Below are 72,089 nucleotides of genomic sequence, written 5' to 3' on the forward strand. Positions count from 1 at the left end.
GCTTATAGACGCAAGGGTGCGACTTCTTGCTGCCTCTTACACTTTTTCCCATGCGGATATCGCGCGTAGAAGGCAAAGATGTGTGCACACAAGGTTCAGCTAGCGGTTAGCTGCAAACATAGAGTAGAGATAATAAATGCAAGTGCTTTGTATCGCAGCAAGTGAGTCGATTTTGCAGCGCTCCATGTTAAAAGGGAGTAAGCTCGCCTTCGTGCTCACCGACGCGTTTGCGAGGTCGGTGCGGTCGCTCTCCAGTCGACATAACATGCTCATAACCACTACATCTCCCCCTAGCGAGAACGTCTTCATCGTCAGGGGGAGTGCGTGATAAAAAAAAGAAAGAAAATGTCAAACGGCTTCAAGCGTATCGTATGAAAACATCCTGCAGTGAGTAGGTGACATGCATGTTGACTCCAAAGGATACCAGTTGTGTGGGCCATGCGTCCCCGCTTTATCCGGGTTTCTCTGTAAGTCCAGCACCTAAGAACTCATGCTGTTGACCCTAAGGCACTCTAACAAATCGAAGTCGGAACCAGTTGAACGCTTCCAACTCTCAATCATTAGCATTTTGCAGATGCAATGGCCTCCCATTCCGCTGTCTAGAAACCAAGATAACATGAAATGAATTTTTTTTTTTAAAGAAGTGGGCAAAAAGCCGTATCAAAGCATGAGAAGTGTCAACCCCCCCTAACCAGCTCTCTCCTTTTGGCTTGACACTCGGTATATAAGCGCACACAGCAAAACCGAATGGAGAACGCAGCATTAAGTGGAAAAGCTAGGGGACGGGCTAGGGGACGGGCTAGGGCAGGAGCTTGTGCACAACGAGAATGCAAAGCCATATGCCAACTATCAGTTTATATAGGCGAACATAGGCAGCGATGAGCCAGAATGAAGGCAGTGGACAAAGAATACAAGGAAAAGTTCACAGTAGGACTCCGCTATGTCTTGGAGAGGCAATAAAAACAAAACATTCTTTCCAAAGGTTTGACGTGAAACTTTCCTCCAGCATAATTAAGAGAGCATGGTGATGGCTTTGAAATCAGATATTTGGTATGTCAATGTTTATCTGCTATAGATTGTGCGCAGCTTTTCTATTGTGTAAGTTTTGGATCGTATATTTTAGAAATATTCCTTATGAATTTAGTTCTGAAAATAGAACTGGAATTAGACAGAATTGGATTGAATATGGACGCCGTACGAATAGTGGACGCCGTACGAATATCACCCGTAATGTGCGAAGCTCACCGAGCCTGATGTTTTACTTGCACTAACAATGACATTGAGTCATCCAACAGTTTCTAACTCTGGAGGCCAGGAAAGTAGCACAGAAATTAATGTGTTGGTTTTGGACGCGCATGGCTACAAACATTTTAAAAAATTTCAGGGTGCATTCGCCTCGGTGAAGCCTACTGATGGATACTGCAGGGTAGAGACATGTAAAGGAGGTCTTAGACAACCACAGATCAAGCTTTATTGAATGCAGTTACGCTTCCTGCACGGCAGGGTTAATTGGGGAGACATGGGAGAGGCATTTGCCCTGCAGTGGGCATAGTCAGGCTGATGGTGATGATGGTGATGACGATGTTTGCTGCATAAGTGACGAAAGCATATATGACGGATGTCAACAACAGCAAGCGTAAATTTTGGTTGAGTATTTTTGTTTTCGGCTTTTTCATCAGTATAAATTATTGCCATCGCACGTACATCGGCCAGGGGGACCACTCACTCTAGCACTTACTGTTATAGCGCCGTTTCTAACTTCTAAAGGTATCTGCAACACGGCTTCCCGAGCATTCGCAGGTGTATCGCCGCGGGGAGATGTTGATGAGCAGTGCCTTTTCTTTCTATCTTTCATTTCCTATCCTCTAACTCTCCTACTTTCAGCACGCGGCAGCGAGGGTGGCTGGGCGTGAGCCAGTAGGTAGGCCCGTGCTCTTTCCTTCCATTCTTCCTGTAAGAAACAGCAGCAGCAGCAGCTTACCTGGGCGTGGCGTGTCCGTCGAAAAGGGGATTCTGGTTGTTGAGCCAATGTAGAGGGTTTGGACCTCTAAAGGGCCCTCGGCGGAGGCTACACACCCCTTTAGCCCCCCCCCCCCCTTCCCCCGTCCTGTAGACGGAACCTCCGGCCTTCCCGACCGGAGGAAATCGCCAGTAGCCTTTTCCTATCCTCCTATCCACCTATTACATTCCTGTCTCCTCCTTCCATCTCGTTTTTTCTTTTCAGGGGCGGCTAGGGTTACTTCTGTGTGAAAACTACCGTGGGCTACTGTGTATTTGGTTATAGCACTGGTGCACAGCTGGCGTGGGCAGGAGTGTGTATTTTAATTTCCTGTCCCGAGCTCTAGTTGAGCCCCATGGTGGGAAGCTGCCACCATGGCTGAACAACACATTTTACAGCGACAGCTGTTTGGCGCGCGTCCTTGGCTTTCTTGGTCGTCGCTGTCGGCGTAACCGGCGAGTGCGTTAATTTCTCGGTCACGTGGCACTAACGTTACGTGACATTATGTCACGGTCGACCTGCGTCGCATAAGCTTAAGGGTGGCTCTGTTTAGAAGCTAAGGATTGTAGTCGTAGATTAGTTTTTGCAGCAGTAAGCTGAAATCCACGCTACTTTAAAGTGCAGAAATACCATATCGTGAGAAAGATGCGCAAGTGCTAGACGAGCTGACCTGGTCCCTTGGGCAAGGTGACTGTGGCTGGCAGCAGCAGTCGGTGTTGCTTCTGAGCAACAGATTAGACTATTACATTAAATGCTAACAGTCGTACAACAGGTGGCCCTGTTTAGAACAGCCGCCTGCCAGTGCAGGGGTACATCCCGTGAACACTACACCAGTCCGCAGGAACATATCCCCAAACCTTAACGCCTAAACAGCTATAGCTGAACATCGCGCTACAGAGTCATAACCACCCTGTGAGTTTTCTTTTTTTTTTTTGGCTTCCGTCATGCTTTCAAATGATCGTCCTCTGAAAAGAGAGCGTGCGGAAGTGACCTATGAGTTTTTCAAGAAAAAGACACGAACTTACCTAAAGTACCCAAAGTTGCCGAACCTTAGTGTGGTGAGGAGAGTTAGTTTGAACTTGGCGAAGGACGTGTGCTTGTGCCACGTTGAGTGACAATTGAGGTTGGAGTAAAATCGTGCGGTTTTCCCTGACGTTCCTGTACTGTTCAGCTATTTGCCCTTTTTATGTTAGGGTTCTTCCGCTGACGTTGGATTTGGCCGGGGTACCGAGGGCGTCCGGATGCCAATTTCGCGGGTGTGTTGATGCACCGACTCCTTTCCATAGATCGCAACATGGCCATGTATCTAATGCAGGTTAATTGTAATGCTAGGATTGCGGTTATAATATTCTGTTATAATGCCATGTAGGCGGGTTTCAAGTAGTGGGGGTTTGAATATTGCGAATAGCTTTGATAGTCGACATGGATGTCAATGTTTGTGGTTTGGTCTTTTGTGAGTGGCGGTTATGCTTACATGGCATACATTATCGCGTGAGTTTCTAGAATGGTCATGTTTTGATGGTTGGAAAACGCTGTCTGGGTGATCCGTTCTAACTGTCCGGGTGCATATATTGCATACGCTCATGACCCCCAAATTAGAGGGTGCGGTGTCGGTGCATACTGTTATACATGTGCTATGTCTGCGGTGATGTTTTGCTTGTGCTTGATGTAGACCGTCATGGAGGTGTAGTGTCATGTTTTAGGTGTGTTTGGAAAGGCAAAGTTGCGCGGTAACGGAAGGCTTTGGCTAAGTGGAGTCAGGTTGATGGAGGCGGCAATATAACTTCGAAAAGAGTTATTAGTTGTAGCGTTTTGGACAGTTCAGATATCACATATTCTATATATCTTGTATATGCTCCATGTATCTTGTCATATGCTATTTTCTTTGAAGTGCGTCTGTTCAAATACTCCTTATTTCAGAACCTGTGCTCTCACGACTGTTGCACGCACTAAAGGAAGACTTCTCTAAAACAGCTTCGTATTTTTTTGTTTAATAGGTACCAGGAAAGCATCGAACAATATACTGTCTGAATTGAAACGAGGTGAAAAAAATTGTTAGCCAATAACTTGATATTTAATACATTTCCTTAAGAAAGAAATACGGGGGTAAAATGGAGAAGCCTACAGACCACTTGCAGCCCTGTTCACAGGCAAGCCGAGTTGTATACAACCTCTGAATATGTTAGGCGGCGAAAAGTTTTCTGTTCTTCCACAGTGTACAGTGCCTGCGAATATAAAGACCTTAAGACTGGCTCACTGCCATTATCTTGTTCCCGCAGGCAGAAGATAAAAACGCTATTTTGTTCCTGAACTATCTGGCCCAAAACCAGACGATCACAAAGCTTTGGCTGCCAGAGCACTTCGAGATGGCTCAGGAGGGCTAAGCACTTCCCCGTGTTGTGCGAAATCACGTTGCTCTAGAAGACCTGCAGGTAAGGCGCATGGCAATTTGTTTCTCTAAAGTGTAGTGTTTCTGTATAGACAAGCGTGCGTGGTGGAACAGTCGTCGAACAGAAACCCCTGCCGCTCGCGGCCGCGGTCAATGTAAAGCAGACAAGGAAACTTTGAGATAAAGCTCGAAAGCAACTTCAACATCCTGGAACAATGTCGAAGTAGTTGCGCGTGGCCGCGATCAATCGTGATAAGTCTTGTCACATATCGCGTCTCGAATAAAAAGATACAGCCGTGTGCCGGAACATTTGAGCGCGAATAAACACCACAGAGCTTAGCAGGCTTAATTCCCTCTCAGAGCAGCGTCGCCCGGATGCTTTGCAACAATATTAAAGGTGTGCTAAAATTACACTGCGGATTTAAAAAATTGGCAGTGGCTTAGCTTGGCTAACTGGAATTCAGCGAAAAGCAAGCATGACTGAGGCTCGTCAATGGCAGCTCCGCTACACGCTCGCGACAGCTGTTCTATATATACCCGAACGACCACGTGGCTATGACGTGGTATCACATGGTTTTACGACACCCTCATCGGATGCCATCACGTGGCTTCACATCCCCCCATCAGATGTTCTTAAGGTCAAAGGTCACAAAAAAGGTTACCCAATGTCAAAGGTAAACTAAAGGAGTTCAAGGGTCAAGAATTCGACACCATAACTGTACCACTTATGGTCATACACGGCTATCCTTGGTTGTGCTGAAGGTTTTTCAAGGTCGTTGTGCTGCCTACCCGAATACTGCTTTACCTAGCGCAATGAAGCTTTTCGCTTCAAAAAGAATCACTGAGAATGCAAACACGGAATCTATTAGCGCCCAATATAAGGTTTGAGATGCACAACGAGCCCAACTTGAGGGCGTGAACGGCGCCGTTTAGACGCTGTAGCACCAACCGGAATTACCTTGTATTGAAGTTCTTCAATTCGACGAAGAATGTTGTACGGCCCAAAGTAGCGGCGCAGAAGCTTTCACTGACTCCGCGGCAGGAAATGTTCGTCCCCCCCACAGACGCTCACACGGCTTGTTTTCCATGTGGCACCGACGTAGATTGTAGCGTCGGGCTTTGCTGCACTGTTGGTCCTTTGAGGTGCCGTTGATGTTGACTTCACCTGTGGCGTTTGGGAGCGTGGCGCAGATCGCGGTGGTTGCTTCCCTGCCGAGGACGAGCCTTGACGGTGTCATACGGGTCGTATCTAGCACAGCGGTGTTGCACATCAAGACTCAGCAGAGGATGATGGCATCCCAGGTCTTGTGTTCGGCGGCCATATAGATATACACGTGGCCAGCATTCCAGCACTAGTTTCGTTCATACGCTTGACAAATATATTTGTCGGTGGACATTACGCAGCAGTTCGCCTGTGCTTGAGTGAATGCGGACACATATTCCCCGCCGCGGACTCAGTGAAGAGGTTTTCCGCCAATTTTTCGGGTCGATCAAAACGGCCACCAAGTTTCACCACCAGAAAATGTATCCCACGGGTAACGGTCGGTGGACTTACCTACGCTGCGACTTTTGTAGTCCTACAGGAATATTTCACGGCGTGATTTTATGCATAGACTTTTTGTCTGAGCATCGAGCGATCATCGACCTTCAATAGAAGTCCATCAAGTTTTCGACGGAGGAAGCCAGACCTTCAGAGACGACATGGAAGCGTCACGTCGCCTTGATTGTACTCGATGCTACACAATACCGAAATATCGGCTGGCAAACTAAATCTCAATCCACATCGATCCTCCCATTTCTGCAGTTATACTCCCATAGTTTACAATATTTGATGCAGCAGCTGAAAACTAAACGTTGAACTAGCCTTGCGTAACTACGCTGGTAATTTTTCACCCTATTTTATACTCGAACAAAATGCAGATTTTTAGCAAACTCCTGCGAAAGAATGTTAAACTAGGCGAGTTGGACTGGCTTCAATGCTTGACATCACAGAATGTGTGCATGGCGAATAAAATCATTTCTAACGCGACACCGTTAAGGGCACCGTGTCGCAGAAAAGCCGTCGTCAGCTTTGTGTCGTTGGCCGTGAGTGAAAAGTTCACGTAAAATTCCCCAGGAAAGGAACGTAGGCGGCAGGTGAGCTACCTAGATTGCATGATCTTCTGACGTCACAATTTTACCACTCGATTATTGAGCAAAATGCAACCATGGAAAGTGACAGTTACATTAAATGCTTGGTCGCGAGTGGTTTCTCGAGAGGACGAAATCGGGTCTCACAAGCCCCACCGCTGGTAGCATCTGACATCACAAAGCAATCACGCACTGCGTAACCACTGCACCAGGTGTAGTAAAGGGACTCCCAGGGGTCTATGAATGTAAACTATAGAGAACAAATATATATATATATATATATATATATATATATATATATATATATATATATATATATATATATATATATAGTTTACATTCATAGACCGCCGCGGTGGCTGAATGGTTATGGCGCTCGGCTGCTGGCCCGAAACACGCGGGTTCGATCCCGGCCGCGGTGGTCGAATTTCGATGGAGGCGAAATTCTAGACGCCCGTGTGCTGTGCGATGTCAGTGCACGTTAAAGAACCCCAGGTGGTCGAAATTCTAGACGCCCGTGTGCTGTGCGATGTCAGTGCACGTTAAAGAACCCCAGGTGGTCGAAATTTCCGGAGCCCTTCCCTACGGCGTCCCTCATAGCCTGAGTCACTTTGGGACGTAAACCCCCCCCCCCCCACACACACACACGCACGCACGCACGCACACACACGCACACACGCGCGCCATGTGCCAGTGAGGACCCCACGGCGTAAACGCATCTGCTGCTGCAGCTGCTGTTGGCCCACGGTGACGGAAAGGACGTTCCCATGCTGACTCAGCAAGCACCGCTTTCTCGGGGAAAATTATGAAAAAATTTTAGGACACTGTTATGGAAATATTGAATGTAATGGTCTATTCTCCTGATATGGAGAAAAACCTTTCTTTTGAAGTGTTACCATCGATCGCATCGAACAGTTAAGTCTCCCATTGCGAACCAATGGGGAACTCTTTTGACGATAGGAAGAACGTCAACAGAAAGAAAATACAAGACTGCCGTCGGGTGACCTGCTGTTATATTCATTGTTATATTGAAATCCTACATTATATAAAAATATTGCTCTCATAAACGGTTTCCCACTTAAAAATGTTTGTCCAGAATTATTGGGTATGTTCTGGGAAAAAAACAGTCAAAAGACGGAACACAGCGAAGAGACGAGGCACACACACAGACGACTGGACTAACAACTGGGCTTTATCCAAAGAAACAGCCTCATAGGGAAAGGTGGCATAGCGTGCGCAGCTCAGCCATAAACAATCTACATCTAGATAAGCTGTGATCTAGCGCCGTTGCGAAAGGGAGCTTAGTTCCTTATGTAATCAACCCCATGCATACCAATAAGGAACGCTTCGAGAATTTCGCGCTCAACTTTCCCCTTGCCTCTGCCACCAATACTAACATTTGAAAACAGGAGGCCAAAATCAAATCAAATCATATTTTATTCTCCAGCAAGTATCTGGATGGTGATCTGAGCTAAAAGCTGTACGAACAGCTTGACGAAAGCCCAGGAAACCATCACATGGCAGCAGCAGCAGACAGAACGAAATAACAATTAATGAACAATACAGAAGTGGTCATCAATAAATAAATAGAAAGAAATTATACAGCGGATGCATGAGAGGAAAACAACAGAAATAAGCTAACAAAGTTTATCAATAATGAATGAATGCAAAAAAAAGAGTACAGTAATAACAAATTTTCTCATACGACATATGAATAAATACAGATTACATTTTCACAAAGTATATTTGCAGTTGTTTTGGACTAAATCCAGCAGTATCTTTATATTTACTAAGAAAAAATGGCAGATTGTGAGCCAAGGATTGCAGCTTGTAATCAGCAGCCGCATTCCTGGCAATGTCGAGGCAAGTTAGCGCCGTCAGTAGAGGACAGAGTTGAGGTGCTCTCTCAATCTTTCATTGAGAGAGCCTGTTTGGGCAATGCACACTTTTTCCCAGGTCAGCGGAATTCTGTATACCACACCTATGACACAGGTGACGTAGCGGTTTTCATGCTGCGCCGAGCAGGCCGGACGATACGCCCTGCCACGTGCAGCACGTGAGCAGAGGCGTGAAAGCTTGCAAGGTGCAGAAAACACAACACTGACGCCCTGCTTTCCAGCGACCTTTTTTATGGTGTGTGATAATTTATGCAAATAAGGCATGACTTAAGTATTTCTTTTTTCAACTGTCTTTGGGTCAGCCCTTTTAACGTCGCGAACCTTGATGTTTTGCAACAGCGTTTCTGCTACTGCCCTCCAAAGGCCTTTCGGAAAACCGGCCGCCTCCAAGTGTCCAAACTGGTATCGAAAGCAGGGCGTCAATATTGCGTTTTCTGCACCCTGCAAGCTTTCACGCCTATGCTCACGTGTTGCACGTGGCAGGACGTATCGTCCGGTCTGTTTGACGCAGCATGAAAACCGCTACGTCACCTGCGCCACAGGTGTGATATACAGAATTCCACTGACCTGGCAATATCGGCATTGCGGGAAAGTGGAGCACACCCCTCTGTGCTGTGCAGCAGCTGGCCAGAGCCGTCATACACGAAGAGCTCTAGGACCATCTCCTCGTGTACACCGCCGACTCAGTGGCCCGCGACAGCTGCTCCCTTTCAGCAGTGGCTACCACCCCCGCCCTGCGACTGCACAGCCAGCAACACGCAACCTTCCTGGGCTCCTCTACTACGGCGGAGTTGATGGCGATCCGGCTCGGGCTGGACCTGCTGCTCACCCTCGGCCCTCCGCCGCCCAGGAGTGCTCTGCTGTGCGACTCCCGCGCCGCCCTCAGCCGCTTGCAATCTAACGGTCGTGGTACCCCACTGGTGCGGGAAATTCGCTCGCGCATCGAGCGCCTCGCGCAGAGAGGATGTGCCGTGCGTGCACAGTGGGTGCCCGGTCACTGCGGCATCACCGGCAACGAAGACGCTGACGACCTCGCGACCGCTACACACCAACTACCTGCCAGCGATCTGCCCCTTGCGCTGGAGGACATGCGTGTGTCCATTCACGACCATCTCCGAAAGCAGCACCCCGACCCACGCATCGCAGGAGGTGAGCGCATCGACAGTATCCCCGGCTGTCGCGCAACTAAACGGTCACAACGTGCAATGATCCTCCGCGCGCGCATTGGCTGCGTGTGGCCTGGGGAACGACGGGTGTGTCACGGAATCGCGACGAGTGATGTGTGTGACGGATGCGGTGCAGTGGAAACACTTGAACACCCGCTCCTTCACTGTACCGCGTTCGCCGATGCTCGTCGCGATATGCTCGCGGCCTATAGGGCGCAGGGCATACTACCAGACTCCATCAAGACGCTAGTGTGGCCGCAGGGCAGTGCGCGCACTCGTGAGCGAACTTTGGTGAGCCTCTGTGCATTCCTCGAAAACACGGGTTTGACGTCCCATCTGTTCTCCGTCAGGTAGTTACACGCAGTGGCCGAACGCTCCGCGAGTTCTACCTTGAACGATTAATAACTGGACGCCCCACTCCAGTTGTAGCCACCGCAGTGCTGTGCGCGTGTGTCTTAATTCCTCTAAAATGAACTAATCACGCGTACAACCTGGACACATTTCTTATTGTGTAAATAGTTTTTACATTTTACTTCTCCCGCTATGCTCTCTTCCTGACCCCTCACCTCTTTCATTTTATTTCTCCATTCTTCCTGCTATCCTTTATTTCCGCTGCCCCAGCTCAGGTGCTTCAGTATCGATGGCAGATGCCGGGGCTAGCAGAAATCTTTTCCCTCCTTTTTACTATTATTTTAATAAAAAACCACTGCCACCACCACTGTCTTGAGAAAGAGGGTACATTGGCCAAAGAGGCCGGTGTTTTAATGAAAGATTGAGAGAGAACCACAACTCTCTGCCCCCTACAGACGGCGCTAACTTGCCTCGACATTGCCGGGTATGTGGCTGCTACACGCTGTTTTCAAATGTTAGTATTGTTGGCAGAGACAAGAGAAACGTTGAGCGCGAAATTCTCGAAGCGTTCCTCATTAGTATGCAAGGGGATGATTGCATCAGCAATCCTTCTGTCTACCTTATGCAGAAAGAACTAAGCCTCCTTTCGCAACGGCGCTAGATCGCAGCTTATCTTTAGATGTAGACTGTTTATGACGGAGCTGCGCAAGCTTTACCACCTTTTCCTGTGAGACTGTATCGTTCAAAAAAGCACAGTTGTTAGTCCAGTCGTCGTGTGTGGGCCTCGTCTCTTCGTTGTGTTCCGTCTTTTGACTGGTCTTTTTACTGAACATGTACCAACTGACCCATATTTCAACTTTACTAGTGGGTATGGACCTGGACGAGCGCCTCATTGGGAACGTACGAGGGTTCGGAATCGGAAGACCATGGTGGTCAATTGGTGCTCCACTGGAACGATGGGAACGCGCTCGCTGCGGATGACCAGGCAGCCGGCGTCAACGATCAGAGCCATGGAGGCCTGGCTCTGGATAGTCACTTCAAGGACTGGGCGCCCATGAGCTGAACACAGTAGACTTCCTGCAATCCAACTATGGAGGCCGCCGCGTCGACGATGGTCTGCGGACTCCGGTCTAGTCCCCGCAGGGACAACTATACATCGAAGACTACAGCCTTCGAAGGTCTTTACATCGCCGACGGCGCCATGGCTACTCAAAGAAACGCCCCTCGCGTGAAACACGCAGGTACAGTCATTGCTGCGCATGTAATGGTTATGCGACAGGCCAAAGCATGTAATTTGGAGTAATGGAGCAAAGATGCTGGTAATCATGTTGCAAATTATCTATAAGAGCCAGTCATTAGTGCGTAAATTACAAAATTATGAATTAAAAAAATGATTCCAACATAAGATTGAACCACGCCGGTGGGTTAAGCCCCACTGTAGCCGATGTAGAACCACCTGCGACAATGCATCGGGTGTTCCATTTAGGCTTGCAGCATTTTTCGCGTATAGCGCCTGCATTTCTTTTACATCTGCCCAGAATACCCCGAGAAGAGACCAATGTGAAACAGTGTGTGGGCACGCCCGCTTTGAGGCAAACGAGATGGAAGAAAGGAAGAGCTAATAAATTTTGTGCCACCGCGATTGCAGCAAAGGTCAAACAGTGAGTCTCAAATGATTCCGTCCTTGATTTACACAGTTGGCTTATGATTAAGACTCAATAAGAAACATCTTGGCACCGACATGTGTAGCAATAAAGAGGCGCATTACGGATGGAAAAGAAACCAACACCTGACTGGCACTGCATATTGCAAGCAAGGCAGACACCAGGAGGGCATGTGGGGTGCATAACGCCTATAGTACCACATGCGGCGCACAGTCCACGTGTTTCCACCCGTGGGCTAAGGATGCCTTGTAGTCAAATGTGCTCATCAGGAAAGGCAGGGTTCTTTGATTCGAAAGTATTAAAACTCCGTGCAAGGCCCGTGTATCTCAATCAGGTGCTCTGATCTCAGTTGAGTTTGAGTTCCCCGTCTTTCCATGGTACTTGCAGCATTCACGTAAACGTCCTAATCTTGGCAAAGTGGTTGCGCTCAACAAGTCTCAACACGTCGCCAGCAACCACTGAGTAAGCTCGCACTCTGCGTCATAAGCTGCTAACCTACAGAAACAAGCCAGAGCTTGTCGCAGGATTCTGAGCCCGAATTGTTTTAAATTGCAGGATAAGACTTCCGTCATCGACGTCGTGGAGCTTCGGGACATTAAATTCTACATAAAAGAAATTTGAATATTAACCCGCTGACATACGCCATGGGTCACCGGTTGGTCACGTGGTATCTTCGTGCTACCTCGAATAGATTTGCACAGTCAAGCCTTCGTACAGCCCAGATTTTGGGAGGCGCGTAGTAAAGAGCACATGTCAGTTGCTGTTGCCATTTTGTGGCGGTTAGAAGAAAGTGGTTTCGCCAATGGCTCACGCTGCACCCAAGAAAATTTAAGGCTGCCGCACCGGTAGGCCAAGCCGCGCAAAAATTAGGCCACAAAAACTGCGCCCGCCTTGAAGGTGCTAACTAGGTGGGTTGCATTTTGCGGGGTTCCTTTATGGTGTCCTTTTTCCACCTGGAGGGAGAGGGAATGTTTTCGGAGATTATTGCCTATTACATTCGACCCCACTCGTGGGTGCATTGTAGAAATTTTGTTAATTAGTGGGCTGCCAATATCTTTACCAAAGGAAACTTCGTGGTACCTTCGGTTCGTTGATTGCATATATCGTGATGGAGGCCCACAACGAGGAGGACACATTTTTTTTTATTTCACGCAGCATCGTTCTGAGTTACTCGGAGACGTAACTTGCCACACTTTCCGTCTCGAAAACGTAGATCCTAGTCAATCAAGCTCTCCACTTCATTAAGGAACTCCTCCCAAAATAAAGACGCCTTGGCCTTCGAGACCTTGCAGTAATCTCGTACTTGGGCCCTGGCAAAGACGAAGCGTTTTTAATGCTCATCACCTTGTTGGCCACACTACCTATTTCAGTCTATTTTGACCCGCCATCTCTTACCGAACTTCGTACCGATGCCACTGAACCCGGGATCGGTGCTATGTTAGCCCAGTGGCAGCAGAGCCACCATCGAGTCTTTGCATTCGCCAGCCTCTGGGTTCGGTGGCTGAGCGCAACTACTCCATCGCTGAGCGTGAATGCCTAGCTCTCGTTTGGGCAGTTGCTGAATTCCGCTGCTACCACTTCTGAAATTCTTTCTCCGACGTGACTGGTAACCACGCACATTGCTGGCTTTCTTCTTTCAACGACCTCACGGGACGTCTTGGTCGTTGGGCCTTAAGACTGCAGGAGTACTCCTTTAGCGTAGCGTACAAGTCCGGAAGTCTGCTCCAGGACGTTGACTGCTTATTTCATGACCTGACTCAAATGAAAATGACATGTCACCTTCGCTATTCGCCATTTCCGATTTGCTGAACATCGCTACCGAAAGATACCCATGCGGTCGAAATTATTCCGACGCCCTCAAATACGGCCCTTCTTTCTCCCTTTCTTTCACTCCCTCTTTTAACTGTTCCCTTTCTGCCTGCTATCTTTATTTCCGCTGCCCCAGTATGTGTTTCAGTATCGATGGTAGATGCCGGAGCTAGCAAAAATCTTTTCCTTCCTTTTTACAAATATTTTAATAAAAAAAACCACAACCACCACCACCTTACGGCGCGGTTCAGGTGTCTGCCGAGATGTAAGACAGATACTGCACTATTTCCTTTCCTCAAAAAACCAACAGCAACGTGATCATTCGTTATGCGTGATGGCTGAAGGACTCGCCGCTACCCGCCTCGGTTTCTCACTGCGGCTTTTTATGCTTCAAGATGGCATTCTGTACCGACGCAATATCTACCGTGACAGGTGTGGCTTGCTGCTTGTCGTGCCTCAGCGCCTGCTCTCGGCTGTCTTGTCGGAACTTCAGGACCTGCCAACCGCCGAACACATAGGTGTGTCTCGCATATACAACCGCGTCCGCCGCCGTTTATTTTGACCATTATTACACTGTTCTGTCCATCGCTATGTCACCGTCTGCAACACGTGTCAACGCGAGAAAAAAATCTGTACTGCTTGCTCGTCACCCCCAGCCTGCTGACATACCTCCCGCTCCTTTCTATAGCGTCGGTTTCATCCTTCTTGGCGCTGCTCCGCCCACCCGATGAAGCAATAAATGGATTGCTCTCGCCGCCAACTATGCCAAAAAATTGGTGGCGGTTTTGTTCTGGTTAAACTTGGAGTGACGCGATAGCTACAGCTGGCAGGGTGGCACTTGGTCACCTGACCAACCACGTGATGAACCACGTGATCAGCCACAGCGCCGCTCCGCCGGCAGCTGCTCCGCATCACGAGACCATCCACGTGACAGGGTGGCGGCGCAGCCACAGGGTGGCGGCACCGCCTCGCCGAAAGCTCAGAACGCTACCGTAACGTAGCTATCGCAACAAAATACGCCGTCTCATGTCCGTTGCCGACAAGCCGCGCTACAGATGTTGCGGACATTATTCTGCGCGACATCTTTTACCACGGGAACTCATCACCGACCGCGGACGCTGTGTCTATTCCAAAGTCGTGGACAACTGCCTGAGGTCTTGCTCTACCTAGCACAGACTCTACAGCCTACCATCCTCACATTATGGACTTGCCGAACGCCTGAATCGAACACTCGGATATATATAATCTGTGCACGTCTCTGCCGACTATCGCGATTGGGACGAAGTTTTGCCTTTTATCACATTCGCTTATAATTTACACCACCATGAAACCTGCTTCTCTCCTTTCTATCTTTTGCTCGGTCAGGACCCTCACTTGCCTTTGAACACGTTACCGCCCGCCATCGCTACTACCACGGAGTACGCAGAGGATGACATTACACGTGCCCATATGGTGCGCGAGGTTGCTCACGCTTGTCTCTATTCATCTCAATTGCAAAGCAGGACATTGACGAGCACCGACATCGTGACGTCCACTTCGCCCCTGGATCCTTCGTCATTCTATGGTGTCCCTCTCCCGCGTTGGGCTGTATGAAAAGCGGCTTTCCGATATACCGGCCGTTATCGAGCCCTCCGCCAGGCAATTGACGTCACGTACGAAATTAGTCCAGTCTCTTCTGCGACGGCATCCACCCGCCATGTGACTGATGTATACTACTTGTGGCTCGGCTCAAACTATACCACGCCCCTGATAAGTCTTCACCTTAGCACCGGGACGGTGCTTTTGTCGACAGGAATTATGTCAAGGGCGTAGGCTTGGACAAAGGTGAAGAGTTAGGCTTGTGTGAGGTCGACGAGGAGGGAGAAGTGTGTTCGAGAAAAACTGGCTTTTGATAAAAGGAAATGGCGCAGTATCTGTCTTACATCCCAGTAGACACCAGTACCGCGCCGTATGGCTAGGGATAAAGTAAGGGGTGAGAAAACAAAGGAAGAAAGAGGCGTTGTAGTGGAGAGCTCCGGAATATTTTCGACCACCTGGAGATCTTTAACGTGCACTGACATAGCACAGCACACGGGCGCCTTAGCGTTTTGCCTCCGTAGAAACGCAGCCGCCGCGGTCGGGTTCGAACCCGGGAACCTCGGATCCTTTCACTACGGCGTCTCTCGCAGCACGAGTCGCTTTGGGACGATTTAAATCCACATAAACCAAACCAAACTTAAATTGTGGACAAGCGGCACAGCCATCCGAGAGAAGTTCTCTCGCGATTTCAACGCAACAAATGCAGCTTTGAGATGGCTGCCACTCATCAATTCGGCGCTTTTATTCAACATCACATATGACGATATGATTCCAGATTAAACAGCGGACAAATGTTCGTTTGCAATTGCCAGTTAAGGCCGTCGGAATACATGTCGCTCCAGCAGCCGAGGTATCAATTTTCCAGTGAAAACAATCATACCACAAACTACGCAATGTGCTGCGTCACTTCATATCGTAAGAAGCCACATGGTATATGTTGGGCTAAAAGGTAAAATAGTGGTTCTAAAAAGGTATCGTAAAAACGTGCGATAAGAAAGCAGTTACAAAATGTATAGTGTGCTGGACGCTCCAGCACGTTAGAAAATGTGGCATAATGCAGGACCGGTGAACTCTAGTTTAAGAGAAAAAAAACTAGTGGGGCGTTGCTCATACACATCTTCGTGTCATTACAGTCTTTTGACAGTTCAATTGGAAACTTTCAAACCAAGTGAGGTTGGCAAAACGACATTGAGTGGCCCTTGTCCAGATAACAGTGATGAAGGAATGCGATGAGAGGCCTTTTTGAGTTGCTTCTGGGTTCTGTGGGGCACTTCTTGAAATAATGTATTGAGCGAAAAAAAATGACGTTTAATAAATACGGTGACAAATATATGAGAAATGCGCGCACTGAAGAAGCCGCAAACAAAAACGCCTGTAGGAATTTTTAAACCTAAGCCTCATCAAAAGGGTCTAGAAATTTCAATCACAGATCGGCAACTAGCCTAGAAAATAGATTAGACAGATAAATGGCGATCTCGGAAGGCGCTGTTGCCCGGTCGTCAGTTATGATAAGGCGGCTCGTGACCAAGTTCTCCGGGAGGTGACAAGTTCGCATAAGAATGCACAGCACTTGAGCTTTACTATGTACCGAGGGGTGCATGCCTTTTGAGAAATGGCAGCGCCTAGATGTCCATGACGTCGGTCACGCTGAGGTAAGAGCAAATTCGAGCCTGGACATCCTTGCCCAGCATGTCGAACATACACTTTCCCCTGGGACGCGGCCAGCAGACTATCTTGGCCTTGACGACTCCCGTGAAGATGAAGTAATTGAGAGCCAACCTCCTGCGGGCCTCACTGATCTCCTCTTTGGCACGAGCCTCGTCGCGCTTACGTAGGTCCACCAGAACAGTCCGAGAGAACTGCAGCGTCTCGAAGGCAAGGGCTTCTTTTTTATCGTTGGAGCCATGCACAAAACGAACTGCTTGATTGAGGAGCACCTGCGTTTTTCAGAAGGTATAGTTAGGCAGCTTACGTGCGCACAAGACTCGGGAACAACTTTGGACAAAAGCCTAGACTCTGCAATCTGCTGCCAATCGGCTTTTGTCGCAACTTACATAATGAAAAGAATTAGGGCACTGCAAAGTCTGCTTTTGTAAGTGGATACACAACCCGTTCTTTGGGCAGAATTTTGTGCGTACGCGCACTCATGCAATGAACAAACACTTCTAACATTTTCGCTTTCTCAGGCTGAAGAAGTGAGGGGTGGTAGCTGTTCCTGCCGCCATCTCGCCTCCCCAGCTTGTATTCTACCTTTTGATAAGTGAGCTGAGATTTACTGCATGGAAGCGAAACGTGCAGAATTAACGACGCCTAATCCTACCAGCTACGATATTTCTGTTCAAAATCCTGCGATAACCTGCAGTTCATACTTAGAAGCGAGGTGAGTGTGGCGCAGGCTGAGGTAAGTGGCCAGATGTTGGCATCGTCCAGGGACTTCCACTGTGACCTTCAATGTCAACGACTTTTACTGTGGTGACCTCACTCTTTCATACCAAGCCAGAACACCAGATCTGAATACTTGACTTTGTAGTTTTGCAACCGGCGTAATGAAACGGCCCTGTACACTTTTCCGCAGTATATCTGACTCGAAGACCTTTGGATATGACTATACATGGCACATTCTTGAAAGCGCGTATATCCCCTGGTCCACGTGTCCGTTGTTCAGTCAAACGTGGGCAGCATTCTTTTTAAGAGGCCAGGACGTGAACGGGTGAGTTACATCGCCGGTGTCAAGGCCCTTTGCTCTTTACAAAGTCTCGTTTAAATTTATCGTTGAAAAGATTCCCACATTTTTCTGAGCCTCTGAAGAGGAAAGAAATAACTACTGTTCTACAGCACTGGCATGATTGGTTTTTTTAAATTTTATGCGTGCGATTACCTCGTTTCGCCCTGGCCTTCTTTTACCACCTCCAGTCCTAATGCATAGCGAGCATTTACGAAGTTCGGTGCTGTCAGCAAAAGCATTCTAACAGAATAGAGTCAAAACGTTGAACAAGGCACCTACTAACAACTGTACACAGTATGTTTTCAACTAAGGCAAAAAATCATGCTATTTGCGTGTATTCCACAATTTAGAAACTGTTTTTTTTTAACCGATGATCACCGCTTTTAGAGTTTTCGCCGCACAACTAGCCAAAAGACACCGATTTTCCTAAAACGAAATAAACGTCTAAAAACATCCGTCCAGTTTGCTCACAAATACACACCGGAAATTTCACGGCCTACATATAACTAACGAAAATGTGCTCTGGCGTTCCTCTAGCGCGCACCGACATACTTGACGTCTGTTCAGAACCTTACTTCGTGTCCCTCCAAGGACGAGACCTTGTCTTTCTCGACTAACAGTCACCTGCCTCAACAAATGATTTTTAATACTAAGTTTTCGCTGACAGCACCATAATGCATTAAGGCCGCTCATAATGACTTTGTGACAGTCACCTTCAGCTTCAGCTCTGCTGAAGACGTCTGACTGAAGGTGACTGTACTCAAGCTGTACCCTTAAGCTTTGTATTAGCATCATTCGCATCTGAAGCCACCATGAAAAACCGACACTGCCGGACTCCAGTGTAGATTGAAGTGCCTGTGCCTGCGACAAGGAGGGCAGTGGCGGCGGTCCCATACTAGGTAGATTACCGCTTTATATCATCTGAACAGAGTTCTTGCGGAGAACGAAACAACCACCAACCCTGTTGCGCCTCAGGGCGTCCAAGATGGCGGAATCTGAGGCGTGGTTGCCATCATGAAGATTCAGTGCCAGGTGGGTGAGGAAGCGGTTACGAGGCACGGCCTCCTTGAGTTCTCGGCAGACGGTACGAAGCTGCGGGAATCCGGAGGAATCTGCCTCGTTCAGTTCCACGGAAATCTTGTTTAGCATTCGGTTCTGCTCCACCAGACGGGCCAGAGCCTTGGCCGACCTCTTCTTGAACGTAGCCCTGCGTATGTCGAGGACCGAGACGCTTCGGTTCTGCTCCAGTGACCGCAGCACGCTGACGATGCCGTTTTCAGAACAATCTAGGAACAGGGTCAAGTGCCTGCATAAAAGATTTGTGAGACACTTTGAATGCCCCTACTAAAATTTTTTAGACAGTCTAAGACTGTCCACAGACTTCTGTCTATAGTCTAAAGATTATCTACGGACAAACCATAGAGAACTGTCTATAGGCAATACAAAACCTATAGACAGTCTGTAGACAATCTATATATTTATGGTCATACACTTTTAGTAGACTTGTTTATAGCGACAAATGGTGACAGCGTTGTGCGTGTGTGTGTTATGTCTTTTTCCCTTCTCTCTTCCTGCTTTTAGTCCCCTAATCCCTCTTCCCCAGGGCAGGGTAGCCAACCGGAACCCCTTTCTGGTTAACATCCCTGCCTTTCCCTCCTCCTCTTTATCTATCTATCAATCTATAGACTATGAATAGACAAAAGATATATCTGTAGGAAGGCAACAGTGTATAAGAAGTCAACAGACTGTCTATAGACCATTTTTGTAAGGGTGTGAACATGGTAAACTAGCGGCATTAACTTCGAGGACCATAAGCACTACCTCGGGCGAATAACTGACTGCCACCAGCGAAACACCAGCGAAACCAGGCCCGAAGAAAGAACCTTTAAAATTATTCCAGTCATCAAGAAAACCAACGCCATCACAAAAGTTTCTCTTCACTTTATCCATCGAGTGGCATGGGCCAAGCTTGCGCTCAAAAATAAAGGTTGGAAACTGGAAAACATACAAATTACCCCGATTTTGTTCTTTGATATTTTGTACCCTTCACGATTTACGCGCATTGATGCTTAATACTTCAGTCTGAGGAAACGTCGCAGGAGCTTCGATACATTATCTCTTGTCCAGTAATTCGAGTTGCTTCCTGAACCAGAAGTGTGCATACCGACTAGCTAACTACAAGCAGGGAATTTCAAGATTGTTCCCACAAAATTAACCGTGAATCCCCGAAGTTCAAGGAAGGCATTTTGCAAACAGGATCGCCACTCCTCGAGTGGTCCCTCCCTAAAGTTGCCTATAAAAGCGAAGCTGCCAGATCCCGACGAACTTTGAGCGCGCAGTCCACTGAAACCCTGCGAATTCTTTAATATATTTTTCAGTAGTACCTAGGATAAAGAGCACCGCTGATACAATCTGGCCATGCTCCAACGTACATTAAAATGGAAACATAGGTTATGCAAAAAAAAAGAAATTCATAGCTGAGGATAAGACGGGACGAAGACTAGGTTTATTCGAACAATAAGCACATAGTGACAACGGAAAAGAATGTATCAGCCCGCCGAAATCTCGAGTCATTAATCATCCAGACTACGCCCAACACAATAAATAAGAATGACGGCACGTTGCGCCCTATCTACGCGAAATGCCTCAAAACGATAGTAACTGCTTCAAAATGCCCGGGACGTCCAGCTGGTTGCTCATTGTGAACAAGGGAGCCGTAGCGCTCCCGAAACGTCATTTTTTGTTGACCTTGGTCAGTGACCAGTGAACCTCATCAAGCCATGATTCCTGACCAGACGGTATCCCGTCGAACCCTCGACTACATCACTTTACGCCATCAATATGGACAACCGGCCCTCACCGGAATACGCCATTTTGTAAGCACCTCAGCAAGACTTGCTGCTTACTCCACGCACCTGCGTTTCAACCTCGATTGTAAGTCTAACCACGTTATTCCAAGATCCTTGCGTGTAAAGAAACCGGTAAAGACACGTTTTGGTCTGCATGTGGTTGCAAAAGCTGAACGTCATCTCCTTCAAGCAAGGATTGAAGAATGCAAGCTGACAAAGAAGCGCTTAGAAACTGAACTGTTCTTTGCAAGGCGACAATTGGAATTTATCGCTCCGGATGTCCTCGCCAGTGTTCAGTTGGTTGCGAACCAAGAAATGTACAGAAGAGAGGAGAGACATCTGAACTCGCAGGATAAAAAGCTGCAGACTTTACTTGCTGAAAAGGGGATAGCGACCAGGGCCGCACCAATCTTCGAAACACGGAACCTGTCGTCCTACAAATTGAATCCATCTGAAGCCAAGGTGCTCAGCCTAGCTTTGAATTTCAACCAAGGGAAGGCACCGGACCCACGAAAGGTTGCATGTGCTGTAGAAGGGGCCGTACGACTTCTGGAACGAGACGTTCAGGACGAAGTTCGAACGAAGGCGATAGGTGTTAGTTTATGGGGGTTTAACGTCCCAAAGCGACTCAGGCTATGAGAGACGCCGTAGTGAAGGGCTCCGGAAATTTCGACCACCTGGGGTTCTTTAACGTGCACTGACATCGCACAGCACACGGGCCTCTTGAATTTCGCCTCCATCGAAATTCGACCGCCGAGGCCGGGATCGAACCCGCGTCTTTCGGGCCGGCAGCCGAGCGCCATAACCACTCAGCCACCGCGGCGGCTAAGGCGATAGGTGTGTTGTCACGCATGAAGAAGACGTCATCAAACCGCCCTCTTGGTCAAGATGAACGCTCAGCAATCCGAAGCCTCCAGGCTAACAAGGATATAGCCGTCCTATCGGCAGATAAAGGGAATGTCACTGTTATCCTTGACCGGTCTTCTTACAAGGAAAAAATGGAGGCCATGCTTCAGGACGAGACCACTTACTGCCGGATCCCGAAAGACCCTACTCCCAAAGTGCAGACGTCTCTTCAAAAAATGCTAGCACAGATCTTCAAGGGCATCCCTCCGTCTATGAAACGGCTTTATTATCAGTTGCTATGTACAAACGGCTCAGCGCCCGCCATATACGGACTACCAAAGGTGCATAAACCAGGGATTCCCCTGCGCCCAATAGTGGGTTTTAGAAAGTCTCCTTTATACTCGTTGTCACAGTACCTTCATGGCGTTCTCTCACCGCTGGTGGGCAAGACAGGCACAGACATCAAGAATTCATCCGACTTCATCAAAAAGATAAAAGAGGTCGCCCTGGAAGATACAGATGAGATCGTTTCTTACGACGTCTGCTCGCTTTTTACAAGCGTGCCTGTTAATCTCGCAGTTGAGACATGTAAGCAACGTCTCGAGAATGACACCTCGTGGCAGGATCGGACACCGTTCGAAGCAGCGGAACTTTGCCAACTCTTGCAATTCTGTCTCACCAACACATATTTTACTTACAGCGGCAACTTCTACCAGCAGACCTTTGGCACAGCAATGGGGGCAGCCATCTCGGTCACAGCGGCTAACATCGCTATGGAAGCCATCGAGAGCAAACCTTTGGCCACCTTCCAACCGCGACCAAAAGTATTTTTTAGGTATGTGGACGACTGCTTCTGCGTCATAGACCGGAAGCACACCCGCACTTTTTTTATTTTTTTTTAATTGGTTTTGGAGGGAAAGGAAATGGCGCAGTATCTGTCTCATATATCGCTGGACACCTGATCCGCGCCAGGTGTCCACCCGCACTTTCCTCGATCACATTAATGCCATTGAGCCCTCAATCAACTTCACTGTTGAGGAAGAGACTGACGGCTGCCTTCCGTTCCTCGACACCGTGGTAACCCGTACTCCAACAGGTCTTAGTTTTCGCGTCTACCGGAAACCGACGCATTCCGGAAGGTACCTAAATTTCAATTCAGCACACCCTGTCAGTCATAAGCGCTCAGTGGTGGCATCTCTAATCAACCGTGCCAGGGAAGTATGCAGTGAAGACGCCGCCCTAAACCACGAAATGAAGACCGTAGAAAAAGATTTGAAAAGAAACGGCTACCCGCTTTCCTTCATTCGGAACACGGAAAGAGTGGCTGTATCAAGTGAGCCTGCTGCCCGGGAAGACGAAAGAGCTAATGCACCGAAACGAGCCGCTATCCCGTATGTACCGGGGATCAGCGAGGCGCTGGCGCGGATGTTCCGCAAGCACGGCGTCCATGTTGCACATGTCCCAACAAGCAAGATAAGAAATGAGCTTGTAAACGTGAAAGACCAGCTCCCTCGTGCCAGTTTTCCCGGCGTGTTTTACAAGATTGCCAGCGCCGACTGCTCATCAGTTTACATAGGGGAAACGAAAGACTTCAAGAGACGCCTGAAAGAACATCAGTACGATGTACGAAAAGGAAAAGTGACAACGAACGCAATCGCGGAGCATGCGCAAGAGACTGGCCACGAAATTAACTGGGATGAAGCAGATATAGTGACCACGGAAAAGAATGTATCAGCCCACCGAAATCTCGAGTCATTAATCATCCAGACTACGCCCAACACAATAAATAAGAATGACGGCACGTTGCACCCTATCTACGCGAAATGCCTCAAAACGATAGTAACTGCTACAAAAAGACCGGGACGTCCAGCTGGTTGCTCATTGTGAAGAAGAGAGCCGTAGTGCTCCCGAAACGTCATTTTTTGTTGACCTTGGTCAGTGACCAGTGAACCTCATCAAGTTCACATAGTTTTACTATAACAGGTCAGAAGGGCATCAAACGCAGATGTGAGAAAAATGAATCACAACAACGTGCTTTCCAGGAAACCAATGTCGCTATTTTAAAGTCTGATCGCCGTGTCGGTGCTACAATCTGTAGCTTTTTCTTCATAAAATACGTTTAGAAGTTCTCTTCGTTTTGCCCATTTACACTGAATCTTTGCTTTTTTTTAATAAAGATTTACATTTGTGTGCCCGGCAGTGTTTAGGTAGATGATGTTGCTGCTAATCTGGAATGGGCCTCTCATGCAGGGAGGTCAGTTCTAGATGCAGGCTGCATGACTGAAAAATTGAAAGTTGAAAATTAGTTTTTTGGGAAAAGGAAATGGCGCAGTATCTGTCTCACATGTCGGCGGATTCCTGAACCCTTAAGGGAAGGCATAAAGGAGATTAAGGGAAGAAAGGAAGAAAGAGGCCCCGTATTGGAGGGCTCCAAAACAATTTCGACCACCTGGGGATCTTTAACGTGAACTGACGTCGCATAGCACACGGGCGCCTTGGCGTTTCGCCTCCATAGAAACGCAGCCGCCGCGGTCGGATTCAATCCCTAGTACTCGTTCGGATTTTATAATTGTGAAGGGCGTTCCCTCGAACGCCCGGTATCATGACGACTCCTTTTTCTCATATCTGTATACGGTACCGTTGTGAGGCTGTGCGAGCAAATCTATAACCTTGTTTGTTCTTCGCTAATAATAATAATAATAATAATAATAATAATAATAATAATAATAATAATAATAATTGCTTTTTAGGGAAAGGAAATAGCGCAGTATATGTCTCATATATTGTTGGACACCTTAACCGCGCCGTAAGGGAAAGGATAAAGGATGGAGTGAAAGAAGAAAAGAAGAAAGGTGCCGTAGCGGAGGGCTCCGGAATAATTTCGAGCACCTGGAGATCTAACTTCACTGACGTCGCACAGCACACCGGCGCCTGAGTGTTTTGCCTCCATAAAAACGCAGCCGCCGCGGTCGGTTTGGAACACGGGAATTCCGGATCAGTAGCCGAGCGCTATAACCACTGAGCCACCGCGGCGGCTCTTCGCTGATCCGGAGTTCCCGTGTTCGAACCCGACCGCGGCAGCTGCGTTTTTATGGAGGCAAAGGCGCCCGTGTGCTGGGCGATGTCAGTGCACGTTGTAGATCCCCAGGTGGTAGAAATTATTCCGGAGCCCTCCACTGCGGCTCCTCTTCCTTCCTTTCTTCTCTTAGTATCCTTTATCCCTTCCTTTACAGCACATTTCAGGTGTCCGCCGATATGTGAGACAGATACTGCGCCATTTCCTTTCCCCAAAGGCCAATTTGCAATTTTGATTTTTTTTCTTCGCAGAAACCTCAGTTACAAGTTTCCTCTCGTCCCGTCTTGTCCTCGCTTGTGAACGCGTTTTTCGCCCAATTTTCTGCATTGTCACGAACCAACATGCCCAAAAAACGATTACTGCTAAACGTGCGTTGGGGCCCCGTCATACCTCCAGCCGCTCCAGTGATCCTCAATGAATCGAGGGAGTGATGCGAGTTTAATGCGGCTTGGGTCAATGCGCACTGTAGGGGCGAGTTACGGCCGTGCTGTCGATGGAAACCGAAAGGTTGCGGAGGCATTTAAAGAAACAAACAGACGGTGCCCACCTGGCGGACTTGATCCTGCCGAGTGCATCGACCAACTGTTCGACGACAGCGTCTTCCACGGGGCTGCAGCACTGAATGCCCGCTGAAGTAACGCTTGTGCCAGAGACCAGTGGTTCCAGTAGGCTGGTCACATATTCTGCAGGGCACGTGCCCAGATCCAGAGCGAACATAGAGATTGTGAACAATCCTCCGCCCATCGTGGTTGCCAACGGGTGCGGGTTGAGCCAGTTCACGTGGACGCGTGACGAGGTACCGATCTCTCGGCTGATGCGGAACAGTGGGAATAGATCGAAATTCGCCAGCCAGCCGCACAAGTCGAAGGCCATCATCTCCAGAGTAGAGTTCACCTGTTCATACAAAGAACTTCTAAGTGGATGCCATAGAAGACAAAACGGCAGTGAGTGGCATTGCGGTAGCATTGCAGGGTGACCCAAAGGTGAGAGAGAATAATATGAAGGTTTGAAAAGTACAGATTCCTGCACGATGCGCATTTCACAGAAGGGCAAAAACATAAAAGGTACACTTTTAATTGAAAATTTTATTGACAAAAATAGATTTACCACCAAAAACTGACGCTTCAGCTCTATTGGTGGATTGACAGCTATTGTTAGATACATAGTTGGAGCATTTCCTTTGTACGCGGTTTGGTGATAATTGTCACCTAGACATTTTTTCTAAGCGTAGTAAATTTCTTCGCGTGCCTAAACTACACTCTCCGATCCTTCTCTTACAATCCTCTAACCCCCTATAGAAGCCTTGGTATACCTATACAGCAACCAAATTCGCTCTCCTCCCAAACTCTCGGCGCAAGATAAGCTCCACTTCATGATGGAAACCATCCTAAGAGGCACATGGCCAGCACCACGCTCATCTCGCAATAGACGTTCAGTAAGCTTTCGACAGTGTCAGCCACGACATATACTACGCGCCAAGGCCTGGACGCGCTGCGAGTCCCGCATCTGGGAATACATCCTAGCCTTCCTAACCCAACGAACGGCCCAGATCTAACATGCCGCTTTATCATCGCCTCGCTACTCTCTTTCCTACAGGGGCTGTTCAAAAAGAGCGGTTCTCTCCCCCATTCTATTTTATGTAACCTTAGCACCGGTGGCCAAACAACTCACCAACATACCCTACCTCCACGCGGCAATCTACACCCCCTTATGAACGACTGAAGGCTCCATAGGAGAGGCACATGATGGCTTACGATCGATGTCGTCCCCTCTTGAAGGATCACTTTGGGACTCAAGGGCTCCCCACTCAAATCGGAACTGCTCAAGACCAGGCCACTTCCTTGGGGCCAACGCATAACACCCCCGCTTGTTTATGACCACATACCCCTGGTCAATGGACTCAAGGCACTTCACCACTATATGCAAGCCATTTTGGATGCAGCCTTCAGCCTACAACTCCTAGAAGAGCAAATCAAACAAATCGCCATTATCCGCAAAATGGCCACACGCAATCACGCGTATCGGATAGGTAAACTCCTAATATTAGAGACGCCTTCATTAAAAGGCGCTTGAGCTACCACTTCCGCTATCACGCACTCACCCTACACAAAAACACAAAGCTGATATCCTGACTGGAAAAGAGACCTTCTCGTGTAGCGAGAGTCACTTCCTCGAAACGGGCGCATGCAACACAATCTCGGAACTACCCGAAACCTAACGAAGCAACCAGACACCTCAACTTTCCTGCACAGAAACCGGCCAACACCCCCTGCAGCATTTCCACCCGATCCCAACCACTTTTTTACTGCCCTCAACTACCAAATCATCCCACCTGATGCACACGGCCAACTCTGAATCAATCCTTTACCGAAAATTATGAAACCTTGGGCTACACAGGAGCAGACACCAGGCCAAAGCTGAATAATACACCGAACACTACTGATGCGGAAGCGGCATCGTGAATGTCAACACGGCCCAACACACCCTACCCGGTTGTTATACCGCAGTCGCCGTGTACGAGGGTGGAACAATCGGGGCCGCACCCATTCTCTTCGCGCGCAATTCTACCAAAACACCAGCACTCATTACAAACGCAGCCGCCTTACCCTACCACACCTCACCACACGCTAGGTTCAAAATACAGTGCGGCCCGGCGACAACTCCCGGCAAACTGCTACATCTCATCCTACCTCTTACATCGCTACCGCACTACATTCACCCTCCCATTCTACTCCACGAGTGGGAAAGCCAAGACCACACTCGTGCACTACCTGTGGGAACGCCCGTAACCCAAGGCAGTAGTCCCCGTACCAGACACGTCCCCTCCTCATGGTGGCCGCTCGGCGGATTGCTCAACCAACTGACCAAACATGGCTAGCAGACAGCTGTTCGTAAAGCACAGGCCCGTGGACATCTGTACAAGTAGCAGCCAACCCTTGAGGACGTTTATTTTTCTATGCAATAAAAGTTATTACCACCACCACCTTTAATCGCGTTTTGAAAAAAGACGATGCGCAAAACAGGCGACACTGGAGGAAGACAGACGAAGCATGCGAATGTTTCGTCTGTCCTCCTCCAGTGTTGTCTGTTTTTCGCATCGTGTATTATCAAAACCATGCACTAACTGGCCCCGCTGAGTATTTTTAATCGCGTTACTGGCTTTTACGTTTTAAATACCAAGTTTGCCCTGGCTATTTCCATATCCAGTGCATCTGGAATCTCTGCAGTGTTTGTTAAGCGAAGGCTAGAGGGCCTCATATTGGATACGATTATGTCCATTGTTTCTCGGCTCTTCTAGCAGCAACGAGTAAATGTCATCCGTAGAATTTTTCTTGCTAACACTTTGCCCTCAAGGATCAAGTACTAGCATAACTATAAACGTAGATTGCTTCCTATGGAATCGTCCAGGAAGGTTCCCCTTTTAGTTTTAGTCTTAGCAGTCCTCTAGAGCTCTAGGCTTCTTTGCTGTAGGGCTAGCTTTTGCATGAATTTATCTTTTCGCGGGCCTCCTGCGTCTCTGGCAGCTTATACATTGGCCTTGCGTTCATAAGTACGTTTGAGAAGGTCATTACTCGAAATGTTTTATCAGTTCAAGTAGATATGCGGGCAGAAATGAAAATTATTCATTTTGGCGCTCTGTATAATATGAAACGTCGGGGGTTAATGAGTTAAAGTTCCCGCAAATACGTCCACTGAGCGCATGTACGCTACGGGGCTGTTCATTCCTCCTGGAAACCTCATACAACACAGAGACCGACAAATGCACCTTTTTCCAATGCGAAACAGGAACACCAGATACTTAAAGCTGCTCTCGAACCTACGGAGCGGCCTATCATTCATTACATCTCCTTCTCCTCTCCCAGGCTGTTTCCGAATAGCCCCGTTGTAAAAAACGTTGCAGCCCACAACAACCCAGGCAGACGCTCTGCTTTCGTTACCAGTCATCTTCATCATACTGAAGTGAAGCGACTGGATGGCAATGGTGGCAGGAGAAAAGACAATATTTAAATTAGCATAAGGAACGGGACAATTGGTGGAAACGGAGAGGCGTCGGATACGGCACAGAAAAAACCGGGAATGATTAAGAAGAGTATTTAGGTTATGGGTGGAAGAATGTGTAGTTGCGTCCTAGTGGCGGAGTTTCTCTGAAGTTCTCATAGGGAATATTCATTTCTGGTACTTCAATATCTTCGTCCACTGAATACAGAAATCTTAAGTGTTAAAGATTTGAGTTAAAGCGCCGCTTGATGTATCTCAGTGGGTAACTGCTTTGGATGTAGGCTCATATGTACATGCTCGTTATTCACTGCTTGCCGGCTAATGGGTTTCAAGGGTTTGCCTCCTAGGAGTACACCATCGATTACGAAACAGAAAAACAGGGGCGACGGATTAACTTCCAAACGCTGGGTCTTCCGGTGCAAGCAAGCATGTCAAAAGTGCTAAAAATTTCGTGAAGCCACGTTTCTGTGGGTCAGTTTTATGACATAATCAGGACACCATAATCTCGGAACCGTAGCGACATGTTGGGATGTTTGGAATTACGCAATTTTCTCGAATTACATTAGCCCTATGCATTTTCCTATATATATGGACACATTTCACGTAGGTGTATTTCATCTAGAGATTTATTTGGACTGATTTCTTGTAGGCTACAGAAACGTTCCATGCGCTGCATAGGCGTCGCCATTTTGCTCGTCGTCGTAGCGCGAGCTTTTTGCATCCGTTGTCAATAGTCTGAACGGCAAATATTCACACGTGCGTACAGGCGATCGAATATCTATACTGGTGAGCGAAATTCAGATTGGCCGGTGCGCGAGAAGCCTGTTAGATGATGTCACATGAAAAAAAAAGAACCTCACAGCATGGTTACGATTATATAACACGATATTCAGCGATAGCTGTTTAGGCGTTTAGTTTTGGGGGTATATTCCTGGCGCACTGGTGTAGTGGTTAAGTGATGCACCCCTGCACTGGCAGGCGGCTGTTCTAAACTGAGCCACCCATAGGTTACGCGACTCAGGTTGACCATTACATAAGGTCACGCGACCGTGAGACTAGCGCACCGAGCGGTTACGCTGACGGCAACGAGAAGGCCAGGGACAGGTGCCTAACAAAACAACTGCTGGTGCACAGTAAAAGCAATTTCTATCGTTGCTTTGTTCTATTAATAAAAATCAAAGCGAATTATTGCATGCTCCTTCCGCGGTTTACACGGTTCTTAGACATCAAGGACAATTCCTATTAATTTTCGTTCTTAATAAACTTCATTTATTCGGCAATGGCTCTTTACTGTTGAGTAAAGGTACTGCGCAAAATAGTACAGCAAGGACGAGAAGGGCCGTTCTCGTCCTTGTTTGTATTATTTTGCGCAGTACACGTTTACTCAACGATGTATGACCGACTCGCCCAACAACATGCGCTGTGTACTGTACAGCGGACATCCAACGCTAATGTTCTAAGGGCCGTACGCCTAAATACTAAGAATATAAATAACAAAAACTGGCAGTGGCTTAACTTGGCTAACCCTGGAATTTAGCGAAACGCAAGCACGCTTGCCAAGCGTGAGGCTCGTCCATGGCAGCTCCGCTACATGCTTTTGACAGCCGTTCTATATATACCCACACGACAACGTGGCTATTATGTGGTATCACATAGTCTTACGACACCCCCATCGGACGTCATTACGTGGCTTCACCCCACCCCATCGGATGTTCTTAAGGTCAAAGGTAAACCCAAAGGTCACCCAATGTGAAAGGTCTACTAAAAGTTGTAGGTCAAAAGTCAACTAAAGGTCATAGGTCAAGGTCAGGGGTCAAGGGCTGGACTTCATAACTGTAAAACATATGGTCGTACACGGATAACGTGGGTGGGCTGAAGGTCGTTTAAGGTCATTCTTCGGGTTACGGGACGACTGCTTTACCGAGCGTATAGTGAAGCATGTGGCTTCAAAAGCTTTACTTTTGCCCTTTTTTGGCGGTAAATAACTAGACCATTTTAGCATAGCATAACCATATACGACTACCAGCAGCCGCAGACAGCACCGAGAGGCCAGCTGCCCTGTCGGTGTCATTTGCGCATGCGCTTTCGTCGGCTAAAGCTGTTGGGAGCTCAGCTCACCGCACTGGGCTGGTCGCTCAGCGCTCACACCACCCCAGCGGATGTTCTTACGGTCAAAGGTCAACCCAAAGGTGACAAAATGTTAAAGGTCAAAGGTCTACTAAAAATCATGGGTCAAGGTCAGGGGTCAAGGGTTCGACGCCATAACTGTACTTCATATATGGTCATACACGCCTATCTTTGGTTGGGCTGAAGGTCGTTCAAAGTCGTTGTGCTGCTACCCGAAGACTGCTTTACCTAGCGCAGTGAAGCTTTTCGCTTCAACACCACTCACTTGGAGCGCTCCGACGAGGAAGCAGAGGGACGCGACGGGGATCTCGTTCCTCGTAACGTCTAGCACCCGCAGCCGAGAGTCGCACCGAAGTTTGGGGACCGCGTTGGAAGCGAACACCTCGTTCAGGTTGCACAAGATGATCCTGAGCTCGAGGAGGACGCCTGCGCGGAGAGAAACGGACGCTCACAGAGTGCGGTGGGATACGCCCGCTTTTGGAGCTAGCGGGCAACTCGAGACAGGAAAACTATTCCTGGTCTGGGGAATGTAGGTATTATTTACCACATGGCAAATAATGATAATAATCAATAATAATAATAATTTTTGAGGAAAGGAAATGGCGCAGTATCTGTCTCATATATCGTTGGACACCTGAACCACGGCGTAAGGAAGGGATAAAGGAGGGTCTGAAAGAAGAAAGGAAGGAAGAGGTGCCGTAGTGGAGGGCTGCGGAACAATTTCGACCACCTCGGGATCTTTAACGTGCACTCACATCGCACAGCACACGGGCGCCTTAGCGTTTTTCCTCCATAAAAACGCAGCCGCCGCGGCCGGGTTCGAACCCGGGAACTCCAGCAAAACGGCTAACTCGAAATTTAGGAGTTGCTGCATCGTGAGTGTTCAGGCACATAAAGCCAAAAATGCATTCAGGAAAATACAGAAAATATTGAAAATACAAAAAGATTTATATAATGTGCGATTCATTTTTTAACCTTTAAAGATTTTTATCTTAAAAACAGGTAAGTTGGGGCAGTCTGTTAAGCTCTCTACAACGCGGACATCATGTGCCTGATATACATCAATGTTTAAGCAGCTAAATTAAGTTTCTAATAAACATTTTTGTTTTAGATTTCAGGTGGACAAGGATATATTACGAAATTGATGGCCGTCAGCGCTGTGGTGTGTCTTTTCTTGTTCCCCGTCTTAAAGATCCGCAGCGCTTCTTAGCTGTTAAGCATCCATAGCGGTATCTGGTGTAATGCGTGCCTATTCAGACCACGTGATCACGGGTGGTATATCTGCGAGTGTGCACTCTCCGCTTTACGTGACCCTTACGGTGAAGAGCCAACTGGATAACATTTTCCATGGCAAGCTTGAGAAATCTGACGTTTCTGGGTGGTGGTGTCCGCCTTTCCTTCGTCCCTGCGCTGTGTTTTTTAGCTGTCATGAATTACCATCTGTACCGATCACCCACACTTGCATGGACGATTAACCAGACAATGCAAATCAATCAGGAAAATGGCACGTCTCACATTGCCGCCCTTGAGTGTATTCTTCAATACTGATTGTTTTAGCGTACCATCCTGCGTTCACCTCAATTTGCTGCTTGTGCCCACTCCTATCCCGGTCCCGATTAGATCAATGGTACATACAAATAAAAACAAAATAACTAAAAGTGAAGGAGTAAGCGGTCACAGCCATCGTCCGTTTGCCTAGAAGGACAGTGAAAAGTGATGTATCTTCCAGGTGGCCGGAACTGACAGGACAGTGTTATTTGGAGAGATATGGGAGAGGCTTTTGTCCTGCTTAGGGCGTAGTAAGGCTGACGTTGGTGATTTTCTCTCCACATCCTCCTCCCCCTTTTAGTTTCCCTCAGTATCGAGGTTGCTTTTGGGCTGAATGCCAGTTTGAATGTATTACTCGTGCGCAGAAAACGGAGAACGAAGGATTTTTTTTTCTCCTATGATGTAATAAGGAGTCCGTAAGTATCTCCTTACGCATGAGGAACACTATCCGCCGAGAGCTACCACTGCTCATTATCACTGTATTTGCCAGGATTACATTAGCAAAAACACTGCCGCGCGATATTGAGGGGGGGGGGGGAGGTATTCAGACACTGCTGTCAGATGACCAGAAACGACACGCAACTACAGCTTACAGTTACTCTTTTAGGTTTCATTATTTCCCTCTCCTGTCTAAACTGAAAACGTGGTGCAAGCAATCCGAGCAAGGCTGGCACGGCTGACGGCGCAGTGAGCAAGAAATAGCAGACGATTTAGCGCGGTTAGGAGGAATGCAATTTGGGTGCGCTGGCATTTCTGTTGCGGATCAAGGCTCGGTTTGCAATGTCAAGCAGGCTTGAGACAAAGATCGATGAAATCAGACTTAAGCTCTGGCTTAAGGGTAATATGCGATAGCGTTAATTAGTTAATGCCCATATATGTGGAATGGTTCTTGTCTAATTTACAACAATAAATCGCTGGGCACCCTCACAGCACTGGCGGTGGGCGCTGCCAGTGGTGGGGCTTGTGCGAGACCCAGCATGCCCTTCCCAAGCAACCTCTCGCCAGCAATCATTAGCTGAACCGCTGAACGCCACGGTGGGCAGTTTGCTTACAATCCAGTGGGTAGGGTTTCATGAGGTCACAATGTCGCGTGACCACCTGGAGTAGCTTGCCCACAACAAGGTGACAACAGAGACGGTCCTCACAGGTTTTTTTTCCTCGGGGTTTTATGTGGGTTTAACGTCTCAGGCTATGAGGGACGCCGTAGTGAAGGGCTCCGGAAATTTCCACGACCTGGGGTTCTTTAACGTTCACTGACATCGCACAGCACACGGGCCTCCAGAATTTCGCCTCCATCAAAATCACACCGCCGCGGTTGGCATCGATCTTGTGTCTTTCAGGCCAGCAGCCGAGCGCCATAACCACTGAGCCACTGCTTCGGCCCCCAGAGCAAATGAATAAGCGCCTGAGTTGAAGATCAAGCTCTAATGCACTAAAATAGCGCACAAGCCTGCAGTCATGGTTGTAGCTGAGGCTATTAAGAGGCTGATAGGCCTCTTTCTGACCGCGCTGGAAATACCGAAAGCATGCGGGAGCCCTGCAGCGATTAGTCTTAAAAAATGCACTCTTTCCTCCAATTTGGGGTGCTCGTGTCATCTGAAATATATCACGCATCAAAAGTGCTGCTAGTATAAGATCGGGTACAGGAAACATGTCACTTTGAATGAGCGTTTCGGCCTGTGATAAATATTTTACGCTGAAAAGTATCCTTGGTGCTTCACTGAGCACTGGAACAGAATTATGGGAACCCGTTTACTTCCTCTCAGCATAACCTGGTAGGCGAAGGCAAATACCGCAGGTAAGTTTGCGTGTCAGCGAAGTTTATTGCGCCGTGGTACGCCCGACTGAGGCGTCTACGTTTCTGGCTGGCTGAAAGAAATTCATGCTTTTGCACTCGTCATCGGCGCTCGCTTTGTTTTCTGAAAGCTGTTGCAATCATGTTTGGTGATTACGTAATACAGGTCGCTACTTTCCACTGTATATTATTTGACCAAGCCCTCCCAGTCGCTTTTCGCCTTAAGGAAAGCGTTTACTTTTATATGTCAAGCTATGTTACGGCAGGCTAAGTGTATCGCTAACGCCTGCGCGCCGGAAGTCTTGCTGCTAAGGAAGTCCCATTGGACCCTCATTCATGACTGTGAATGTCAAGGGACCGACAACTGACCTAAACACTTGTGAAATTAAAACCGAAGTGAATAGATCTGGTCGCATTATTTAAGAATTTAGCATTTTAGTGTCGTAGAAACAAAATTTTGATTTTAGTTTGTGACCTGAAATCGCATAACACGAACTGAAGTGCCATCTAGTGGTCAAACCTTCAAATTATTGGTGTACCGCATAACATGACCTCATCTCGGTAAAATAGTACTGATTTTTAAGGGCAGTACGTTTTTTTAAGGCGTATTTGATAGCTTTTTAGTAGCTTGCGGTCTCCCCATTGCTTTCTCCGATGAAAAGCGGCGTTCCCTTCTAGGCGCCGACTGAGTAATTTATGTTTTCACTAGATGGCGCCACAGAATTTCGAGTTTTATCAAGTGATAATCACGGACGGATAAATATTTCGTCTATGAGGTGTACTCCGCTTTGTCGTGACAGCATTGGTTTATGGGGGTTTAACATCCCAAAGCGACTCAGGCTATGAGGGACGCCGTAGTGAAGAGCTCCGGAAATTTCAACCACCTGGGGTTCTTTAACGTGCACTGACGTCACACAGTACACGGGCCTCTAGAATTTCGCCTGCATCGAAATTCGGCAGCTGCGGACGGGATCGAACCCGCGTCCTTCGGGTCAGTAGCAGACAGCTATAACCATTGAGCCACTGCATAGGCCTAGTGGAAATATGGCTGCGCCCAAAAAGGTAAACGTGAAAAGGTCTATATGCCCCGTTTGTTTTGTCCAATTTCCTTTTTGCGCTTTGTCAACCTTTTAATGAGTTGTGACGTGATGATGACGTGAAGTTCTCGCCTGCGATAAGCGAGGCATAAGCCCGCTGCAGACGCGGTTCGCACGATGTGCACCCGAAGAAATCGAGGCGTTCCAGGCAGCTGGTTCGTTTCGCTGCTGGTGGGCATCTGGCGGGAGACTCTGCGACATGGGTCACACACGCGTACGGAGGCGGAAGCCGCGTCAGGGCAGCGGCCATGGCCTCGATGTCTTCGGCGTTGATGGTGAAGAAGCACACCGTGAGGGACTTGAGGCTCGAGCTCTGCAGCGCAGCCCGCAGCACGGCTGAGGGAGTGTGCTGTTCCGTGCCGCTGATCTGCCGCCGGAATAGAGCAATAAATGCATGCGGTAAATTGGGAAGGTATCCGATGCGTCGGTGAAGCGTCAACGATAGCCGTACCGGATCATTTACGCGGCCACCCACCCTTAAATTACCCTGTGTCATCCAATTAAGCGTTATTCCCCGTATATGACATGGGCCAAGTGCTCGAAAACATTCTCAGCGCAGGCGCGATGTTGCGGAAGCGCAAAATTAGATTACATCTTAGGCAGCCCCACATTCAGCTGTCGTTGTGGAAATTGTAACACGAAATCTAAACTGACTTTTGACACCAGCATAGGAACAACAGTGTACAAGAGGTAGTGAAGCGCTGCAAGTTATGACAGGGTACACCTTTTCACGTGAGGAAGTGACGACAAACCGGGACCACATGGAGGGGTTCAGTAGGTGACTAGAGAAGGGCTGGAGTGTATTTGGCCCTTCCCTCTATATATGGTTGGGGATAGCTCCCTCTCTGCATTGTCCCGCTTCCCTCTGCATTGTCCCGCTTCCCCCTGCATTCTCACGCTAGCAGGGTAATGAGAATCGGCCGACGCCATTGGCTATAAGGGGATCCTTTGACGGGGAAAAGTCACTTAGTTCTTGACTTGTATCCGACTATAGAGTGCTATCGCTGACGCGGCGTTCCCTGTGATGCTTGACTTTGCGAGCGTAATATTTATTCGCTACAACACATCTAGAAGGGGGTGGCTCCGACCACGGTACGATCACGGTCAAGCCGGCAGCCAGGACCGACGGTTCTCCCTTACGCTTTCGATACTGCCGAACATAAGCTGCATTCATATGGCGACGATGTTCTGACTGCTTGTGAAACCCCTAGGGGTTTGGTGTTTCGCCCCAGATATATAGCTGGGTTTTGCCCTTGCCCACGAAGCAGCTGCATGGCTTGCCTGTCTATGGGACAAGCTTCTTGACGCTAACAAGAAAGCCTTTAGATTAACAACACTCTTATAGACGTGGAATGGAAAATGATATGCGCACGTTAAATTGAAAACATGAAAGCCATGTGCTTTTGATAACCTACACAAGTAAGACAAGATTATGGTTTATGGGGTTTAATGTCCCAAAGCGACTCAGACATGAGGGACACCGTAGTGAAGGGCTCCGGAAAATTCGATCACCAGGGGTCGTTTAGCATGCACTGACATCGCGCAGTGCACGTGCCTCTGTAATTTCGCCTCCATCTAAATTCGACTGCCGACTGCCGTGTCTTTCGGGACGGCATAAGACAGGTCGAGCACCCTGGTGCTAAGAGAAACAATCTGCCCCAGGTAATGGTTTTGATATTTTATAGTAACCGCGTTGACACACCATGGTGAGAAAAAGTGTCAGAGCAGAGAAAGTTAACTGAGATTAGGACGTGCCGGATTATGACGATTTCGGGTGGCGTAGGACGCGCTAAGTGGAAAGATGTGAGCGAAATTAGTCCAGTAGTGCAATTAACCCCAGTGACCATGACGCCGAAGTGAAATCTGCCCATGATTTCACCTCTTCAATTCTCTCTCCTGTGCTTCGGTATGGCTTTATCCGTTTTGGCAGCGTCATATGAGGATTAGCCCTACCCGTGCAACCTGTTGGTGCGCCCATGAATACTAGCAGTAAAATTTCGTTCTTTAGCCGGTAACGTCATGGAGGCCAGTTGCATTATACATCTTTGTCTTCGCAGGCCACTAGTTACCTTTACAATGACTCGACGTGATACAGGGCAAGGGAGGGAAAAATGAATTGTTACTGAAACATTGCATGCTCATTTTAGTAACGTTTACAACCTTGAATTACGCACACGCAGAGAACACTGATCGAATATTTCAAGTTGCAATGTAGAAGAGGGTAGTTGCGTACCGGGCGCCTATCAGTGCCCAGCCATAGATGCAAATCGTCAGTGCACAACAACAAATGATGCAGTGCTCCTCACCTCCAGGCTTTCAAGAGCAACGTGGTTTCTCAGGACAAGCGCTAGAGCTTCACCCTCCCGTGCCATCACGAATTCATCGGGCAGCTCAAGGCTCGTAACTGTCTGGTTGCGAGCCATATAGTCCAGGAACGCAGCAGCATCCTCATCTTCAGCCTGCACAAGCATAACGTTGGCGTTAACAGTTCAAAAGAGCCGTATATTTTGAGGCAGCGCACAAAAGATAAGCAAGGAAACCACTCGCTGCTGGGAACGCGGAAAGTTAGCATTAATCTCGCCTCGCCTAGAGACCGGACTGCAAGTGGTTCAGGGCAATAACTGATCGCCTGTATTCTTCTAACTTCAGAGCCTCGCTATCCTGAGGCAGTCTCATATCTCTGTCTTTCAGTTCAGAGGGCGGTGCGGCACCTGCCTGGGTGTTCCGCCGTGCTTCAGAGTCTATACCCTTATAAAAATGGTCTATAGACAGTCTATAGACTTCTTATAAACTATTACCTACCTATAGATATTTCTTTTTGTCCATCCATAGGTTATAGACTATCTACAGAAAAAAGTTTAATAAAAGTGTATTGACAAGAATCGATAGCTTGTCTATAGACTGGCTCTAAGATTTTTATTGCCTATAGACTGTTCTAAATGGTTAATCTTTAAACAGTCTAGAGACATTTAGACAGAAGTCTATGGACAGTTTATAGACTGTCTAAAAAATTTTGTATGGGTGGAGGTCTCTATGGAACCTATGGAGCACCCGCCTTTTTCTCTGGATCAAACGCGCCTTAGATAGAGAGGAAATTATTTGAATGATTGATCTTTCCCATTGAAGGTCAAGCGTGATAGCAGCCAATAGACGAGCATAGAATGAAATGGTGCGGTGGAAAACGCCCACTGGCGGTACTGTCACGCCGGAACACAATACCAAGCAATAGTGCTCTTCAGTCATGCTCCAAATTTTTGAAGGTCTTTTGTAGTTCTCTAAGCTCCTTGCCACGTTTAAAATTTAAATTTCACTAGCCGTCTCATCCAATATCTTGGTAGCCCTTGTACAATACACTGCAGGAGCATATTGCTGAGCAGAGCTGCCTTCTCCAAGGCCAAAATGAATCATTTTAGCAAACAAAACCCTCACGAGAGCACGCGCTTCGGGCTTTTGTACAAATTTACGAATGGACAACGCGAAAGTGGGCCATTAAGATCGCCAATGAAGCTCTAAAATTTTGCCCTGAAGAAGTCCGCTCCGCAACAATCACAGCAACAACAAAACAAATCGAACCAAATCAGAGCGCGAGTTTCTTTTGGAGTCTACGTACCGCGAAACAACGAGGGTTACACAAACGCACAGGAAATGACTGCATGCGGGACGCTTTACCTGCACGTAGTTAAAGGCGATGTACTGGAGAGTCGTGGTCCGTAACAGGTAGCTGCCCAACGTATGCGCCACGTCCTCGTCAAAGAGGACGCTCAATAAGTGCAGGGTGTGGAGGACTGGAAGGCAGACCACTGAGTGGGACCACCTGACCCTGCCGATCGGCTGCTTCTGCTTCAAGTGGGGACACGAGAGCGTGAGAAAAAACAAAGTCATCCGGTGCTAAGCTTCGCTGCGTAGCCCGCAAATTTCCGGCGAAAGCACTTTTCCTGCACGCTGTTTTGCGCTGCTTTAGCAAGTGTTTATACCTTGTGCTTCAGCCAACACTTACAAAAATGTTCAAATATAGGTTTTTGGGGTAAAAAGGTGGCTTTTGTGGCATAGTATTACCAGTGTTGGTGGACACCAGAAAACCGGCGAATCGCCTTAAGTAGTGAGCTGGTGAACTAATTTTTAGTAACCAACTTTTTAACTCTTACAGTTAGGATCCAAGTTTAAATTAGATAGTTGTAGTCTGCCGTTGGTAAAAGCCACATGAGCGTTTCGAATTTTTTTTCTGTGGCTCGAACAAATTTAGCTTTTTAGACACATTACGTGCACTGGAGGGGATGCTTTGCCTGCATGCCTTCGAAAGCGCGTGTATTTTCGCACGATGCAGCCAAATTTTCTCAAGCCGCAGTGGAGAGGGTAATCATGTTTTCGGAGTTGTAAAAACTGATATGGGTTCTGGTAACGACGCGCTAATAATCTAATTGCAACTGAAATCTATGGATTGACAAAATCCTTGTCTGGTCAGGTAGCAGGTTCATATGTCAAAAGAAAGGAATAAAGCCGACTAATAAAGCTGACCCACACCTTCGCATGCGAGGTGGATGCTCGAATGACTAGGCCATCGCTGTGGTATCGTAACAACGTATTAAGGTCCAGGTCCTCCACCCGTGTGAAGATTGCATTTTTAGCCTACAGAGTTACCGTATCGGCTCTTCCCAATTGCTTGAAGTAGTACACTAACTCTACGCTGCAACAGTTGGCAGAAACCACAGTACAACTCACCGTGGTGGGTTCCTCGATCTGTGAACCTGTGAACTCGACAAAGCGGACTCCCCCGCCTCCATTCTGCAGGGCATGCCAGAAGATAGCCATCTCGAGGAACGTGGTAGCATGGTGCATCAGAACGCGGGTCACGCATCTGCACGATCGCAAAATGAACGGCAAAATTAGACTTCAAAATGAATTTTCTCTTCTAGACAGTGCTCTTTGTCCCGTTGTCCTTTTTTGCCTAAATCTGGCACTTCTTAACCAACGTCGCATCTCTATTTCAGCTATTTGTTTTCAACCAATGAGTACTTAAATTTGTTTACTTAGCCATGTGGCAGAACATTGGCCCACGTTATTTTGAGGCCCTGAGGCCTCAAAACAAGGGCGCATCTAAGCACGGTCCGCAATGCCGATGTGGCAAGGCCCATCAGACAGAAGCCTTTTCTTTTTCTTATGAGATCTTCGTCTGAATATGTTTACGAAATGTTCGTCAATCTTTTCTCCTTTTGTTGCAGCAAAGGCGCCAGCTAGTGTACCTTATTTCCGGGATTTTTGCGACGAAACTGCATTCTCAAAAGTATTCGCGGCTGGACTATTTCTCAACCCCAATTAGATGCATGCTCGAAATACATTCGAAAGGGTTTGTATGAAGCGGTGCGGAGGTATTTTCTTACAAAAAACTTCGACACGGACGCCATGCTGGCCCTGCAGTGTCTAGTCCCGCGATCGACGTGAGCGGCATAGAGACTTCAGGACGCCGAGGGTTGTTCCATCTGCGCGGCTGTGCCTCCAGCTCAAACAGAATACGTATCAGCTCTCGTGACGTGGTCCATCCAGTTCGCTCGCTGCCATAATCGGCAATGACTTCATTTCTGTTAGCTGTTTCTTCCCTCCACGTTCGTTGCCGCAGCGTAATCGGCACAGCCTCTACAGATAGCGTGCACGCCGTTGTGGTTTCCTTAACTGCTCCTCACATTTAGCGCTTGTGTAGTTTCAGATCGCCGGTCGCCGCCTGTGCGGTGACACAATGGCTTGTGATGTGGAAACGGTGCGCTGAGAAGCGTTCGGCAAAAAGTTGTAACCTCTTCAGTATGGTGCATCCAAGTGATTTTGATTTTTAACTCTCATGTCTTTATCGAGTCGCACGTTTAACCATTTTTCATGGGCACTCGAAATAAAACGGCACAAAAAAGAGCTCCGTTCTTTGTGAGAATTGTGCTTTGTGCATTTAAAACAGTACTTCAAAGATTCATGTCATATTCGACTACCTATTTGAATCGGTAAGAAAGTACACTACTATTATTCGATCAGGCTTATAGAAGTGAGCACACTCCTGCCAAGGATGAAAAGTAATGGCATGGTAATATAAACTCAACTGTTTTAGCATATAAATATTACCTGTGCAGTGAGAAGAATTGGTTGCGCTCCTTGTCTGGCACCACTGTTTTTTTTCTGTTTTTCTAAAGCACCGATAGCGTCTCACATGTAAAGATTACGAATAAACTTGCGCAGTCGATGCGGCGGCATCGTATATGTGTCGGCAACGAATTGGCGCAGTGTATACGGACGCTTTTGGTCATGCACATAAAATCGCGGCCACAAGCAGAATCATGAACTAAGGTGCAGAAAACGAGCGTCCACACTGAGTCCCTAAATTGGACAGATAGTTGATAATTTCAAAACAACCAAATCGAGAATATTTCGCGCCAGGTGTTAACTGCTGCTAAAATACATTTACACGATTCCATTGGAGGCGCGGTTGAGTGCTGTATTTGAAATGAAATAATTTCTGAGCTTTATGCTATCAGCAGGTTCCTTATAAAGCGTAATACGAGCTCATAGTCTGGAGCCCTTATTGCCTTTATGTGTTTTTGTGTTTATGTTCCTTATTTACGAATGCTTTTCACCCTTTCCCGAATAAAGCATGGTGCACAGCGGCGTAGCATGTGCCTGAAGTTCCCCGCTTCCGTTATGATCTGTTACCTACCGAGTATGCAACGAATGCGTTCGGCGCTTACAACAACGAAGTCCGCTTTATATCCACGCTCTACGGGTTCTGCTTGCCCATTTCGTTTTGCGCATTGGGCTCAACAGTCAACGTTCTTGGGATCTGGTCTGAAATAACGACTCATGGCGAGAGTACTTGCAAGGCACGTCATTGTCAGATCAAACTCAGTGTCACTCTATGTCTGCGTGTAGGCAGTTTATAAATACTGATTAAAACTAGATTTTTATTTGAAAATGTGATTTCAAGAAAATTTAGTCCGCCATTGAATAAAGCTGAGTTCTAGAGCGGTGTTTTAGTTTATATAAGTAAGATGTTGAATTTTTCATTCCTTGATATTTTTCACGTTCCCTAACATTAAGTCAGGTTCAGATGGCTACAACACTTCTGTTCTTTTAGCATTCTATGAAGCGGTATACCACGCTAACGACGCCCTGACCCAAGGCTCTCGAACGATTCCGTTGGGTTCTGCGTATCCGAATATTATAGGAGCGTAGTAATAGACGTGGACAAACCTAGGCAAGCACGATTTGTAGTGCAAGCAACGAAGTATTTGTAAAAATATAGAAAAAATCTATTCCTAGCACATTCCAAGTATGAATTCCGTTTCTTCACTGTTTTTGAATATATCAATGAATCTGTGTCGCATTAAAATGGCGTGGAATTATTGACTAAAACAACAAAGCGTTGCCACATGTATTTACACTAACGGCAATCTCGTCCACTCTACAACATTGAACTTAGCAACACGTGACGTGCACGACCTGCCCAGGTAGGTCACGCGCACCACTCGCCTGTGCTGCCGCAGAATCAGGTGTACGAGCAGGGAGGCTCGGAGAATGTCGCGGACTTCCGGGGTGCTGCTCTAGGGCCAGTTGGATCCCTGCAGCGTCATTTCCCCCCACGCGTGCTCGCGAAACTCAATGCAGTTGCGACACAGCACCCGGTTCCACGGCTCGAGCTCGGTCACGAGCCAGCACTGCTTCTCGCCCGGTTGCAACGTGCAGGGCCGGTCGAAGCTCTCTCGGTCACCGCTGCCACCTTGAGGCGCTGCGCATGCGTTTGGAAACATAGTGAAAGGAAATGGGTACGTTTTAGGAGCCCACGTCCCCAATACGATACGTTGGTCTACTTTCACTGGTATCGAAAAATAATCGGATAACTGCATCATGAAGTGATAGGCTCTGCCGCCTCCCCACCGGGCACTCAGTGGGGAGGAGTCCATCATCCTAAGGCGGACACAGACCGGGTCACTCTTCGCCCCGGGAGTGCTACACGTGCTTCATTCAGAACTCTATCCGAGTGGTGTGCAGTGGGTCCGGCGGACTAATGGCACATCATGTGGGACTGTGCCAGGATCTCGACCGAAGCTACCTCCAGGACATACCCGCCCGAACTTCAAAGTGCAGTGCAGTCTACAGACAGGGACACTCAACTATGGGCCGTCCAGCAGGGTCGGGGTGGGCTCGAAAAGCACAAGCCTGACGACCCACCACAAACGGGCCGAACTGGGATAGTGCACAGTAGGGCATAACCCTGGGTTAACGCTCGGCCAACGCCACGACGTGTTAAACCATCGGTTGCCGGCATTTTAATAAAGCTGCATAAAGGTGCATAAACAATACAAGAACGTTCATATTTGGTGGTCTGGTTTACGGTGTTTAAAAGTCCCCAAGCGACTCGTGCTATGAGGGACATCATAGTGCAGGACACCGGATAATTTCGACCACCTGGGGCTTATTTAATGTCCACTGGCATCGCTGAGTGCATGAGCCTCTATCATTTTGCCTCCGTCTAAATGCGATCGCTGCGGCCGGGATCGAACCAGCGTCTTTCGGGTCAGCAGGCGAGCACAATAACCTCCCTCGTATTTCGAACCTTTCTTCCCTTGACATTTCTGCTACGCTGGAAACTACAAGAGCGCGCCTGGTGTAACACAATGAAATCAGCATGATATTTTCAATCGTAACCAAGGCTGAACGACCGATTGATTCGTTAACCAAGTTTGGTTTATGAGGTTCAACGTCCCAAAGCGACTCAGTATGAGGGACGCCGTAGTGAAGGGCTCCGGAAATTTCGACCACCTGGGGTTTTTTTACGTTCACTGAAATCGCTCAGCACACGGGCATCTAGAACCTCACCTCCATCGAAATTCGACCGCCGCGTCCGGGATCGAACCCGCATCTTTCGGGCCAGCAGCCGAGCGCCATAACCACGCAGTCACCGCGGCGGCTCGTTAACAAAGGATATGGAAATACATCGGCATGACCACCCCTCTTTAATCTTTAATTAATCGTCATTTTTAGAAAGTGTAAGTGATCTCACACCAAAAAATATTTGCTGGTCTTGCTCGGCTGCCGTGAGTGAGGACGTACGTACTGACTGTCAGTTTACAATCCTTAAGTCAGCTGAGGAATGTAAAAACGACGTCGTTATTTGCACACTGATCCCTTGCACCCCCCTTATGGTCATCTGAATATCTTTCTCTCCTTTATTTGCCCATCATCCTTTTCGTCCCGGCAATGTTCGTGTCCAGGAACAGCGAGTGTCTAAGCGCCTCTCCCTTCATAATGTGTTACAGTTTTAGCACTGATTATTTATTCCGTTTTTGTGGACGAACAGCGTTAAAACTGACGCGCAGGAACCGCAGTCAAAATCACGATCACTAAAAACCAACTGTATCTGAAACTACTAGTTCGATCATTCATCAGGTTACAACGACTGCAGGGCAAACGCCTCCACCTTGATTTCTAACTAGTCCTGTGCTGTGCCAGCAGCTATTACTCTATCCAAGCATGCTTCCAGATCTCATCTCTATTCCTAGTTTATTTTTTAGCTGTATCTGCCACTTTCCTCGCTTGGTATCCAATCTCCTGTCCAGCAGAGAGCCGATTCCTTGTTAGTATATCCAATGTAATGTCCATCCTCACTGCATCTTCTTAATTGCAGGTGGGATAGACTAACTGGTCGGTTTTTGAAGTCTACAACGCTGTCATTCTCTCCTAACGTGGCCCTTGTCGTTTTCTTCTGCATTCCTTGTTTCGCAGTCATTCGTATATGCTTCAAAGCCTACAGCAAAATCACCAACATTGAGACCCACTCGTACCTGCAATAAAACAGCCAGGACGCCACTTCCCTATTTGAAAGAGATGCTTACCGGAGCCACCACGACGGCCCTTGGGAGCACGGGATGACGACGACGAGGCAGAATCTGTCGACGCTCCCGTATCGAGAGTGCGGCGTAACTCGTTGAAAATGTCGGTGATGTCCTTGTTGGTTGCTTTGGTCGTTGTGCACAATCCCTGAAGCGTGCTTATGTACTTTGCGGTAATAACACCAAGGCGTCTGTCCTTCTGTGCTGTCGCCATGCTCTGCATATCAAGGCGAAAAGGTAATGGCGAGTCAGAACGCCCAAAACGCACATGAGCGTTGCGCTTAGATCCCAGTTACGCTAAAACCTAATTCAACGTACGTAAAACGTGACGCAAGAAAGCCGCACGATAGATGAGAAATCGGAAATCTGCATTTTTTACAACACTTTTTTTGGCTACGATGCGTCATTTACAATTGCTGTGCAAGTATGAAGGAGGCACAAAATTATAGCTCGGCTTCCTTAACACTGGTTTTTTTTTCGATGGATTCTGAATGAAAACTAAATGCACGACTCCATAGACACTTCTGCGTGCTACGCGCCGTGCGCGCCTGCGCACTGAGCGTCGAGCCCCGACGCGCAAAAAAAAGCGGTGCACAACTCCAAGCGCATGGCGCAAGTACGCGTCCCGTCGAGCGCTGCAGGTAATGCTTAGAAGACCCGATCCGACAGACACGGAAGCAGAACGCCCAGTGACTGGTCGATGCTGGCGCGCGGGGAGCAGCACGCGCGCTGAATATCTGGCACTGTCGGATCCGAACGCCGTGTACGCGATAGGCCGACGACGCGTCGCGCATGCGCACACTTTCTCTGGCCGGCGCGTGGGCGCCCAAGCGCGCAAGACCAGAGGGCCCATGGAGCTGGGCCTTTAGGTTGCAAACGAAGATATCAGGCACTGCGTCATTTAACAGCAGACGTTCTTTGATTTGCAACCATGCATTCATCGGCAGCAAAGCTGCATCGGAGATATATGCGGGGGAGCTGGTGTCCTTGATTAACATAAAGCTCAGTGAGATCATCAAAGCGCGGCATCACTCACGCCTACACAGAGTTTTGTGGGCCATAAATTAGTTCATTGCGCACCTGTGAAGAAACCAAGAGTTGTGTATCAAAGGAACTAGCTGTTAGTTCTCGTTGAGCGTTACCTCGCCGGCATAGAAAATTGAGTTTCGTTGCACCAATGGTCATCCGCCGTGGTTGAGGCCATGATAACAGGCTTCAATACTTCTTGCCCTTCTTTGAAATGAAGTGTCCAGGTTCCGCTTCTAGAATCGGGTCCATGGTCCTGATGTCTGAAGACGAAATATTTCAGGGAGTTTTTGGTTTATGGTTTCTGGGGGTGTAACGTACCAAAGCGACTCAGTATATATGAGAGACGCCGTGGTGAAGGGCTCCGGGAATTTCGACCATCTGGGGTTCTTTAACATGCACTGACATCGTACTGTACACGGGCCTCTAGAATTTCGCCTCCATCGAAATTCGACCGCCGCGGCCGGGATCGAACCCGCGTCTTTCGGGCCAGCAGCCGAGCGCCATAACCACTCAGCCACCGCGGCATCTCAGGGAGTTTTTGGTATTGAGCGACCACTATGATTGAAGCAGCTCACGACTCCCGCGAGCTCCCAACAATCTGCGCTCACAGAAGCTTCCTTCGGTTGTCTAGGATAGCGGAAATATAAGCAGATAATTAAATTATATACGTTTTTTAAGCGTGACGGCCACGCTTGGTCAAACAGAAGCACGCGCAGGTAGGCGCACCAAGAGTATGTGATGGGCTTCTGAAGAAAGGTTTGAAACTCAACGATTTTTTTTTACCAATACAATGTATTATACGCGGCTTCCAGATCGCAGGTCACCCATCTCAGCTTTAGGAAAATGTACTACATACTTATGTGCAATATTATCTATGGTGTGAATGCTCTCCTGCATGCCGCATCTTTTAAACCACAGGCGTAACTGTCATCAAGAAAAATATTTTAAAAGGCGATTTACTGCGGGGCATTTTTCCTCAGGATCAATACATAACTACCGTTGCTAGTTCTATGCCGCTGATCTAGTTGACTAATGGTCGCTTTACCTAGACCGTGCGAGCACCAAATGAACGCGCAAAGCGCCATATATACCGGTCGTTAGAAAAAAAAGATTGAGGTAGATAAAATCTTGAGCTGTGCCACACTCAAGAACGCCGAGGCGGTGCGACTAAGGCACTCCACGTGAACCTGCTGAAGATAACCGTCCAAAGCGCTACAGCTACGGTGTGGCTGTAAAGGCAGATCTTTAGCTCTGCTCTGAAGCGGGAAGCATAGTTGGCAGAAGCGATATGTCTGAATTACACATGGTTTAGCGTAATATAAGATGCTATTGCAGAACGTTGCCGGGGCAGTTGGCACATGATTTCAACGGGAACAGCGCGCAAAAGACTGGACCGAGAATAACAGACACGCACATAGAAAGCGCTAACAACTAAATGTTTATTGCACTGCTTGCAATAAATACCAGAGGAATGAAATAAAAGAGAAAACAATATGAAGGCGAGGAGGAGTCCGTTTTTCACTTGTTGCGCTATGCTATACGCACTGGAGCCAGATACCGTAGCGTTGTATTTCGGCACAAGCTGCCAAGGTATGCGAAACGCCCACCGTCAAACACTGAGTGATACGCCACTACCCAATTTTCGGAGTTCGATTTGGCCTCGAAAACGGTATTAGTCGCAGCGCACGTCAGTTTACTGCCATGTATAGCCCACCGGGCAGGTGCCAAGGCTTCGTGACGAAAGAACAAGAACGGCCGGTACGACAGGGGCAACGTTCATTCCACGCTTTCCAATCCTCCAATCGCTTTCCAATCGCCGTAGTGCACTGACGTCGCACATAGAAATATTGCAGGTGTTTCATGCAAACAGTAATTGCCCTCTTGTGCAGCATGTATTCGGTAACGCAGCTCTTGAAGCGCAACATGCTTGAGATCATCTAAAAATTGCATGTCGCCGTTTTGGTTCGTTCTGCATATTAACTTGTGCTCGGTGTAACGTTAAGCGACAGGAAGAGGGCCGAGTGGGTGAGGGAACAAACGCGGGTAAATGACGTCGTAGTCGAAAGCAACAAGAAGAAATAGGCTTGAGCAGGGATTCTAATGCGAAGGCAAGATAACCGCTGGTCCTTAAGGGTAGCGGAGTTGATTCCCAGAAAGGGCAAGCCTAGCAGGGGGCGGCAGAAGGTTAGGTGGCCGGATTAGGTTAAAAAGTTTGCAGGCATAGGTCTTTGTCCTGCAGAGGGTGTAGTCGGGCTCATGACGATGATTAACTTGTGAAACAAGGCGCTACACTGAAAGAAACCAAAGCACAGGGAATGGATATTCATTTGGCTTGAAGCGATTTGTAGTTAAAACAGTGTTCGCAATTACTTAGAGCGAGCTCCGTATAGGATTCGTTCTGAATCAACGATGCCTGTGTAGCAGTCATGCTCAAGAAGTGATTTTTTTTTAGGTTTAACGACCTGAAGCGACCCATAGGCTTAGCTCCCGTTGTCGACTAACTGGCTGCTACGTGGTAACTAGCGCTGAAAAATACGAGGGACAACGAAAAGATGACGACGGGAAACACGCTCAGACGTAAAGTGAAATTTATTGGAGATGAAATTTAGGCTCACAATGTGTATCAACGCGGGATCTTGAAACTTGGTTTTTCCTTCTTATTAAAGATAACACAAAATCGCTCACACACAGCGAAAAAAAAAGCAATACTTTGAAGCATGTGCTTTTTGCAAGTTCGCAGCGAGTTAATGAAAAACACCAGCTAGACACCCCTTTTTTTTATTCTGTTGTCGGCATGCCGCGGGTGACATTGGCGCCGGAACGTAGGGACAACATGACGCCGAACTGAAAGGAGAAGACGAAAGTGAACCGTGGGAGAGGCCCTCACTATCTAAGCTGCACGCCAGAAAGTGTGCCGGAAGCCACGCGCTTTGGCAAGGGCTACTGGGAGTACATGATGAAAAAAATTGCGCAAAATGAACACGAGAGACGGAAAGGAAACGACCTAGGCAGACGCCGTCGCTCGTGTTACTTTTGCACTATTTTTTCATCATGAAAGTTATCGAGCTCGCCCAACTAAAGGCTTTGCTACTGGGAGTATTTGGCCGCCGACGCAGCCCAGAGTAACGCTGGGCACAGCGGCGTCATCTTCCGGATTGTCTACTGCGCATGCGCAAGCACGCTGAGACGGCGACCAAGTAGGGGAGACGCAGGGGCAGCCGGCTTCAAAAAACGTGACGTAACCGCCTCTCCCGTGTTCTTTCCTTCCTCCATGACCTAAACTAACATTGGCAAATTTTTTCTTCGGCCCTGGTGCTTGCGTACTGTGCTGATACCGGAGCAACGCTTGCAAAATCACAGCTTTCCTATCCCGTGCACCGTGGTCCCCTGGTGGGAAAAGTGAGCGCGCGGCGCATGGAGGAAGGAAAAAATGGCGTGGAGCAAAGAAGCCTATGCTCTGTCCTCCAACACGAGCGGCGAATGCGCAGTCCTCGTGCCATCCGACCAAAGCGGGAATGCCGCGCAATGCCGCACAGTACCTGCGCAGCCCCCCCCCCCCCCCCCACCTCTCCCCGTTTCCAAATGGTTCCGCGCTGTGCAGAAGGATGGCGCCATAGCACCTTAGCCTTGCAAATTATTATTCAGCATCGCAATTAAGTATTCACCTTAATCCACGGCATCTAAACAAAATTAAATTCCGATGCCTGGAAGAAAAGCAGAAATCCTTTCTAGCGCGACGCTTTCTGCGCAAAGCACCCTGAGCGTCTATATTATACCCCTGTCAAACGGTGCTTTCAATCCACATTGAGTCAGTGCTCATCGCATTCAATGCAGATCAGAGGTTGTCACACTCCTATCCTCAAGCGCAATCGGCCCTGATCCTGCTTGGCTCGATCACGATGGCACAGCGCGTTTGAGGTTTCAAGCGCACTTGAAAGCAGTCGTTGACAATCTCGCCCTCACAGAGCTATCAAAATAAATGCAAGTTAATAAAGCAAAAGCGCAAATGTTAACGTGTAAATTGGTTAAAATGTATGATAGACATTTTTCAGTGAACCACGCCTGCTGCACAAGTGCACATATTTAAGTAAATTCAACACCAGGTTCTACCGTCTGTGCAAACACAGATAGCATCCCCATGCGTTCGCCGGTTGACGCTGCATCCGCTTCCGCAGTGTCTAGTCGCACAACTGAGCAAAGTATGCTGGCGAAGAAAAAGAAGTTTGATGAATCGCAATCGCCACCCTGCGTGGCGGACATCACCATGCTATGGATGACGGCGGGACATTTGGCGGCACCCTGCGCACATGAGGGCTAGTTCTCAATGAGCATTGAAAATGCTCGTGTAGCACCAGATGCTTCAATCAGGCTCGAAATCCTCGATGCAGATCGGGTTCAGTTGGGATTGAAAGTGTCCGTACGATATGGATCTAAGGCTCGGGGTAAAAAATGAAGAGTTGGAATAGACTAATGTAGCCTGCAGCGGCAACTGGAACTCGTGGAAGCTCCTATATGACAGCGAAAAGCAGCTGTAGTACATTAGAAAACGCTCCCGAAGCGTACAGTTCAACAAAGAAAGGAAAACGGGTGACCACTGTCTTTAGCTGTGTCGTCTGTCTTTGTTGCTTCTGTTCGCACTTAGAACAGCAAGATCAGAAGCTGGGGAGCTGCTGTGATTTTCTAATGGATTCTACAGTACCAAAGTGGTTTCTGAAAAAAAAAAAACTCACAGAATGAGGCTTACCATTAACTTTTGCTGGTTCTGAGCCGCTTGGTTACCGAGCTCTTTGTCCGACGAATGTCTGCCAGACGCAAGCGTCTAACAAAATCTTCTGATGCCGACAGCACGGGCAATGGTGTCGACTGGGAAAGTGCAAAGTATCTTTCGGTGGGCGTATCCACTAAAATCATGGCATCTCGCACTTTGCTGGGCACAGATTTGGGAGACTACCGGAGGCAACAGGCATAATCCACAGACAAGGCTCACGTACGCACGCGCGACAACCGTCGGGACTCTTTTATGCTTTGTAATTCATATTCATTCTTGACGGAAATGAAGAAATCGTGACTATGGTTGCAGTACAAATAGATAAACAGCAAGATAAAAAGAAGGAAACGAGATAGCGTGTGATTCTTGTTTGGATGATAATGGGGCGCGGGAGCTTAAAGTCAGAATTTATGCGCCGAAACCCCGAGCGTTAAGCGCCACCAAACACTACCAACACTCTGCGTTATACGAATTATCCGAAAGAGCATCAGCAGTAGCCCTTACAAAATAAGCTTTGGGATTCCGTTTTTTTTATGTTGAGGCTTTGTTCACTCAACGGTTTGTTTGGTGTTAATTGAATAATCACTCAATTTATTTATTGTACCTCTATGAAGTTTTCGTTCAGTACTTCAGAACAAAGTTTTTGTTGAGAACGTGTTGTTGAGATTCATTTGTGAAAGCGGTGATGTATCAAAACCTAACATATGTCATCATCATCATCACCAGCCTTACTACGCTCATTACAAAGCATAGGCATTTCCTATATCTCCTCAATTAACCCTTTGACGAAAAATTTTTTTTAGCGCCACACATAAAAAAGAATTCCCCTTGGAATAAACATGGATCAACTATGCCCCAAGCAAACGCTGGTAAATTAAACCTCTTCTGCGCAGCCGCTCTCACCATATCCCTGCTAACTTCCCAATCTCATCCGCACATCTAACTTTTTGCCGTTCCTTGCTGCGCATGCCTTTTCTTGGAACTCAGCCCGTTAAGCTTAACGGTTATCCTGCACCTTCGGATTACATGCCCTGCCTAAGCCAATTTCTTCAGCTTGATTTCGACTAGGATATGATTAACCAGCGTTTGTTCCCTCATCCACTCTGCCCGCTTCCGGTCTTTTAACCTTATTCCTATCATTTTTCTTTCCATAGCTCGCTGCGTTGTCCTTAACTTTAGCTGAGCCCTTTCGTTATCCTCCATGTGTCTGCCCTATAGGTAACTACCGATGGGATAGAGCTTTTATATAGTTCTTGTGGGATACTGGTAAACTGTCGTTTATGGTCTGAAAGAACTTGCCAAATGCACTGTACCTCAATCTTATCACCCCAGAATCTTCTCAAGTGTGCCGTTGTTGTAACTTTTTCTATGTTCTGTGTGATGCTGAACACTAAGCGTTCAACATCATTTCTTGACTGTAGCGCCAAGAGTAGGCTCAAGAAATCAGTATATGCTATGGTATTTTCGATGTTATCATCTGAAACTCTCCCCACAACCACACACACTGCATGATATTCGGAGTAAACACTGATGTATAATTTGAGGGCCTCGCCTAATTTTTTCCAATTCTCCCTAAACTACACTACTTCCCACGTGTGTTCTGCTTTTTGAGCCGTTGGACTAAAATGTTCTTAAATTTGCGTATTATTTTCACCAAAGTAGAAGACTAGGCGAGTTGGTATGTACTCATGTGCAAGTCAGGGACGACGTAAGGAACCGCGCTCGTGTTGTCGTTTCCTTACGTCGTATCTGTCTTGTGTGCGCTGTTTTTAGGATGAATTCTTTTTACAACCAGGGGTCCTAGAATCTGTTCATGTAGTGTTTTTCTTTTATGAGAGTGTGTTAATGTAGAGTCACACAAAGGGGCAGAACTCTACCATGGCGGCAGTGGATCGTGTCTTCCGGCAATTTCAGGAGGGCATATCGTATTCCTAGTTCACATGTATCTTCAGAGCGTAGTATAAAAGTCTGATCGAGTGCGGTTTATTTTTGAACAGTTTTCTGTGTGTGCACTTAATGACAATTGGAAAACAAAGATATTTTGCTAGGGATATCTTATTCTCAGTATCAATGTGCATGTAAGAATTAGTTTCGATTGGTTTATGAGGTTTAACGTCCCAAATCGACTCAGGCCCCAAATCGATGCCATAGTCGAGGACTACGGAAATGTCTACCCCCTGGTCTTCTTTAACGTACACTGATATAGCACCGTACACGGGCCTCTAGCATTCTGCCTCCATCGATATGAACATGCAGGGATTCTTCTCCTGTTTCGAAGAAGCGGTTTTTTTAAGCGAAATTTATTGCCCCAGGGCATCAATGATGAGTGAAGGTGTGATTAATGATGTAGTAGAGATCAAATGAATGGAAAAAGGTTAGCGGATTTGATGAAGTCCAGTAGAGAACGATGGTACGGTCCCTGCGTCTAGGCACTGTATGAAGCAGGGTTGCTTGGTGAAAGACCTGCTACCATCAGGTGCCGAATCCTTGTAGGCTTGAGAGCTGGGCAGTCCCACAGTGAGTGATGTATGTCGGTTTCAATGTCCTCGTGTTTGCATATCGGACACCCTGGCCGAGGAAACAAATCTCGGTACTGAGGCCACTTCCGAGTGATGGCTGGTGCGAGGGCAACCCTGATCCGGATCCTCCTAAGCGCAACCTCCTCTGCATGGGTAAGACTGCGGGAGAGGTTTTCCGTACACGGAGGGATTTTACAGGGGAAGTCCCGTACGCGCTAGTTGAGAGATGCAGACCTAAGTTTTGTACCGGATGCAGTTTTTACGGTATGATGGTCTCCCACACCCACACACAACGCATCCATAGTCTAGAGAAGAATATACAACAGAGCGGTAGGTGTGTAAAAGGCACGTCCTATGTACACCCACTGGTTTCGGGACAGTACTTTCCTGGGAGTGTCTATTGAGGGTAGTATCCGAAAAGAGGCCACCACAGAAGGAGCCTCGTCAGAATGAAGAGAGCGGAGGACTTTAGCATGGTCCATTTATGGTGACTGCTGCGAAACGTGCCGACCGAGGAAAGGTTCAGCGATGGCACATCGCGCTTTGAGCAGCGAACTGGGAGGAGCGCTAGCCAGAGAATCCACACTTACACCCGAACTGTCTCGAGCCAGGCGTTATTGCTAGATGTCGCACACGTAGCGCAGAGAGGCACGGAACACGCATCTGGGGCGTTCGATACTGGCGGTCTACCCTCTGTACGCATTTACAAGCCTCTTGCTAGTGCTGTAGGATTCCTGTGTTGTTAGCTGTGTCGTTATTGATCAGGAATCCTGCACCTAGCTCTCGAAGTCCGCTAATCGGTGATAGCATAGTAGGCCCTTTAACACTACATATGCTCGATCTCCCCTCTTGTCCTCAGTAGGGTCCATGCTATCCCATTCCATACCAGCTAGTACCTCGAATAGAACTTCGGCTAGCATGCAAGCTCTACCTCGCCAGCCAGGATTTCCAGCCCATTCGACCACCAGACAGAAGGATCTGGACGCATGGGCCACAATACCGGGCGCATTGTTGGCATTTAGAGCGGACACAAGCCTCCGTATGAACATACGACTCCGTTATGCCGAAGGGCACGTTTACGAAATTAAAAATTTCGGATTTCCTCAGTAGATCATGTCCTACCGGCAGAAGTTGAGATGTTCAGCTTCCAATGGCAGCCTGGTTGGTGCCAAAGATTCTCAGCACCCTTCGTTGCGTTACAAATCTGACCACTGCCTTGTTCTGCTGCTCCTCATACAATTGGGACTGGGCGCCGGATTTTAATTGGCGAATATACCTGTATATAGGAAGTAGTTGCGGAGTGCTACACCAGGGTACCGAAATCCTGTTCTGACAAGAGGGTGCGTCGCCAGCTCTGGTTCCTCAGGCATGATTAATCATTTTAGCAGCCAAAATTTTTCGTTTTGGGAAAGACGCCACGGGATTCGAGCCGCCGTCGTTTTTCAATCCGAGGCAGATGGTCTACCTCATTGCGAGTGTTCCACACTCGACTTTAATCCTTCAGTTCATTACAACAGTCGCCATTTTTTATTTCGTGATGAAATATTATGGTCCGTATAAATCAGCAGCTTCTCCGAAATTTTTTTTATCCGTGTGCACGTTTGCGGCCTTGCTCTCTAGAAAGTCTTCTTTGTGCAATTTTTTTTCCCTATTCTCTTTCAACTGTCCTTCACTTTTTCTTGGTCTTTTTGTAACAACCAGCTCCGGCGGTCCCCTTAACAGTTTTGCCAGGGTCTCATCAGTGAAGCATGTCGCCCCTCCTCCTCGTTTAGCTTGAGATGCCTGAAATAAAATGAAATGGGCCTTAATGAATAGGTAAGCTCAGTTGCCTTCGCTAGATGGGCTTCATTAAGGAATGAAAGTACTGGCCGTGAAGACACACATATGACACAGAGTAACGTTAAAAAAATCAGACCTGACAATGTAAGGTGTAGGTTTTCAATTACAGGGAATGCTATTAGCTCTAGCTTATTTAATTATTCGTTTACTAATTGTTAATTGATTATGCTGAATCGTTAGCTTCTAAACAAGAAGTTAGCACAAAAATAACAAAACAAAGTGGCATTATAAGCAATGGTTGCTTACGCGAAATCGATACAATGACTTAATATGATACACGCATTAAACGAAGAAACACACGCGAGAAACACAATTTGGGGCCTCCACACACCTCGCATTCACCTTGAATGCCTCTATATTCGTATAATACACTACGCGTTTTAGTCATTTATTCGATCCTTAATTGTTTAAGCAAAAATAAGGATTTAAATACATGACTACGTGCTGAATATCCTTGCTTAATTTCTCAATATTACAACGTATACTTGTGGGGGAACAGAACTTATGCTCTCAAGACAATCTCTTTTAATTCTCTTTTAATGCTCAAAATGTATCTCCAAATCTGCCAAGGTGGCCTTAAGTCATATGCGATATTTTTCTCCAGAGAGCAGGCGCTCCCTGGCTCGTCCCACAGGCGCCCGTGGAATCCAGGTGGCCTTTTGAGAATATTGTATTGTCACTGAGACGGTATTGTCACACATATTTATCGAACCATATGACGACGACATACAAAACAGAAAAAGACTGAACGATGCGCTTACTATAACGAAACATTTTAAGAGCGCAAAAAATAATGTGCAAAATAGGGCTTATGCGGAAATCTGATAAAAATAAAAAACACACGAAAACTGCCACACGAGTCGAAGGGACAATCACAAACACAATGTATATACCCCTTTCGTATACATTTTGTTGTTGTTGTTCCCTTCGTGAGATGGCACGTACCCACGACGGGGGATTAGCCAGGGTTCAGTGGGGAGACCCCATAGAATAGGGTAAACTGGTGCTGATTGTGCCTAGGGTAAAAATTCAGAGTAATTAAAAAGAAAAGAAAAAAAAATATCGGGAGAGAATATCTGATTATAAAACACGAAAATACCCAAATGCTCTTTTAAATTCGGAAATTTTGGAAACAATTGGCAAGAAAATCTGCCGGTAGTTGTTATGTAATTGTGGAGGTATTCGCAAACTTGACGCAATGCAAAACCCCTGGCGAACCCAGGGGAACCTACAAAGTGAGGCCCAACTTTGTATTGCGAATTTCTAGGTGAGCTCTCCTTTGATGTGCATACCTCCAGCAAGAGAGTAAGAAATGCTCCAATGTCTCTACTTCACCACAAGTCACACAAAGGTTTGTGAAACTGAACCCGCATCTACATAAGTAAAGATTTAAACGGGGAACCCTGCACCGCATGTGTGTCATCGCTTGCTCACACTGCCGGGTTACACGCACGAGCCTTCCATGGGTACATGAGATGATGGTAGTTAACAGCAGATAGGAAGGGATCGTTTCACGTGCTGGTTATAAACTGAAAAGGCTGAAATCGAGTCGTTCCCGAAAAGAACAAGATTAGGGACGCTACAGGCGACAGGTGCATTTAAAGCTGGTTTTGCAAAAAGTCTGCTGCTTCATTTTGTAAAATACCGCAGTGGCCTAGTATCCAAACGAAGCGCACCTCTTTCACCCATCCAAAAAAAAAAAAAACTTTAGTGAGCGTCTCAAAGAAGCTTTTCGTATCAACTGCAGCGCCAACAAAACAGAGAGAGTTTTCAAAGCGGCCAACCCAAGAACCATAAACTCTGATAGAAATGTGGTTGGTAATCCGGGACTCTAACCGAAAAGCTCTATGAGAGAGACTCTGAATAAATACCAACCGGTGCCTTCTGGTCGGCCCCAGACGCATCTGCAGTAATCAAAGTTTGGTGCGGGAAATGGGCAAGGTGATCGAAGAGGAATCCACTTAATGTCCTTGCAGGCAGATGCTTCGCATTAGATGGGAAAATATAATCAAAAGCAATATCCACAAGGGACGCTGCCCAGCCAACTCTGCATACAAAGATCCACACCGATGTTGGATAAAAGGTTCTGAGTAAATACAACTTGAGGGAGGCGGAACCTTGGCGAATGAGGAGTGAGAGAGACGGTTGGGTGCGAGACGAAAATAGGTGTAGCCACACCAGGAGCCGACTCAAATGCTCGCAAAAAAGTCCTGACAATTAAAAGCAATTAAAAGGTGAAAACGGGAGTTAACGTCGGGAATACGAGCCTCTTGGTACAGAACTGTGGTGGAAAATGATTGAGGGAGACCTAGGCAGAGCCACAGTGCGCGCCTTTGTAACAGCAGCAACGGATGAAGCTTATATTTAGGGGAGCCAGAAAAGAGTATGCATCCAAACTCCAAAATGGGCCTGACATAGGCTTTGTATAGAAGTACAAGCGTGTCCCGGCGCATGCCAAATTTTCTATTACTTATTCGTAGTAGCCTACCTAGTGCACCCTCACCTTTCTCAATGTTATTTTTGATGTGGCGCCGTCAATTCATACTGGCATCATAAATAACGCCTAGCTACCTCAAAGATTCCACCTGAGGTATGCTGTCCGAGCGGTAGTGTAGCGATATATTCAAAGGCATGTTGGTTTTAAAAACTAGCACACTGCTTTTGTGCACATTTAATACCAGATTTATTGTATCCAGCCAAACCTCGAGCGCATTGAGGTAATCCTGGAGAGAATGATGTAGGGCATGAATGTCTGTTGCAGAAGCAAATAAGGTTATTTTATCTGCATAAACATACACTGTAACATCAGGGTGCACTGGAATGTCGCACATCAGCAGATTTAATAGAAGTGGAGAAAGTACAGAACCTTGTGGCACGCCTCTGGTGTGGGCATAGGTTTCCGAGGTGAAAAAAAACCGTCAGAGCAAAAGAACTGCCGTCCTGTTAAAAATGCGGGGATCCATGCATAAATGTAGTACGGCGGGTGTAATAATGCCAAGTTAGCGAGGATTGAATATTCAACACTGTCGTACGCTTTAGCAATGTCAAGCGTCACTAATGCTGATAGTTCATTCTTGGGTACAACAAGGCGGACTCTGCTCTCTAAGTCGACATGGGCAAACCATATGGAGCATCCGCGGCGAAAGCCAATCTAGGCAGAGCTCAATGCGTTGACTTCTGAAACATGCGCTGATAGGCGGCTGTGCACAATTATTTCTATGAGGTTTACCAAATTGTATGTTACAGCTATCGGCCGAATGTTATCAATATGGAAGCCTTTCTTTGTATCTTTAAAGAGCAGTATTATTTTCGCCACCTTCCAGGAGTGCGGCAACCATGCAGTTTTCAATGATGTATTCACCAGATCGAGGAGGTCCTGAGTGAAGTCTTCCGCTAAGATTCTTAACATACCGACTGTGACACCATCCCAACCCGGAGCTCAGGATTGCATTAAAGAAACTGAAGTTTGTAGCTCTGAATTGTCAACCGCAACATTGTGTGAACACGGGTCGGGGACGTACAGAGGGACTCTACGCATCTCCTGAAAACGTGATGAAAGCCCTTGTGCGATTCGCTCTAACTCATCTTTCGCCTCATGTGGAAAGAGCACAGCCGAGCCGGTTAACTCCATGGATGAGGAGTTCACGTTCCGTTGCATAAAACGATACAAACTCTTCCATTTTTTCGGTTTGACAAATATGTGTTCAAAGTTACTGTATTCATCCTTTGTCTTTGCTTACGAGGCCGAGAAAAATTTGTAGTTGATCCAATTTGCCGGGCTATGATTATGCGAAAGGCTCCTCCACGCTGCTTTCCTGCAACAGAAAGCTGTCGCACACGCGTAATTCCATCATGGGGATGGTGATTTATTACAAATAGCAGGACGCACAGTGAACCGGGAGCTCTGCGTAGCCTTCAAAACAGAAGAAAACACTCACTGAGTTCTGTCGGTCCTACATGAACAAGAATCAGATTTAAGAGAGGCGCGCAAAGGTATTTGTAGGCTGCAATATTAACTAATTTTCTGGCAGAACCATGATTTCGGAGGGAGCTCACCAATTGGGTGAAAGCAATTGGCAGGTGGTCACTAGACGTGCCGCAGCCAATTGTGGACCATGCCCCTATAGCTACTCCTCTTGCTGCCAAGGACAAATCGAGAACTGAGCGCGCGTGTCTGCGGATGAAGGTTATAGCTCGAGAATTGCAGCACCGCACATCATTTTCTGACATCCATGCCCATAAAATATGTTCATGTAAATCAGTATAGGAACCCCAGACGACGTGATTAGAGTTGAAGTCCCCTGCAATGATTACCCTGCTAGAATTTGTAAGTAAGTTGTCTAGGTGGTCTGTTCTGCATACTGCAGTTGGAAAATAAACGTTTCCGACTGTGACAGTAGCGCAGTGCGGCAAAGTGAGATCTATAGCTAGAAGCTCGCAATCAGAATCCATGACTTTGTTAGTTATTAATTCCAGGTGACACAATTTTGACGAAATCAGGGTCACCAACCCGCCGCCCCTACCATTTATGCGGTCCGCTCGGAAAACGCGAAACCTGTTTAAAAAAAAAGGCCTTACAGGGGAGAGCCAAGTTTCTTGCAACAGCACAACATCTGGGTTATGAGAAGAGAGAATAATTTTTAAAAAGGAAGAGAAGATGCAATAGAGCGGCAATTTCATTGGAGAACCTTTACACCCGATGTGATGCTCATTCGAGAATAGAGGCTGAAACAGGCTTTGGTAGCATATCTGACTTGGAAGACACTCTAGAAGGCTCTTTTTTGTCTTGGCCTGTGGAACGGAGAGGAGTTAGAAGGAGAGGTGGGAGCACGACACTTCTGCGTAAAACAAGCCATTTCTACATCATAGAGCAAACAGCGTTGCGAGAAAGACTTACATGGACGCTGTCGAGAGACGGCACGTGAGACGGCACCTTGGGTGATGACGTGGCAACGAAACTTTGAGCACAGGCTTGCTGTGATGTTGATTCTGGTGGAACTACAGGCTGAGGTTGAGAAATAGCCTGATTTGCAAAAATATCAGACAACGCCTGCGTGAAGCTGCTGAGCATGCGCTCGACCTGAACTGAGAGTGCTTAATTTTTCGACGGTTGACACTATTGACGCAGACAATGTGGCCTCGAGGTCAAGAGTAGAGGAACGCACAAGGGGCAGGCGTAAGAATGAATTTTGCGGTTAAGGAGTGCATAAGCGTCTGCTCATGAAAAGCGATTCTGTTCAATTAATTCCAATAAACGTTGCTCATGTGACCGACTTTCACAAGTGGCATCATTGGCGCTGCGACTGTTACTAAACAGACAACAGCTTGGTTGTTCAGCGGTGCAGCTGTGGGAAGAGTCGCCGACTCACAGGCTCTACCACTACGTCCAAATCTCCAACAGTTGGTGCATTTCAATGATCAAGGATGCGGCGGGTCCACGCAGTAGACAATTGGCCAAATTTCAACTCCGAGGGGCATGTGCGACCAGCAAAAGTTGTTATGACTGACCCGTTGCAACACGCACTCCAACCATTTCGCGAGAGCAATGGTAAAGAGAAATAATTCTCGCCCCGGCATCCTGGAACTGTCCAAAATTTCTTGAATTGAAGGTGACGGGTCCACTGCACGTACAATGCCCTTAGTGCACGCAAGCTTCCCAGGAAATAATTAGGGCATTAAACGGCAGGGAAGTGAAGGTATTACACCGGAGCAGATCCGACACACACTCCACGTTTGCTGACTTACAAACAACGACACACCTTCAAAAAGGTCGCCCTTCAAAGATGTCTAGATAGTGACTGGTTAGACTTTTCAGTTGTTGCTGTATTGTTTTCGGATTCTTCATTTTCCGAATTCCATCTCCTATCGGTACAAGCGCCACAGGAATTGAATGGACACCATTCTTTTGAAATAAACTCAAAGGCAAGCAATCGACCGGCAGGCTGGCGAACAAGGCTGCCAATCCTCCTCCCGGGGAGGTGAAAGACATGCATACACACAGCGCGCCGGCAACCTTACATCACCCGAGTCAGCACAGCTACCCTGAACCCTGGCAAAAACCTCACGAACGTGGAACGGCCTCACCAAAAGAAACGCCCAGCACCACCAGGAAACGAAGCAGGCAGGCGGTGACGAAGACAGCTGACGGAGCACGAACCACCCGAGAGTTCTTTCTCTGGTTGGACTGCTGGCAGTGATCCGAGCGTTCCAAGTGCCCTTGAACCTCTCCTTTCTTTTCTTTGTGTGAAGTGTTAAATGCATTCGAAAATTATGAATGCTATTAAGCATCTCCATTCTCCCTTATTCATTTACACGCGAGGGGAGAGGGTGAAAAATATAAGGTTTTATTCGCAGCTCGGTTGCTCTCAATGCCGTGCAGTTTCGACAGGATACGCAGTTGTGTGACGAGTATTGGAATCAATTCGGCGTTGCTGCTGAGACTGCGCGCTCTTCTAAAATGTGACTTACCACTCGGTTCAGTGTAACGAAGCAGAAAAATGGCTTTTTCACCGCAACACACCACTTGCTGTGGTCTTTCGAATACAGAATTTTCAGAGGCCCTCCTGGAATGCCAATATCTAGGTAGGTGTCCTCGACGTCATTGACAAGATGTTTTCCTGTGTATGGGGGCAGCCTCTCAACGCGCCCTAGCAGCCAAGACTGACAGATGATGCTGTCATTTGCCGCCTTGTTGATCTCAGTCGAGAAGATGTCTGGAGGAGAGAGAAGTACGTGCAAACGTTTATTACCTGTCCAATTCTTTGTGTTCTCGTATTTCTATCGTAAGAAGGCTTGGAACGCAGATGTTCTTTGGGGTGCATAACTATGGTGTGTGAAACACGGCTCCAGAGCTATCTGAAGCTTCCTTTAATTTATGCCGCAGTTCCTACGCGAGATAAGCATGAAATAGCTTGCGACCTTAGACATTAGCGCTAATGATTTCGACACTGTCCCAAGTAGGGCAATACAAAAAGTCGAATCTAGTATACGATGATTTAATTAGTTGTGTATTTTTAATTAGGCTGGAATATCTCTCCTGTATAATATTGAGGACACTTTGGCAATATTTATTTAAGTTATGAATATTTTGTTTTCTCAGAAAAGCTTTTAATATTGCTTGCTAATAATTCCTGTGTTCTAAAAGCAACTGGTGACGTCTCCCGTGACGTCACTGTATTGCCAAGGATAAATAAAATTTGGCGTTTTTTATTTTAATAGCCGCTACAAGACTCCGAGCAAGCTTTCTGCCTGCGTAGGGTCTACGATGTTCGATCTCCTAAAGTAGCTTTCAAGCATAGATGGACGATTGACCTACACGTTCCGGTCGAACGACGAGGAACTTCTGATTGAAGTCAAGCTCGGATTTTCCTATTTCGCCAAATCCTACTACAAAATTCCTCTCTGCACCTGGATTTCGGCGTGGCGCTCTATAAACAAAAGTCTGCTGTGCAATCTCAAATTTCACGCCCGTGACAAACCATGAACGAACAGCCGCCCAAGCTCAACTTACTGACGAGCGTACGTAGTTGACTGTGGCTCGGTCGCGATACAAACCGATATTGCGCCTTTTCAGATGCTTGCTCCGAAACGGTTGTCACAGACGCTGGTCCTGAAATGGTGCGTCACACCGCTCTAATCCTACATGCGCGCGGATCACTTCTGCATTGGAAACATGGCGGTGTAGATATGAGCTGTAATCCCTACATGCGATGGCGCCGCTGCAGAAACGCGGTAGACAAGCGCAAAGCAAAGTAGTCACTTTGAGTGAGTGGCAATCTGGTCAAGAATCGACACTCTTTTTCCTTTCGCGCTCGTCGCTATGCTGAGCACTGGCATAGCTGTTTCACTGAGCTACTTGGGGAGATGCAGAATTATGCCTATTCGTCTGAAAACGTCAACGCACAAGTCTGTCTGGTCTCCCCTGCAAACAGCGAGGCTGATGCTTAGCTCTCAGCACGGCAGAAAATTGTGTAAAGTGGTCGAACAGTCTTCACCACGCAGTCACGAAGGAAGTTAGAAAGCAGTCCTTGGTTTGGGGGCAAATTTCTTCCGCTCACCTGGCTTGCACCTTCATGTGGCTCTACTTCCGCGCATGCGTAGCCTTTAAAATTGGACGCTACTACGAGGTGTCGACGTTTATGCAGGGGAGGGCACCGCTCGAGCTCTCTACACAATGGTGACGCAGACTGCACTTCGTGAAACAAAATGTAAATCGACGATATGGGGTGCGATAGAGCCGTGACATGAGGAATTGAGGACGCAATAGTACACAATGAATGAAACTGGACTTTGGTATCTGTGTCCTGTCGTTCAACAATGATACGCAGAGACTGCAGCTCGTCGTGAGCCCTGCGCTTCCTCATTTACTATACATAGGTTTGCGGGAATGGCACAGTGCTTCGTTCCAATACATAACTGATGATCTGTCTCTTCGGTCGGAGCTGCAACATACCCTCTTGCAAAATCTCGTATATATGTGTCATATGTGTCTAGTCTAAGAAGTTTATGCAATATGTGCCGTGTGTGTCCACCCACGCCAAATGTACTAACGCATGTCACATAGTAGTACTAGTGGTTTATTGAAAATAATACCAAAGGGAGGAAAAGATTTTTGCTAGCACCAGCATCTGCTGCCGCTACGGGAAGCGCCTGAGCTGGGGCAGCGGAAATAAAGGCATAGCAGACAGACTGGAGAACTCAAATTAGAGAGGTGAGGGTAGAGGCAGCAAGCTTAGGGGGGAGAGAGGTCGGGAATTATACAGAAATGTTCTATCGTGTCACATGTGTCTCGTATATGAGATTATAGGGAAAAGTAGGCTGGCATTAAAAAAGAGAATAAAATAGCTGCATACATGTTAAAGGACCAAAAATAATACAAAGTGGAAAGGAAAGAATGCCTTAACCGGATTCGAACCACCATCCTGATGATTTATAGCACACACACTAACCGCTACACTGCGGCCACCTTCTCCGTTCTTGAACATGGTATTAATTACACTGAAAATATGTTATATTCACATCAACTATTTACAAAGGAGCTCCGCCAAACTAAGCGCGGAGCCGCCGCGGTGGCTGAGTGGTTACGGCGCTCGGCTGCTGGCCCGAAAGACGCGTGTCCGATCCCGACCGCTGCGGTCGAATTTCGATGGAGGCGAAATTCTAGAGGCCTGTGTACTGTGCGATGTCAGTGCACGTTAAAGAACCCCAGGTGGTCGAAATTTCCGGAGACCTTTACTACGGCGTCCCTCATAGTCTGAGTGCGGAAGATGCAAGAGGGCGATAGCGAAGCGAGTGCGAGGAGTAAAACTTAGAAGGAGGATACGGCGTTAGCGTCATTGTGTTAAGACAGGTTACGCAGCGGCGATCCGCGGCACCAGGGTTGTGCGCACCATCGTACAAAATTAAGAGTGTCCCAGAAAAAGCGCCACTGTCCCCAAAAGACGGCTCAGAATACCTGATAACCAAAAACATTGCTTAATATGTAAATTTAGGAGAATGATTCATACCTACGTTCTTCTTTGGACCCTTCGCTATGGACTGAAGCTTTTTGCCTCCTTCGGTGCTCAGAGTTTTCACGGCACGCTCTGCGCTGTCCTTTAGGGTTTCTTTTTTCAAAAGCAGGGAAAAGTTAACGAGCCCTCGGAAGTCTTTTTGCCGGCTTGTTAGATGCACATACACACCTTGAACTCGCAGGTGGTATGCTGCAGTGGTGTTAAAGAATCGTGTCGTGCTTACAAGAAAATGCAGAACAAGAAATGCAGCACGTATTTTTCAGACAGAAATTACCAAAAATAACTCTAAGTTTAAAGCATCACCTGGCACAGCAGAATGTAAGGCAGGATCTCGCTGTATTAGCATACCTTGTTCATTTCGTTAGAAGCGATTAATTCATACTAAAATTGTATCCGAAAGACCTGACATCTTCCAAACATGCCAGAATAAAGATATCTAATAGAGGAAGTCACCACTGTTCTCTTGCATCAAACTGGGCGAATTTAAAACTTATTTTAACTCGCAGTATATAATTATGAAACAAGCAGCAATAACGGTCGCAGTGCCATATGCATGCTCATTAGTAACCGGAGAGAGCATTGAACCTATCCTAGCTCATGTTCCTTTCGTTACAATATTGCGTTAAGATTTGAGTGCTGCCAAAGTGTAATATGGTTGAAGAGGTAACATACCGACTTCATCAACGTCACCAAACTTCATCGATAGGCACAATAAAAACTGGCCGTTCGTACACCCATTACCCGGGTACTTGTATCCTTTGTCCACCTAAGTTAAAAACCCTGGGACACTATGCTGGAACCACACTGCTGTGTGGGTTTTCGCATTCACCATTATCACGCCTGCAAATATTAGTAACGTAAAAAAATCTCAGCTGCCTTCACTGATATGCAGTAAAAAAATTGTATTTTAGCTCAAGCTACTCTCGAATTCCAGGAGGGATCCGCACGGAAACAAAATACACGCGACGTTTTCTGCTATAGAATCATGTAGGCAGCAGTTAAAGATCCCCAGGTGGTCGAAATTATTCCGCAGCCCTCCACAACGGCGCCTATTCTTCCTTTCTTCTTTCACTCCCTTCTTTATTCCTTCCCTTACGGCGCGGTTCAGGTGTCCAAAGATATATGAGACAGATACTGCGCCATTTCCTTTCCGCCCAAAAAACCAATTATTAATATAACGTACCAGGCATCGCCGTGCCAGATGCTATGGTTCATTCGATGCATGTTTTTTAAAAGCAATCGATTAGGTAAATTTTTGGCGAAGAAGACCGCCGTCACAAATAGCACAAAAAAAAATGCTACCTACCTTTCGCATGTCCCCCGTCACCTTCAGTTTTATTTTCATTCTTGTCGTTGTAAACGAAGTATTGAACATCCTAGGCCAATAAAATAATGAAAAATTTTATGCGAGTGAAAAAAACGGTTATTATAAATAGCCGCGCTCAAATAATTTAAATAATCATCGTAATTTTGCTAGAAAACAGCCTTACCAAGCTTCGACACACATCACTCGGCAACACATCATCCCTGTTTACAACGTGCCTAATCAGCCGGCATGGTGACTGAACTCGTTCAAACTGCATGGTATGGTAGTTCTCCACTTAGCTCGCAATACTAACCTCGAATGGTGAAACAGGTATTTTAGATGACACGTGTCAAGATTGCTTTGTACCTAGTTGTGTCTTTGCTCATGGGCTGCAGCCGTCTCTTTCGTGTGCAGCTGCGCGGCTTTGTGGGTTTTTAGTTTCCCACTGTTTGGCATATGTGCTATAATAAACGTTATTTATAACTTATAACTAGCGCGCGTCTACGTCTCGTATAGTTTCTATTTTTCGTGTTAAAAGTACAATTACAAACTTTTCTGGCTTCTTTAAATTAGGGAGGCAATTCCCGCATGCGGCAAGCAAAGCTCATTGTCGAAGCTAACCTGAATACGGGTTTCTTGAAATATGGGAGCAGTCGTTTCGTAGACCGGGTTCTTCGTCGTATTGTCGATCGTTATTGGATCGAGCTTCCTCCAATGATCTTCACTTGAATCGCTGCCGTAGTAAATCATTTCATTTCCTTTCAGGCGACTGGCCTCAGGAAGTTTGTAGATGGCAAACCCAGGGTTAAAAAGGAATAATTTTCACTTTCATCTGCAGCGCATCAGAAGCCTTAGTAAGGGACTAGTCCTCGTAATGTACGTAAACTGTGGGATTCTCTAAACGTTACATTTAAAATTAGCTATTCAGCTTTGTCTATTTTTGTTTCCAGCGGTCAAAAACCACACGATTTTCTTCGTCCAAAAAGCTGTCTTGCGTAATACGTCAGTTATCCACAGAAAAAATTTCCTCGCTCTTATTAGATGCGTTGCAGAGCTTAGCAGATGTCGACAGAATCCTCACAGAATAGTAGAACTGAACGAAAGAAGCCGAATTGAGCGTGCCCGAATTAACTGAAGGGCACTAACCCTACACACACGTTTTCAAGACTTCCGTTCCTGAAGTCGCACGTTTTCGATGGCCTATTCTCAAGTAGTCTGACTCGCAGCGCTTTCCATATGTATAGTCCTTCACACTGTCATGAGAATACGAAATCGCCGCATTTTTCTCCAGAACACACGTGTGCAGGGAGAATACACGCTATAGAAACCCTGTAGAAAGAATTAATTTTAAGGCCGTATTAATGCTTGCTAGTAAACCATCCGCATTCTGGATCCGCTCTGCGAAGGAAACAATTTTCAATAAATAGCCCCACCTCGGTGAAAAGAAGATGCAGGCTTGCATGCGCAGCAGCCCAAGTCCGCTTCTGTGTCAACTACAACGCAGGAAACCCTGCCTGCAGAAAATATGGAACACTTGGCGGGCTTATAGACGCAAGGGTGCGACTTCTTGCTTCCTCTTGCACCTTTTCTCTAGCGGATATCGCGCGTAGAAGGCAAGGATGTGGGCACACAAGGTTCAGCTAGCGGTTAGCTGAAAACAGAGTAGAGATAATAAATGCAAGTGCTTTGTATCGCAGCAAGTGAGTCGATTTTGCAGCGCTCCATGTTAAAAGGGAGTAAACCCGCCTTCGTGCTAACCGACGCGTTTGCGAGGTCGGCGCGGTCGCTATCCAGTTGACACAACATGCTCATAACCACTCCATCTCCCCCTAGCGAGAACGTCTTCATCGTCAGTGGGAGTGGGTGATAAAAAAAAGGAAATTTCAAACGGCTTCAAGCGTATCGTATGAAACAGGTGGCGCAGAATCCTGCGCACCTGCTCAGTAAGAACCTTCACAGTTTAGATGAAGCCGCGATCGTAGACGTGGCACATCGGTCACTTTGAGTGGCGTCCGTAAAAGCAGCCGAGGCAGAGCGTCGTGCTCCGAATTCTTCACGGCGCTGAAGGTTTCTTGCAGAGGATGGACGCTAAGGGACAGTGACCGCAAATTCGCGCCACGACAAGGTACGCAAACCTCTAATAACACATTTTTCAAGCCATAACAGCTAGTTGCAACCATCAGAAAACGGAAACACGTTAGACGCAAGCTCATGCGGGGCCGGCCTTATCTTTCAATTAAAACGGTACAGTCCGCTTTTCTAACTAGTATGTAGCGCCGCCATACGGGAGCCGCAAGGGAACAAACTGAACGGCAGCTTAGCAGACAACACCAAGAGCCATCGCGCTAAATGAGCTTCAGTATTACTGGTGAGAAGAAAAGACGACGACATGATTAAGCAATGCACGTGTGGCGATGTATACGTGAACAGAATAACCTGACAAAACGAATATAGAATTAGGCAAAAGCACAGATCGCGGAGGTGAAGCGAGTGGTGCTGTTAGTAAACGGCGTGCTTTCTGTAAATCGAGGGTGGTTGTCTCCTTGAGACCAAAGTTGAGAGCCCTAAGAGCACGTCACTTGCGACGCTTTGTAAGACGTCCTAATCTGGGGATGGTTTCGAGTATTTCGCATTCATGAATGCTGACTGAATGCGTAACCAAGATATCGATGAAACGCTTGCAGCAGTTCCAAAATTAATTAGGCAAAAAAAATGCGCTAAAAAAGACACGGACAAGAAGAGCACAAGGTCGGGCTAAACTAGCGACTGACCTTATTCAGAAAAAAAACACATATTTATACCTTTATGAATGCCAAACCATTGCCTGAAGCGCACATGCCAGCAGCAATTTAAAAGAAAAAAAGTTGCTGGCATGTGCGCTTTAGGCAATGATTAGGCATTCGCAAAGGTATCATGAATATGTGTTTTTTTTCTGAATGAAGTCAGTCGCGAGTATGAGCCCGACCTTGCGCTCTTCTCGTCCGTGTGAAGCAGCAACAAGCGAGATTGGCTTGTTCGCGGAGCAGTTGGTTGGAGTCCCACTGAAGGCAATAGGCATGGTTTTTTTTTTTCCTTTCTCAGTGGTGTACATCGACAGACGGACGCCAGATGTTTGTTCGCATGGCCGTTCTAGTGCTAATGCATTAATGAGCAGCCTTGAGGTGGCGTGAAGTTTAGGGGTGTGGAAGGTGTGGTGTTGGCAGGCAGAAACGAAACCGACGACAAAACCGCGATCTACTTTTGCTCAGCTACACCAATGCAGTTATGTCTGTAAAATTCTGAATTAGTCTATACTTCCTTCCGGCTGAACCCGCAAGCAAGAGGCATTTTATTGTTTTTTTAGGGTGCAAATAAAGACAGTAAGAATAAACTTTCACAACACATGAATGTCTTGCCCTATACTCAGTCTGATTTTTACCGAGCGGTCTCTGTACACAAGGCAATTTTTGTTCGATACTGCATGTGTCTGCCAACTTTAGTTTGAATTGGTAGACATATGGATTAGCTAAAATTTTTAGCCATGATCTCCGGCATCATTTATAATATCCTTAAAAATATTGCATGATTATGCCTGTTTACCTGTACATACAAAATAATTAAGACAAAGACCTCCGATTGCAAACATCTCCTCTCGCGCAATAAAGAGTACTCATCCTTAAATTCATGAAGAACATATGAGAGTTAAGCAAAGAAAAGCTTCCTTTCTGCTGCCATTGGGATGTTTTTTTTTATGTCCTATTGTTTACCTCTCCCGAGATCCAATGTACAATCGTGTGATACACAAGTTACACTGACCTAGCTGTTCTGAAAAGCAGGATTCCGTGAATAAGCAATGTTTCAGGAAATGAAATCAAGAACTAAAAAAATATTTACTGCAAGGACATCAGAACAGATAAGAAATCGCAACAGGTCGACCAAGCTTTTTTTTTAAATTTTCATTGAATTAGGGCGCCAGTCGTGAAAAAGTTTGCTAAAGTTTTTTTCCATGGCGCCATACCAAGCGTGCCACTTCGAAACACCTCACAGAGAAGGGATTCGATTGTAAAACATCATTTCTCCAATAGATCTAGAAAAGATTTTAGACTTCCCAACTAGACAGCAGCCAGGTGTCTTTAGACCCTAGCGGCGGCTTCGGCCAGTCGGACGGTGTTCAGTTGAATCTCCGGGTCGGAGCTGAGGAGTAAGGTCTCCCATTGGTCTAAAGACTTTGTGCTTTCTCTCTCAGAGGGAGCCTGAAGGCATTCCCGGTGAATGTGGGCTATGTAAATCCAGAGCTCAATCACAAAGCAGAAAAAAAAAACTATTATATTTTAATAATGTTCTAGATTTATAGCGGCGTCAAGAAGACCAAAATTCCAGGCAGTAAAAGAGTGTCCTAGAAAGTCATCAACTGGCTTTAATTTCAAACCGAAACGGAATGTTCCTCTGCGGCCGACAGCGGAAGGCGTGAGCTCAAACCTCAACCGAAACTGAAAAAAGTATCCGCTTTATACCTATAACCGTAACACACCTGACGCAGTGTGTCATGTTGGTTAATTGGAGAGACTGAACTAACGTCATGCATGATGTTATTACAATGCGCAACGCATTGATTAAATCACTGATTGTTTGAAATAGAATGAAGTCACCCGTGGTGTAATTTTTTCCTCGTCTCTGCATTTTCGGCCCTATTCCTCACTGTATCCCTTCCTTCGGAGGCCCCGTTTATATGAGAGGATAAGAAAGCTATGCAATCGCTTGTGGCAGCGACTAAAATGTAGTCACCTGCGTGAGGCGCATCCAGTCGTACCCATCTACTCTCACACCCACTCTCGCTTATACGTCTCCACTCCCCAACCACTGACTGTTTGCTTTATCCGTAAACTCATTAATGTGGTAGGTGGTGGTAGTGGTTTTATCCAGCGACGCCATTTAGACCGCCTTGATGTTCGTGAAATATTGCTTCACATTGAGAAATAATTTCTCTCTTTCAAGGATTGCAGCAAAAGATATTAAAGTAACTCCTTTCCGAATGTCACAGGTAAATATTTTATTTCAGTATTGAAAGGCGTCCTGATTAAAAATTATACCAAGTGTTTCAGGGAAGATTTTCAGTTATCTTCACAAGTAGGGTTTTTGAGCTAAATTATGCATTTTGTGGAATAGTATTACCAGTGCTAGCGGACACTAGCAAAGAGATGAATTGTCTTGAGTAGTGAGCTGCTTCCGTAAAATCTAATAATTACCTTTTTATCTATTAGCGTTCGGTGCATGATTGCAATTAGAAGTTTCTAGCCGACCATTATTGTAGACGTGTCAGTTTTTTAGAATTTCGAAATCGCAGTTACCTTGGGCGTTGTAGCCCAAAAAATTTTGGCTACATTGTTAAAAGATAGATGCGCTTTCGAAAGGTACGCAGGGAAAGCAGCCTTTCCAGTGAATGTAACAGGTCGAAATATCCACATTGGTCGAACCACAGCGCGGAGAGTAATCGCGTTTTCCATATTCTAAAAACTGGCCTGGATGCCACTGTGAACCGGTTACCACTCTCTAAGTGCAATCAGGCGCCTAACTCTAATCACAAAAAGTTAATTATTAGAAACGAGTAATTTAGCTCAGTAGTTAAGCAGAAAACTGGTTTTTATGGCGTCCGCCAGCACTGGTTATACTAGGCCGCAGAAGATGTGTTTTAGTTCAAAAAGTCTATTTTTGAAATTTCTTAGCGCCTTGGGACACTCCACATGTTCCTCTATCGATAGAAATCTGAAAATGTGTGTTTGTATACATACAGGCCTCTTGATTTCTTAAATAACTTGATTGCATGAAAAACTTTATGAGCTCACGTGCTGCGCACACTTGTACTCTCCCGGAATTCCTGCCCCATATCTTCAAAAAAGCACATTTATGTGCAAGTAAATACATTCGTTATCATCCGAAACTGTTTCCGCATCTAATACTCAGCTATAGTGTCCTTTATTGAAACATTCCGTGGCGAGAGAGGAAAAAGGTTGGAGCACCAGACAGCACTTCCTGCACTATCACTCGACTTCGCGACGTCGATCCTTCTTTCTGGTTTTTGAAAAGCGGTTCTTATTTTTTGCCATCCTTATCAATTATTAAAAGCGATCCAAAATTATGGCCTTACAAATGCGGCTAGCACGGATTTCAAATGTGCCCATCATCACTGACTTTGCAAAAACCGGCCTTGACGCTTAGAAATTTAGTTTT

The 72,089-nt window shown here is 47.0% G+C and overlaps 1 pseudogene across 1 annotated transcript; it reads right to left on the minus strand.

The window, feature by feature from the left end:
- Positions 1-15,916: 15,916 nt before the first annotated feature.
- LOC144111987 (uncharacterized) lies at positions 15,917-45,123 on the minus strand (annotated as a pseudogene). Its single transcript, XR_013310167.1, has 10 exons — positions 44,913-45,123; positions 42,550-42,805; positions 39,766-39,901; positions 37,353-37,505; positions 35,257-35,413; positions 30,872-31,032; positions 25,015-25,374; positions 21,174-21,250; positions 18,670-19,015; positions 15,917-16,921 (listed from the first exon to the last, which is right to left on the minus strand). The product of XR_013310167.1 is annotated as an uncharacterized LOC144111987 (transcript).
- Between the last annotated feature and the right edge of the window lie 26,966 nt (positions 45,124-72,089).

This window comes from Amblyomma americanum, unplaced genomic scaffold, assembly GCF_052857255.1.
Source record: "Amblyomma americanum isolate KBUSLIRL-KWMA unplaced genomic scaffold, ASM5285725v1 scaffold_22, whole genome shotgun sequence".
Lineage (NCBI taxonomy): Eukaryota > Metazoa > Arthropoda > Arachnida > Ixodida > Ixodidae > Amblyomma > Amblyomma americanum.